Genomic DNA, 55,604 nt, shown 5'->3' on the forward strand with positions numbered 1-55,604 from the left:
TAAACATAGATTAAATAAAGTGAGAAAATAAAATACATATATTAATAAACTTGTAAAATAAGCTAAATAGCATATTAGTTTCTATAAAATCAAAAGAATAATAAATGACATCATAATCCTTAATAAAACGCTTAAAATAACTTAAAAATGTCTCTCTAGCTGGCTAGAATGTAGCCATCAACATTTATCATGATAAAACTAATCAATTACCAATTTGTGTCATGGATTAATTAAATGTCCAGAATTTCAAAATTCCCTTCTATATTTGCACACAAATCCTTTTTGAAAATGGCCTATCCTTTAAGTTTACCATTTCTCTAATCAAGCTCCTATAATAGGGCTTAATGTCAATTTTTCAATTTATTTGGTCATATTGTACAAGTTATGTACTCATTAGGCCAAGTTACTTTTTGGGTTGGCTGGACTTTGTTGACAAATCCATAAATATTAAGTTTTGAGATTTAAAAACTTTTTAATATGATGTCATTATATTTTAATTTATATAACTTTATTTTGACATACATATTTAAGTTTACATGTAATTTTATTTTTTTATTAATTTATTAATTAATAAATTAAGTAATCTTAGAAAATATCATTTAAATTATTTTTTAATATTATTTTAACTAACACAATTAGACAATAATTTTAATTTTAAAAATAATATTTTAAATAATTTAATTAACTTATAAATTAATTTTTAATTATATAATAATTTCTAATCCTAATAATTATAATAATAATAATAAATATATTTATAATATTAATTTACATAATAATAGAAATTAATTAATAAATATTTTATATTATTACACTAATAAAATTTATTTTGAAACTAATAAAATCTTGAAATACTAAAAATCTCAAAAAGCTATTTAAAAATATTTAATTTATTATTATTTTTAAATATTATAAATAATTATAAAATACTAAACATTTTATTAAAATTTATCTATAAATTTAATTAATATTATTATTTATAATTAAAATGGTATAACGCATAAATAATTAATTAATTTAAAAATAAATTTATAATTAAATCATTTTATAATTTATGAAATATGGTAAGAATCAATGAAACTCAATATTTTCATTATTCTCTTAAGGAAAAATCTATTATCCACATAAAAAAGAAGAACAATACAATGTCATCAAAGTATAAATAGCTATAAAAACCTTCAATGGCAACAATGGAAAGCAGCATTGGTGACCAGACATTTCATTATTTTTAAAATTTGGTTCAATTCGGTCTAAAACCAGCCAAACCGAATAATATCTTGGTTCAATTTAGCTTCTATTTAAAATATTTTCGCTATAACCGATATTTAATAATAGAGATTTGATTTTCTCTTTCAAATATAGAATATGAATATCATATTTATCATATATTATTACAGATAGCATTGAACATAAATCTACATTAACATGATACTATAATAAAAGCTGAAAATGTCTTTTTCCTTTTTTTTTTAAATGAGAAGTAAAAGTAATGTACCGCATATTACTCATGCATATATAACATAATAATATATCAACTATATTTATAGGATTAACTGCAACATTTTTATTTATATTTTTATTAGTTCTATTCATATATATTTAATTTGAAGAAATTCATATAAATTTATGTAAATAGTTAAATATAAATTTGAATCTCATATTATATTTATGAATAAATTCTTAGAGATTTTTTGTAATATATTGAATTGTTAACTAAATGAGTGTTCTTGAAAATGTAACATGGATTAAATGAAGTGATAGAATAGAATATATAGTTAAATTTAAATTTAAATTAAATATTTTAACCAAATATAATAGAAGGGTAATATTGTCTTTTTCTTTACTTAATCAAGTATTAAATGCATACTTTTATAATTCTAGATGGCTACGATCTAGCCATTTAGCATTGTCCGTTTGATTAATATCTATGTCAACATTTTATTTAATCTCTCAGACGTACAATTCTGACGATATGCCACATAACACTCAATAAGTTCTCTTTCATGGGTATTTATTGAATTATGAAATTCAATTTTATATGAATTAGTAAAAGAAATAGCCTTTTTCTTATTTCTTTTCTTTGTTTTTTGGGTTATATTATTGTATTCTATGGCTGGTTGATGAAATAGAATAACACTTCTTAAAGATTAAAATAAGTAAGAATAGAATAATAGTTTTTAATAATTTTTATTCTAATATTTGATTCATGAGCTTGGATTTACTATATATACATATGGTGGTGGTGATAGGTCTAAATTGTACATAGTAATTTAGAATATTTTTAAATTTTATTGATATTTTTTTTTTGTATAATTTGATAGAAATATATATTTATACCTTACTTAAAATTAACTATTTTATTTCAAATGATATTAGTTAAGATTAGAGTTTATAGACAAAATACATAGGAAAATGACTTAATTAGACATTTTGCAGTCAATACCTCTGATTTTGAGACACTTAGACTTACTATTGATTATGATTATGCTAGCCGAATTCTACTATTTATCTAGGGACATTTTAGTTATTAACATTATTATTAGAGTTTATATTAAAAGTTATAATAGAATAATATTTGGTGGAATTAAAAATATCTATAATCTTAGATATTTATTTTTAGGGGATACATTTTTGTGAAAAACTCTACAAAATAAATCTCTACAGATATGAACCTAAAGTCTTGAGTCTATTCTCTGTGAGATGAAAATCTGAGATCTCAAGTCTATTCACTATTACATCTTTCATCTGTATATATTTATCATTTTTTTCTTCATAATTCTCTACAGTTTTTTTATACACTTTAGTATATCTGCATATGTTCATTATTCTTCTCTGTCTACAATTTTTCATTCTTTTTTTTTTTTTTTACAATTCTTTACAGTTTTTCATAAACACTTTAGTACATGATCCTTGCTTGCAACTTTTCCACTACTCAAATCTTAATCCTGTAATAGATGTTTAATTCCTTTGTATCAATGGCTAAGTTGTAATCCAAGCTAGGGTTTTACTTTTTGAAGGATTGTTTTGAGTGACATAAATGAGACAGAGAATGATAAATTTTCTAACTATAAAACACAAAAAGATCCTTAGATAGTTGGTGGTAGAAGACCATAACAAAGCATTTAAAGAAAACCTAGGTAATTTGCGGTCCTTCCAACCCAACCCATGAAAAGAAAAGAATTTTACAGGGCTCAAGAAGAAATCAGTTATTATCATTATGGAAGAAGAAGATGATTGTAAAAGAGACTACTTGAAATTTAACTTTCTGAGGCAAATCATCTTTCTCCAATACATTCTCTAGCCTACCCAGAACATACTTGTCCAAGTTGAGTTGCCTAGCCATATGGCATTCACTTTCTGAAACAATTAAACACCCCTAATAGATTCAACATGACCAACTGTAAATTATAGTTGAAAAATAAATTCATTGATTTTGAGCACATACTATACATCACAACTAGTTGGTTAATGGCTTGGAGTGCAGGAGGCCAAGGTTGAAATCCACGTCCTTTTCCACCAACCACTTCTCATGCATCAAGCAACCAACCCCAAACTGTTGCCCTCTACTTCACAAACATAATATCTATACAAAATAAAGTTCACAATGAAAAACATTTACACTATTACATTACCTCATTCATTGTAAATTTCTGAGACACATGTCACATTTCAGCTATTGGTTGGGTCCCAAAAGGGAAAGTAGGAATGTCCGATAATGGCCTGATGTTTCCGAGTGAACAGCATCATTCAATGTCTTTTTGTATTTCTTCAGGTATTCAGCTTTTATATATTGCATATCAATCTCGGTCCTTGTAACAATTACCCTTATCAGTGTGGTATCATTAGTACCTAGGCCTTTCATTGCCTTGCGCAGCACCTGTGAAAGATAAATCTTGTAGATGACTAGAAGATAAGTACAAAATGAACAAAAAAAAAAAAAACAATGTTGCAAAAATGTTGCGAAGGACATAATTGCATGTTAAATGTATCAGAATGTATCTTGCAGGTGTCTAAAACTGAAAAGAAGAAAGGATCTCTCTCTTGCTCTGGCTCTGGCTCTCTGACTCAGATTCTGCATATGAAAATCCCATAATCTCAGAGAGTTTATTCTCTACTTTGTCATAGAAAATAAAGACAAGAAGCAGAACGCAGCACGCTTATCAAAAACTCACCACGAGAAGATATTGCTATTATTATCAAACTGCTTATGTAGCTGCTTTAATATAAGTTGCAGAGCTGTTAATATCTCAGTTCAACTTCAGATTTATCTTCTCCATGCAAAGATGAAGTTTTATTACAAACAAAAAAAAGATGAAGTATTCTCCATTACAGTTGCTCAAAGTGAAGGGCACATGTATCACATGAGTTGTCCATACATGGTTTGTTTTCCAAGTCAAACAAAGCCTTCAATAACCTAATTAAACATAATGTGCCTGCCAACCAAAAAGTTCTGATATCCAACACAATGAAATATGGATGTAGGATTTTCATTGCAACACATGCCAATGATAGAACTGAAAGACAAGGATAGAACGTGAAAAGGGACAGTACCTTTGCAAAGTACTTTGCAGGATTTTCTGAGCATTGCAAAATTGTCAATAGAGCATGCTTGAAATGTCCTGATGTTTCACCCTTTATAACCTGATATGTTATACATTCAAACTTTGCCCCACAGAAGAAAATCAAGACCAAGAAGAGATGAGATGAAATGAGAAAAGCATACCTTTTTCAGAGATTTCCCGTACATGTTATGATAAGCATAATCAACTGCAGCTAAATGTGCTCCACTTCGTTCGCTAAATACGCGGATGAAGGTCTTCTCATCAGTTCCCAATTTCTTCTCTCCAGCTTTATAAAGAGTCTTTGCGTCATCCTGAGCCATCACATTATCAACTTCCCGGCCTTCATAGCGAGGAGTGTTTGCATATGCAAGCAAGAGCTAAATCAAGTTTTAACAATTACGTATCAGCAAAAATTAATGTCCTTCACGAATATCAAGGGAAGAAGCAAGCAAGCAAACAAACATGCCAAACAATGCGAAGGGTGTTGAGAGAGTAAATTTAAAATACAAAAATTAATTTCATAAGAAAACATCAATAAAGAATGCAAAGAAAAGGGGTTAGCATTGAATGCAACCATTAGCCTCCGTTGATAAAAGAAGTAAAAATATTTAAAAATAGTAGAGTGTCAGTCAAATTAATCTTTCCATAAGGTAGCAAGAGCCATGTTAAATCTTTCTTACAGCTATATGCACTGTAATAACAGGTACTCTGGCTATGCATGACAGTTACTGAAACTCCCAATTGGTGACTTTGTCTTTGACAATCATAGCAACTATTCAATGTAAAGAACCAAACCTTCTATAGATGAGATAATAAACATTGCAATCAAAATAAAGCTAGTACCAGTTGGCAGCCTTATATCATGCAGTAATTGGAGTTACATAGATTTTCCAATGTTGCATAAAGAACCAGAAACCCATATCAGGACAATATTATACATTTGTACAAACACAAAACAAAGAAAAGAAAACCTGAAATGTATCATACACAATTCTGAACAGTGACAAAGAAATTAACGTGTGAAATAGGTGTACAGGCTAAATGAGAAAAACCATACAAGCTATATAAAAAGAAAAAATGAGAAGTATCCTTCAACCACAAGTTTCGGAAAGAAAATTGACTTGAAGAAAAAAGAGAAAAATAATATACCTTTTTATGGTCACCTGATGTGTACAAGTTGATATCATGTTCAAGGTGAACGCCAAATTTTGCATGGTAATGCTGCTTGAATACCTGAATCTGGGAAGGGGTTCGAGAACAGATTACTTCAGTTGCAGCTTCGATATTACTTATGTCTGGAAGCAAACCTTGCCTAACAATTATTGCATCACGTCCAGGTAGATCATGCATCCAGAGCAGAATTGCTATCTGAAATAAGTAGGAAACCAAAATAAGCAGAAACAATAAACCACTACTTTGAGAATTTCAAACTATAATTACATCTCCATTACAAGATATAGGATGTATTATGCTATGGTAACCAAAAATTATAAGAGGCCATGAAAATCATACTACCAAAATGATTGAAGAGAATTCCTGAGGTAAAATATCGGTACCTCCAATTTGCCACTGAGTTCTGAAGACAGGCGCTTAAGAAGGTCCTCAGAGTATATTGTTCTGTACTCCTGTTGTATGAGCATACGCTGTGTTGCATCTCGATGAGCCAGTATATTAATCACTACTGAGGTGTCGCATCCAAATCCTGGGAAAATTAAAGACTACAAAAATTCAAATGCAACACCACGTATTTGACAAAAACATTTCTAGTTACATAGTCAATCATTCTTCTAACACTTCAGATCTCTTCAAAGAAATTGTAATTTAATTGCTAACTTAAGTTCTGTGAGGGAAATAGACGATGAAATAATGCAACTAAGAAAAAGAATCTCAGAATTTGCAATCAGATAAATCTTAACTATGATAACTGAGGATCTTAACTATGATAACTGAGGATCTTAACTATGATAATTGAGGATTTACCGATCAAATTCTTTACTTGTGGATTCTACTTTGCTCATGTTCAAGAATAATATAATTTATTATAGAACATGCATCTTTAATGTCTAATAAATGGTGGTTTTCATATTTTGTGTTACCCATCCAAATTATTCTTGATCCCTTATTCTCTGTCTCTAACCATTAAAATTCTCACTGAACCAACTCCAAAGCACAACAATCGCCAATTCTGAATATAAATAAAATATGCATTTCCTTTATGCTGTCATATCTCATTAAAACACTCATGGTTATACGACAAGAAGTGCAGCATTCTGCCTACAATATATGTACTTTTAAGCATGGAACCTTGTGCTGTAATATATTCCCGGTATTCTTATTACCAACCAAATTTGAGAGGAGTGAAGTTACATTTCTTTTCAAAGAGCACTGAGCATGGAGATCGCATTAGCTACATATCACTTTCCTTTAAGGATTTAGAGCATATTACTAATTCTGTAATTTAGAATAATTAACCATTGTAGGAGAACAAAGAGTCCTTTAGTCCCTATATTTATATAACCTAATTATTTCTTAGGCTTTTATTATTTTTATCATCATCATTGTTAAATTATTTTATTGTCTTTTGGTTGATTAGGTTTGACTAGGTTTAAAGTCAAAACTTCATATCCTTGGGGAAGACTCCAATACCACTTGGCCAGAACTCATTGAATATTTCTTAGGCTTTTGAGTAACAAATTAACTGATTTGAGCTAACTATGGCAACAACATCGCTTAGGTATGTAGTTTTTAGCTTCTTCTATTTCTCCTTCTAATTCTGCAACTATAGTGCGTCACATTATGCTCACAGCAATGAATCACTCTTTTCTTAGTCCCATAAGTCCCTTATTCTGTAACTTATCTTCCAATAGACCAACATAACCCTGAATTTGTACAATTCTCCCTACTCTTTTTAATAACCCTCACTAAACCATCCTGTACTGGGCTTTTGAATTGGCACAAAAAACTTATGCAACCTACTGCCATTTTCCAGGTCATGTAGTTTTAGCTTCTTCTATTTCTCTTCTAATTCTACTACTATAGTGACTCATAGCAACAAATCTCTCTTTTCTTAGTCCAATAACTCCTCAATTCTTTAACCTTATCTTCCAATAGACCAACATAATACTGACGTGTACAATTTTCCCTACTCTTCCTAATAGCCTCACTATTACCTAGCTTTTGAGTTAGCATAAAAAACTTATGCAACCAGCTGCTATTTTCCAGGTCAAGGAATGGCCAACTTTTTCCCTTATACAGGCGAAAAGCAAATCTATACTATGACATGCACTCAAAAAACTGAAAAGTTGTCACCTATACATGATATCTAAGTTCCCTATACATACACATTAATGGATGCTACAAGTTTCATAGACCCCAGAAGTCCTTGCTAGTGAAAAGTAGGTTGCATCTAATGACGAGCCATTGCCTGCATACAGTTATTTGGTATGGCAAATGCAGCTCCAAGAAACAGGTAAAGTCAGGTAGTGGATATCAAACTCAATTGAATGAATAATGCCGGGCCTATCCTAAGACATCATATAGTTTCAACCATCTTCTAAAGAGATTGATGCAATCAATATAACAAAGTGCTGAACAGACACACTAAATTAACATTTTTTAGCAATAAAAAAGATAGAAGATCATTATTCTTTTTCCAAACAATGAACAACAGAAGAGAAATACACTAACAGCATAATGTATATAAAACAATTAAAATGTTTAAAATTCAAGAAAGGACATCACCCCGTATTTAAATGTCCAAGAACACATCAATTCCGATTGAAAATGTTAAATTACCCTTTCCTCTTTTCACTCTCTCTCTCTCTCTCTCTCTCTCTCTCAGGCACACACACTCGTATTGGCATATCAAACAAGTCGAAAAATGATGCTGAGGGCAGAGACTACCAAATTCATCAGTTTTACACACTATTTTTTCTTTATTTTCATTGGAGGTCCCATGAGCCCTGGGACACACAGCAACGCAGCCATACCCTTATATATCTCTCACCAGAAATATTATGATAAATTTCAAACAATTTTGGAACTAGATACCTCCCAATTCTCATAAGCAAGGATTGACAATACTAGCCAAGCCAATCGTTAATTCGCTCATTCTACACTGTTAAATAATCATGGCCCTGTAAATGTGTACAAAGGATTTCTACCTTGATGGGGACATACAACAAGAAACTAACATCACTACCCTAACCAGATCAATCATTACTTCAATAAAAAAGAAAAGAAAAGAAAAGAAAAGAAAAGAAAAGAAAGGGAAGAAAAAAAACCAAAGCATGTCAAATAACCCCATCCATTACATAATTTTCGGAAGAAAAAAAAAAAGCATGTCAGAATGACCGACCCAACCAATATGCAATAAGGAGAAAACAAACGAAGAAATAAATTGGAAAATTGGAATGGAATTCGATTACCCTTGAAAGCGCGGTGGAGTTGCATAGCATCATCTCTAGGGGAAGCAAGCGCCGGGGGGATGTTTAGAGTTGCCATCGTTTTCTTCTTCCTTTCAGCTTTTCGAAATTCCTACTTTTGAATTTTGATCTGAATTTGCTGGTTTTCGCTAAATTTGACCCAAGCCAATTTTAAAAAGGCAAAACCCGGTTAAGCACCTGAATTTTTCTGTTTTATTTAATTAAATCCTTAAATTTTAATTTATTTTATTAAATCCTTATATTTTCATTTTTAATTTTATTATACATGTTTCATAAAAATTCTTATTTATTATTATTCAGTCTTAATACTTTTGTTTTTAATTTAATTTAGAACTAATAAACACTCAATAAAAATATAAATATTTAATAAAATAAAATAAAAACTAAATAATTTTAATAAAATATATTTAAAAATATAAAAATTATATTTACCCATTAGAAAACTTCCTACTACAGTGTACTACTCGTGGCATAAGCAATGTCCTTATTTGTTTAAGTAGTCACGTGGTTTAAATTGTTTTAAAAACTGTTATACTTTTTTTGGGGACAGAGTGTTACTATTGGTCAGTGAGAATCGGTAAATCACCCCCAATATTGATAACTTTCTTTTAGGTGTTTTCGTGGTGATAGATACTTGCGTTCTGCGCGGTTATAGTTTATATTTTCATATTATTATTATTTTAGATTAATATTTAAATTTAAAAATTAAGTATTGATAAAGTGATATATGGCTAATATTATTAATAAAGTTATTTGCTAATTTCATATCACAAAAGAAGAACTTACAAATACTACTTTTTTAATTAATTAGGCTGCAATTTAAATTATATATACTGAAATTGAATAACGAATAAATGGGATATGTTTATCTAATCTTTTCTTATTTAATTTTTTATTTTACAAAATTCAATTACATAAACAAAAATTAAAAAATAAAATTTTATTGATTTAGAAAATAATAAGAACGAAGATGGAATATAAAAAATAAAAAGTATCTTTTCTTTATTATGAACTGAAACTATATAAAGGTAACTATACTTTTGTAATTTCTTTTATAATTGTTTTATTATTTATGAATATATTTTGGGTATTGTAAATTATATATGTTTTTTAATTACAAAGGAAAAAAGAAAGAGAAAAATATATTATAATTAAATTAGTTCATCAAATAATATATGAAAAGGGTTATGACTTTTAAGATAGAAGAAGGCATCCTAATAATTAAGAAAATAGCTATGAGAAAAGCATCAACCCATAATATAAGATCAAGGTTGGCATGATAAAGTAACGTAAAGCCCATTTCTACTATTAATGGTACTACTTCGTTTGGTTTGAGAGTTCTAGAACAAAGAAATGTGATGAAGGATTCCATAATTTTCTAAAAATGTTGTGTATGAATGTAATGGATTTGGGCTATGAATTTGGATTTGAATCAAATTCTTTGTTTGAAAGTAATATGAGCTAGGCTTCTATTCAAACATTTGGTCTTCAAAATGTAACCATTGACGATTTTCTAAACCGGTATGAATGTCTTTTAAACCGCTACGAATGTCGTGATCGTGAAATTTTTATTGCAATTGTGATTTCACCTAATCTATGAGAGCCTTCATCACATCTTGAATCACAGTCTGTGGAGCTGAATTTACCATTTTCTTGTGGTTACAAGTTAACAGGTACGGATGCAATTCTGGGCTATTTCAATAAATATTGAAAATCTTATTTTTGTAATCGTTATTAAAGAATTGTCTCGATTTAGGAGGTAGAAATGAAATTTAAGTATTTCAACTTTGAACTTCAAATGATAAATACTTGAAGTCCTATATGAAAATCTCTTAGAAATAATATTTAATACTATTCAATTTAATTGTAAAGATCAAAATTAAAAATTGCTAACTTAGGCTAACATAATATTATAAAATTGATTTTATACTTTCAATTTTAAAAATTTGAGTATTAATAATTTATGTGAATTCAATAGATATATATTTAATAAATTTATTATTATTATTATTATTATTATTATTATTATGTAATAAATATTTTTTTCTAATTATAATTAATTACATTAAATTGCTCCTTATTTTAAATAATAAATTTCAAATAAATTAAGTCTTAGTGAATTATTATGAATTTATTTTTAAAAAGTAAATGACTTATTCTTTAATTAAATAATAATCTTTTTATTCTAAAAAAAGCATATTAATTATATTGACATTTAATTATATGATTTCTAATTAAATTATAATGCATTATTCAAAAAATCGTGTATTTATTATGTTTTCAATATAATTAATGAATTACCAAAATAACTATATTTTATAAGGATATTTAGCATAATTTAATATGAGTTCTTTAATAAATTTGAGTTGCAAAAACTTATAGATATATGTATATTAGCATTTAAAACTGAATTCTTGCTAATAAAAGAAAGTAGTAAATTAAAAAAATTTCTTTCTAAAAAAGGTATAGAAATTTCTCCAATATTAGTCCTATTGTATGGAAGTAGTGATATAAGGTAAAATTAATGTAACGATTCGGAACCAGATCACATGAGATATTGTCTTCTTTGGCTCCTACCGGCCTCACAGTTTGTTCCCTTAGCAAATTCGAGAACTTCCCTGGAGATCATCCATCCTAAAAGATTTTTGTACCAAGCATGTTTAACTTTGGAGTTCCTACAACTCCACAACTGAAAAACATCTTATGTGATTAGTTTCAAAAGATGTATTATGTAATTAGTTTCAAAAGATGTCTTATGTGATTAGTTCCAACTCTTTATATATAATATATCAATTATTTCCTGGTCCATTTGGATGTGCAGTTCGATTCATTCATGTACTCTCGTATCTTAAAGTGCTGCCTTTCTAGAAGTCTGCTAGAAGTCGCTCTTTGTCCAGGCATCCTATCCTTGCCCCAACATCCACTTCCCACTTCTCTTAGCCAAGTTGTCATATGCCCACCAGCTTTCACCCGGTTTGTCCTCGAACCACACATCTATTAGAAGGATTCTACTTTGATACAATTTGTAATGATCCAGAACTAGATCATATGAGATATTATCTGCTTGGCTGCCACTAAACTCACATTTTTGTCCCTTTTGTGGATTTGAAAACTTCCTAGAAGGCTATCAAACCTGAAATTTTCCTGAACTAAGCACGTTTAACTTTAGAGTTCCTACAACTTCATAGCCAAACAACCAAAAGGCACCTCATGTGATTAGTTCAAACTTTATATATATATGCTATCAACCATTCTTGCCCCCTTTCAATGTGCAATTGGATTCATTCATGAACCCCCGTACTTTAAAGTGATGTCATCCTAGAAGCCTGTCAGAAGCCACTCCTTGTCTAGGCACCTTATTCTTGCCCCGACGTCTACTTCCCGCATTCACCAAACCACTTCTCTAGGCTAGACTGTCACAATTAATCAAGACAATTAAAAAATAATAATTTCTTCTAAAGATAAGCATAAAAAGATAATCTCTAATTCAAGTGTTTTTACACTTAAAGCTATCTTATAAATTAATATTTTTATAGTTTTTATAATTTAGTATTAATATAATATTTATTTACAATAAAAAATCTTGTATTAAGTGTTTTAGCATGAAATTAATTACATTTAATACATATTAAATAAAATTATATATATTTTAATTTTATTAAAAATAAAACAAAATAATTTATATAACAAAATTTATAATATTTTATAATTTTTTGATAATTGGTAATAAATTATTTATAATATAATTTTATTAAATAAAATAATATAACTAAATATTATATAATTAATTAATTGAATAATTAATTTAAAATAATATCAATCATAAATTTATAAAATATAATATACTTATAATATATTGGAATAATCTTTCTTTCTTTCTTTTTTCTTTTCTCTTTTGGCTACAATTATTTTTGTTTTTCTCGAGAAGGCTTATCGAATCCATTGAATAAATCGTAATTCAAACAAGACTCCTAGTTTTTGCCTACATTCATTCTTTGGAAGATTTGCTAACAACAAAGCCCTAAAATAATAATTAAAGAAAAAGTAAAGAAAAAAATAAAAAATTATTACGTGTCGAAACAAGAGTGCACGAGGGTGAACTCATCATTCAGAAAGCGATACTTGTAGATGTGAATATGAAAGAATTTATATTTTTAAATAAGGAATTAAATATTCTAAATATAACTCAAAATCAAATAAATCTAATTTCGACTATTTTAACAAAGGAATATATAAATTTTATTTAAGAATTAAATAAATTTTAATTTTAAAAATTTATAAACATATCTATTATATAATTACTTAAATTAGTTAAATAAAATAAAATCTAAAAATATTAAATTTTAATATTTAAGTTAAAGTCTAAATTTTGAATTATTAGATTTTTATATATTAAATATTTGTATTTTATAATATCAGAGTCTTGGTGACAGAGAAGAGAAACCTAGCTATCATGACTTCAGAAATCACTACTCACACCTCTACTTTACAACTCTTTCCTTCTTGCAGAAAAACTATATCCAATAAGATTGACCATCTTGTGAAAATTTCTCATATTCCTGAGAATGTCCAAATCAAAAACACTCTTGTACTATTTATAAGATCAAGGTTAAGAAAATAGCTATGAGAAAAGCATCAACCCATAATATAAGATCATGTAAAGCCCATTTCTACTATTAATGGTGCTACTTCGTTTGGTTTGAGAGTTCTAGAACAAAGAAATGTGATGAAGGATTCCATAATTTTCTAAAAATGTTGTGTATGAATGTAATGGATTTGGGCTATGAATTTGGATTTGAATCAAATTCTTTGTTTGAAAGTAATATGAGCTAGGCTTCTATTCATACATTTGGTCTTCAAAATGTAACCATTGACGATTTTCTAAACCGGTATGAATGTCTTTTAAACCGCTACGAATGTCGTGATCGTGAAATCTTTATTGCAATTGTGATTTCACCTAATCTATGAGAGCCTTCATCACATCTTGAATCACAGTCTGTGGAGCTGATTTTACCATTTTCTTGTGGTTACAAGTTAACGGGTACGGACGCAATTCTGGGGTTATTTCAATAAATATTGAAAATTTTATTTTTGTAATCGCTATTAAAGAATTGTCGTCTCGAGTTAGGAGGTAGAAATGAAATTTAAGTATTTCAACTTTGAACTTCAAATGATAAATACTTGAAGTCCTATATGAAAATCTCTTAGAAATAATATTAATACTATTCAATTTAATTGTGAAAATCAAAATTAAAAATTGCTAACTTAGGCTAACATAATATTATAAAATTGATTTTATATTTTCAATTTTAAAAATTTGAGTATTAATAATTTATGTGAATTCAATAGATATATATTTAATAAATTTATTATTATTATTATTATTATTATTATTATTATTATTATTATTATTATTATTATTATTATGATGTAATAAATATTTTTTCTAATTATAATTAATTACATTAAATTGCTCCTTATTTTGAATAATAAATTTCAAATAAATTAAGTCTTAGTGAATTATTATGAATTTATTTTTAAACAGTAAATGACTTATTCTTTAATTAAATAATAATCTTTTTATTCTAAAAAAAGCATATTAATTATATTGACATTTAATTATATGATTTCTAATTAAATTATAATGCATTATTCAAAAAATAGTGTATTTATTATGTTTTCAATATAATTAATGAATTACCAAAATAACTATATTTTATAAGGATATTTAGCATAATTTAATATGTGTTTTTTAATAAATTTGAGTTGCAAAAACTTATAGATATATGTATATTAGCATTTAAACTGAATTCTTGCTAATAAAAGAAAGTAGTAATTTGAAAAATTTTCTTTCGAAAAAAAAGTATAGAAATTTCTCCAATATTAGTCCTATTGTATGGAAGTAGCAATGTAAGGTAAAATTAATGTAACGATTCGGAATCAGATCACATGAGGTATTGTCTTCTTTGGCCCTTATCGGCCTAACAGTTTTGTTCCTTTAGCAAATTCGAGAATTTTCCTAGAGATCATCCATCCTAAAAGATTTTTGTACCAAACACGTTTAACTTTGGAGTTCCTACAACTCCACAACTAAAAAACATCTTATGTGATTAGTTCCAAAATATGTATTATGTGATTAATTCCAAAAGATGCCTTATGTAATTAGTTCCAAAAGATGTCTTATGTAATTAGTTCCAAAAGATGTCTTATGTGATTAGTTCCAACTCTTTACATATAATCTATCAATTATTTCCTGCTCCATTTGGATGTGCAGTTCGATTCATTCATGTACTCCCGTATCTTAAAGTGTTGCATTTCTAGAAGTCGCTCTTTGTCTAGACATCCTATTCTTACCCCAACATCCACTTCCCACTTCTCTAAGCCAAGTTGTCATATGCCCACCAGTTTTCGCCCGGTTTGTCCTCGAACCACACATCTATTAGAAAGATCCTACTTTGATACAATTTGTAATTACCCAGAACCATAACCATATCACATGAGATATTATCCACTTTGGCTCTCATTGAACTCATAGTTTTATCTCTTTTGTGGATTCAAAAACTTCCTAGAAGGCCATATAACCTGAAATAAAGTAATATAACTAAATATTATATAATAATTAATTTAAAATAATATCAATCATAAATTTATAAAATATAATACACTTATAATACATTGGAATAATCTTTCTTTCTTTCCTTTTCTTTTCTCTTTTGGTGACAATTATTTTTGTTTTTCTCGAGAAGGCTTATTGAATCCATTGAATAAATCGTAATGCAAACAAGACTCCTAGTTTTTGCCTACATTCATTCTTTGGAAGATTTGCTAACAACAAAGCCCTAAAATAATAATTAAAGAAAAAGTAAAGAAAAAATAAAAATAAAATTATTACGTGTCGATACAGGAGTGCACAAGGGTGAACCCATCATTTAGAAAGCCATACTTGTACTTGTGAAAATGAAAGATTTCATACTTCTAAATAAAGAATTAAATATTCTAAATATAACTCAGAATTAAATAAATCTAATTTCAATTATTATAACAAACGAATATATAATTTCAAATTTTAAAATAATTATGAACGTCTATTATATAATTATTTAAATTAGTTAAATAAAATAAAATTTAAAAAAATTAAATTTTAATATTTAAGTTAAAATTTAAATTTAAATTTTATATATTAAATGTTTTGTATTTTATAATAATTATTGTCCCAATTTACTATTATTATTAATATCATTTTTATTAATTTTTATTTATTTTAACTAAAATTTAAATCTATTTAATTTTATAAAAATTATAAATATATTTACTAAAATAAGTAAAATCAAATTTATTTATTCAGGAGTTTTGTCTCCGCATTTTTGCACCACAAATCTGCTTTTCCTCTTATTTAGTTTAAAATAATAACAAAAGTCATCTATCTACACGTGTCAGTTTCTCTACCGCACAAACTGAAAAAGAAAAGAGGTCCAGCATCAAAGTTAGACGGAACTGCCGCCGACTATACATAGAATAATTAGGAAAATTGACAAAAACGTTTCGTGAAGCTTTTTGAAATCAAAAGACAAACCAAACTAAGTCTCTTGGACATGTCGCCCATGCTTATCATTTGTTTGGAAAGAAAAGTGGGAAGGAAGAGAAAACTAATTTTTACTCTTTTTCATTTAAAAGCAAGTAAAAAGTAAAATAAAAAATTTAATATATCTTAAAAAAAATTAAATATTTATTATTATAAATGTTTTATAAAAATATATCTTATAGGGATAAATATATAAATTGTTTTAGAAGCTCAATAATTAAAGTAAAATTATTTTTGTACTCTTTAGATTCATATGATTAGAAATTGACAGTTTGAGATATATTTTTATAATATGGGATATTGTGCAAATATTTACAGGACTTAAATGATTAACAGTTCTCCGAGCACGTTAAAAATTCATCCTAGAGTCGCCCTGTCTTTTTATAATTCTTTAATCTTTTTAAATAGAAAAAATTACAACCATTTTCTCACTTTTTTTTTTATTTTTTTCTTTATTTTCACTTTCATCTTCTCTCAAATATAAAATTAGATTTTCTATATTTTAAGATAAATTTATTCTTACTAATTCAATGCGTTAAAATTTAAAAAAGAAAATTAATAGTGAAGGATATAATAATAATTTTATTTTTACTAACATCATAATTCTTAAAAAAAGGTTAATACTCATTGAAGTATTACCTATTTATATAATTATCTCATATATAATTATTAAGTTATGAGTCTTGTATGATGATTCCAAATGAAAAGAGAGAATGACTTGTGCATTAGTAGTTAAGTATAATTAATATAAATATTTTATTAGAGTTAAAGTAAAATTTTATTTATTGTTAAGATTTTCTCAACTATAAAATACAATTTTATTTCAATATATTAAATGAAAATATTAGTTTGTTTTAACCCATTTAACTTTTTTTTCAATAACAAAATAAAAATTTGGTTTCAATAATATAAAATAAGATTCTAATCCCTTTTAACTTATAGAGGAGGAATTAAAAAAAAAAATAATATAAGAAGTTAATTAGCAAGAGGTTAACACTTGATCTCCTCTGCCCTTTTTCTTTATGTACTTTTGGTAAGGGTTTACCTATTAAATAGGTTAGTAGTTAATCTCCTTGTAATATTTTTTTTGGTAGAGGATTAGAAGAAAATTAATACATATATTTCATTGTTTTTATTTTATTATTAGTTAATTTAGACAATATTGATTTATTAATTAATCATTTTTATTTAATTTTTTAAAATTATATCAATTATCACTAATACGTTAATCATTCCCTTTATTTTATTAATATTACTAGAGAAGATTAACAAGTTATATATAAAGTATTAATGTATTTAAAGCAAAAGTACATACTTAAACCTAAAATAATATAAAAGGATAATCATAAAATTGTAAGATAAATACTTAATTTTCAACTTAATAAGTGATTGCAATAAAGTTAGCCTTTGAAATCAATTCACAAGAACCTTAACTTTTTAATAAAAATAAAAAGTGTAATTTTCATCTCACTTTTTTTAGCATATATGTAAGAAAATAATTTAATTATTTTTAAGTAGCATATATACACAAAAAGAATTTAATTATTTTTAACGAATCTAAAGAATTCTTATATTCAGTAATTTTTAAAATTTTAAATTTACATATATATATATATATATAATAAAGGAGAAGAAAGTTAAATAGCTTATCATTTAAGAAAAATATTTTTCTAAAATTTAATTAAATAAATAATTATAAATTTCTATAATACTAAAACTGTTATTAAAATATAAATAATTATAATAAAATAAAATCAATAATATTATAATTTAATCTCAAACTCTATAAAATAGTAACGCTTATATAAAACTCTTATTAATTTAATTTACATACTTATAAATTTAATATTTAATTATAAAATATTATCGTACAAAGTAAGAGTATTATAACTATTTTACTACTGATGGTAAGTATTGAAATAATAAACACTAGTATTATTGGTTGAAATATATTAAAATTTTATTCTATTTATAAATAAATTTATATATTTTCAATATTAATTAATAACTACAAAATACATAAATATTTTTATTTCATGACTTTTATAATAATACTTTATGCACGTAATACACGTGATGAACAATATTAGTAATATGATATAGGTGTTTGGTTTAGAGATTTTATGTAGCCGGTAGTTGTTTCTCATTTATTAACTATATTAAATTGATTTAGTAAAACCTTAAAATCAACCGTTGATAGCTAACAACTCTATTTTAGAGTTTTGTTTTTTTACTATCAGCTAATGACTGATTTTTTTTATTTAAAAAATATTAATATTTATTAAAATTTTTGTTAATAACTTATTTTAAATTGATTTTATACATTTTTTATTAATTATTATTTTAAAATATACTTAGTAATTAAATAATTATGATATTTAAAATTAAAAATTTTACTAAAGAAGTTTAGATTTTAATCCATACTTTAAAATAATTGTTATAAAATATTATCAATAATAAATACAACTGAGTTAACTAGAATTATTTAATTAGTATTATAATTTATATGATTGAAAATAATATTATATAATAAAATATATTTATATATAAATTATTTTAAATAGTTATTTAATATATTATCAGTAACAATTAATAAAACTTTTTCAAACAAAGTTATAATATCTTAAAACTAATAGATATTATAACTTTATAATGGAAAAATTAGTAGTTTTACTCAATATATTGTTAATGTAGGAGAAAAAGCCTCTTTCTTGGGTTGCTTAAAATATTGTATAGTATTAATTTACATACTTATAAATTTAATATTTAATTATAAAATATTATCGTACAAAGTAAGAGTATTATAACTATTTTACTACTGATGGTAAGTATTGAAATAATAAACACTAGTATTATTGGTTGAAATATATTAAAATTTTATTCTATTTATAAATAAATTTATATATTTTCAATATTAATTAATAACTACAAAATATATAAATATTTTTATTTCATGACTTTTATAATAATACTTTATGCACGTAATACACGTGATGAACAATATTAGTAATATGATATAGGTGTTTGGTTTAGAGATTTTATGTAGCCGGTAGTTGTTTCTCATTTATTAACTATATTAAATTGATTTAGTAAAACCTTAAAATCAACCGTTGATAGCTAACAACTCTATTTTAGAGTTTTGTTTTTTTACTATCAGCTAATGACTGATTTTTTTTATTTAAAAAATATTACTATTTATTAAATTTTTTGTTAATAACTTATTTTAAATTGATTATATATATATTTTTTTATTAATTATTATTTTAAAATATATTTAAAATTAAAAATTTTACTAAAGAAGTTTAGATTTTAATCCATACTTTAAAATAATTGTTATAAAATATTCTCAATAATAAATACAACTGAGTTAACTAGAATTATTTAATTAGTATTATAATTTATATGATTGAAAATAATATTATATAATAAAATATATTTATATATAAATTATTTTAAATAGTTATTTAATATATTATCAGCAACAATTAATAAAACTTTTTCAAACAAAGTTATAATATCTTAAAACTAATAGATATTATAACTTTATAATGGGAAAATTAGTAGTTTTACTCAATATATTGTTAATGTAGGAGAAAAAGCCTCTTCTTGGGTTGCTTAAAATATTGTATAGTATTAATTTACATATTTATAAATTTAATATTTAATTATAAAATATTATCGTACAAAGTAAGAGTATTATAACTATTTTACTACTGATGGTAAGTATTGAAATAATAAACACTAGTATAATTGGTTGAAATATATTAAAATTTTATTATATTTATAAATAAATTTATATAATTTCAATATTAATTAATAACTACAAAATACATAAATATTTTTATTTCATGACTTTTATAATAATACTTTATGCACGTAATACACGTGATGAACAATATTAGTAATATGATATAGGTGTTTGGTTTAGAGATTTTATGCAAATGGGTAGTTGTTTCTCATTTATTAACTATATTAAATTGATTTAGTAAAACCTTAAAATCAACCGTTGATAGCTAACAACTCTATTTTAGAGTTTTGTTTTTTTACTATCAGCTAATGACTGATTTTTTTTATTTAAAAAATATTACTATTTATTAAATTTTTGTTAATAACTTATTTTAAATTGATTATATATATATTTTTTTATTAATTATTATTTTAAAATATATTTAAAATTAAAAATTTTACTAAAGAAGTTTAGATTTTAATCCATACTTTAAAATAATTGTTATAAAATATTCTCAATAATAAATACAACTGAGTTAACTAGAATTATTTAATTAGTATTATAATTTATATGATTGAAAATAATATTATATAATAAAATATATTTATATATAAATTATTTTAAATAGTTATTTAATATATTATCAGCAACAATTAATAAAAACTTTTCAAACAAAGTTATAATATCTTAAAACTAATAGATATTATAACTTTATAATGGGAAAATTAGTAGTTTTACTCAATATATTGTTAATGTAGGAGAAAAAGCCTCTTCTTGGGTTGCTTAAAATATTGTATAGTATTAATTTACATATTTATAAATTTAATATTTAATTATAAAATATTATCGTACAAAGTAAGAGTATTATAACTATTTTACTACTGATGGTAAGTATTGAAATAATAAACACTAGTATAATTGGTTGAAATATATTAAAATTTTATTATATTTATAAATAAATTTATATAATTTCAATATTAATTAATAACTACAAAATACATAAATATTTTTATTTCATGACTTTTATAATAATACTTTATGCACGTAATACACATGATGAACAATATTAGTAATATGATATAGGTGTTTGGTTTAGAGATTTTATGCAGCCGGTAGTTGTTTCTCATTTATTAACTATATTAAATTGATTTAGTAAAACCTTAAAATCAACCGTTGATAGCTAACAACTCTATTTTAGAGTTTTGTTTTTTTACTATCAGCTCAGCTAATGACTGATTTTTTTTTATTTAAAAAATATTACTATTTATTAAAATTTTTGTTAATAACTTATTTTAAATTGATTTTATATACTTTTTTTATTAATTATTATTTTAAAATATATTTAAAATTAAAAATTTTACTAAAGAAGTTTAGATTTTAATCCATACTTTAAAATAATTGTTATAAAATATTCTCAATAATAAATACAACTGAGTTAACTAGAATTATTTAATTAGTATTATAATTTATATGATTGAAAATAATATTATATAATAAAATATATTTATATATAAATTATTTTAAATAGTTATTTAATATATTATCAGCAACAATTAATAAAAACTTTTTCAAACAAAGTTATAATATCTTAAAACTAATAGATATTATAACTTTATAATGGGAAAATTAGTAGTTTTACTCAATATATTGTTAATGTAGGAGAAAAAGCCTCTTCTTGGGTTGCTTAAAATATTGTATAGTATTAATTTACATATTTATAAATTTAATATTTAATTATAAAATATTATCGTACAAAGTAAGAGTATTATAACTATTTTACTACTGATGGTAAGTATTGAAATAATAAACACTAGTATAATTGGTTGAAATATATTAAAATTTTATTATATTTATAAATAAATTTATATAATTTCAATATTAATTAATAACTACAAAATACATAAATATTTTTATTTCATGACTTTTATAATAATACTTTATGCACGTAATACACATGATGAACAATATTAGTAATATGATATAGGTGTTTGGTTTAGAGATTTTATGCAGCCGGTAGTTGTTTCTCATTTATTAACTATATTAAATTGATTTAGTAAAACCTTAAAATCAACCGTTGATAGCTAACAACTCTATTTTAGAGTTTTGTTTTTTACTATCAGCTCAGCTAATGACTGATTTTTTTTATTTAAAAAATATTACTATTTATTAAAATTTTTGTTAATAACTTATTTTAAATTGATTTTATATACTTTTTTATTAATTATTATTTTAAAATATACTTAATAATTAAATAATTATGATATTTAAAATTAAAAATTTTACTAAAAAGTTTAGATTTTAATCCATACTTTAAAATAATTGTTATAAAATATTCTCAATAATAAATACAACTGAGTTAACTAGAATTATTTAATTAGTATTATAATTTATATGATTGAAAATAATATTATATAATAAAATATATTTATATATAAATTATTTTAAATAATTATTTAATATATTATCAGCAACAATTAATAAAAACTTTTCAAACAAAGTTATAATATCTTAAAACTAATAGATATTATAACTTTATAATGGGAAAATTAGTAGTTTTACTCAATATATTGTTAATGTAGGAGAAAAAGCCTCTTCTTGGGTTGCTTAAAATATTGTATAGTATTAATTTACATATTTATAAATTTAATATTTAATTATAAAATATTATCGTACAAAGTAAGAGTATTATAACTATTTTACTACTGATGGTAAGTATTGGAAATAATAAACACTAGTATAATTGGTTGAAATATATTAAAATTTTATTATATTTATAAATAAATTTATATAATTTCAATATTAATTAATAACTACAAAATACATAAATATTTTTATTTCATGACTTTTATAATAATACTTTATGCACGTAATACACATGATGAACAATATTAGTAATATGATATAGGTGTTTGGTTTAGAGATTTTATGCGGTAGGTAGTTGTTTCTCATTTATTAACTATATTAAATTGATTTAGTAAAACCTTAAAATCAACCGTTGATAGCTAACAACTCTATTTTAGAGTTTTGTTTTTTTACTATCAGCTCAGCTAATGACTGATTTTTTTTTATTTAAAAAATATTACTATTTATTAAAATTTTTGTTAATAACTTATTTTAAATTGATTTTATATACTTTTTTTATTAATTATTATTTTAAAATATACTTAATAATTAAATAATTATGATATTTAAAATTAAAAATTTTACTAAAAAAGTTTAGATTTTAATCCATACTTTAAAATAATTGTTATAAAATATTCTCAATAATAAATACAACTGAGTTAACTAGAATTATTTAATTAGTATTATAATTTATATGATTGAAAATAATATTATATAATAAAATATATTTATATATAAATTATTTTAAATAATTATTTAATATATTATCAGCAACAATTAATAAAAACTTTTCAAACAAAGTTATAATATCTTAAAACTAATAGATATTATAACTTTATAATGGGAAAATTAGTAGTTTTACTCAATATATTGTTAATGTAGGAGAAAAAGCCTCTTCTTGGGTTGCTTAAAATATTGTATAGTATATGCATATAGTGTTGTCCAGTGATACATTATTTTAAATTCTAAAGTTTTTTATTATATCAAAGATTATAAACTTTGAATTTCTATAGTGATCAATCTAAATAAGGATCAGTTTTATATATAATATGGTACCCATAATAAAAAAACAAATAAAATTTTATTAAATTATAGTTTAATATATTTTTATTTTAAGACATGTAGTTTTTTTTATCACTTTAATATCCTAACAGTATGATCATTAACAAATAGTAATTAAATTGTACAATATTATTAAAAAAATTACTGGTATGGCAACTAAATGAATAGTAATTATTGCATGTCACGTTAGAATTTCTTAATAGTATTTTTTAATTTGACCGCTATTTACTATATATTTACAAAATATCAAAGTGACAAAAAAATTACATATCTTAAACTGAAAATACATTAAATTAAATGATAATTTAATAAAATAAAATAAAAATTTAATAAATTATCTCATAATTTAATGTATTTTTATTTTAACATATATGATTTGCTTTTTATAACTTTAGTACTCCGTGAATACCACCGTTAATAAATAAAATTATAATATATTATTAACAAATGCTGATATAGCAGTTGAAAAAATAATAGTTATTACGTGACACATCAAAATTTCTTAATACAATTTAATCAATTATTTATTAATGATTATATTCATATAATATAGAGAAATAAAAAGTAAATTATATATAATTTAACCAAGTTTTTTGAAAAAGATATTCAACTCCATAAAATATTCTAATATTATAATGTGACACTGTACTGATCTGCTGTGTCTATTATAAGATTTAAAAAATATGTTTATAAATGTATAATTTTTAATTTTAAATAATATATACAGCGTATATATTATTTTATGCCTAAAAAATTAATATATATAAATATATATATATATATATTATTTTTAAATAATTAATAAAAAATAGTATTTTACTATAATTGATTATTCTCATTATCCAAGACATGATTTTTAAATTTTAATGAGATACTCAGAATAATATATTTCACGTATTGGCGAGTTAAGCGAGGAAATGTTTCATTTTGTTATAAGCAAGCAAATAAAAATTAAAAAAAAAAAAAACAGACAAACAATAGGTGCAGTTAACAAATGTAGAGAGAATTCTGTAGAATGTTATAATAATAGCACATGATGCTCTCTTTCTTCTTCTTCTTCTTCTTCCTCTGTGTCAACTGCATATAACATATATAAAGACGTCCAACTAAATGTGGCCAATCCATACTTGGGCCAATTCTTTTTTTTCTTTCTTTTTTAATTCCTGAGAGAGAGAGAGAGAGAGAGAGATAGAAAGATCAATAAGAGCAAAGAAGCAATCAGCCAATTTGTGGTTCTTCATTTTGTGGATTCATTCATCATTTTTCGTTTGTGTTTATGATCTGTTCTGCAGCAAGAACGATTATTATTACACCAAGAAATCGACCCTTTTTTCCAGTCTCTGTATCCACCAAAATTCATGTAAAGCCGCCGTTAATCTTTAAAAGAAAATCATCGTCGTCGTTTTCAATGGCAATAGAACCGTCCTCGTCGTCTTCTTCTTCTTCTTCTTCAACGTCGTTAATTTTGACGTCAGGTGCGAGCGGACGGATAAATGCGTTGTTTTCGGTTAGAGCGTTGAAGAGTCTTTTAATGCTTATAAACGCTGTCGTTTTACTGCTTTTGCTTCCGTTTCGAGGTCGAAGAAGGACGGTACCGGCTGAGAAGGCTATTAATAATAATAGCAATAATAATAATAATAAAGATGTTGAGGATTGCGGTGGGGCCCTGAGGAAAGGGTCCACTAAGGTGCGGGTTCCAACGACAATTGTGCCTTGGAAGAGCAGTGCGTCATCGGTTGGTGGTGGTGGTGGTGGCAGTTCGGTGGTGGTGGTGGATCAAGAGGTGGCCGCGAGGAGGGCGTTGGCAATAAGAAGGGTGACGCAGGATGATGACCCGAATTGCGACAGGGACTTTTCTCTTTTTGTTACTGCCAGAGGTGATACCATTTTTACCCAGTTGTGGGCCCCAGTTTCTGTCAACATTAGGTAATCTCTTAATTATTTTTCTATCTTGTTAATGACAATTAATCAAAATATAATTTATTCTTCTTATTTTTCTTTTATTTTATGTTTTTACTGAACACTAATAATTCGAGAGCTCTCCATTCAAGTCACTATCTGATTCTTCAATTTTGTTAGTGTTATCATTTCTATTTTCTGTTAAAAACCACATGGTTTGAATCTTCTAGCTATTAGCAAATTGAGTTTTGTGTCTAATTCACTTCTGTTAATTGACATATTACCATTTTCTTAATGCATTTTATTCATTTATCTATGCTATGAATGTGACATGACATTTTGGTGTAAGGAATATATTGCCATTTAAATCTGAATATCAAAATTAGTCGAAGATCCAACTTTAAAAACTATAATAGTTTGTTTAAGCATGTATGTAGATATGCATGCATCTAGGAATGTATGCTGATGCTGCTACACGAATGGCTACGTTTCCAATGGTGTTGAATAATTAGGAGAGCATATTTCTTGCCCATCATTACTATAATTTATTGTTAGAAACTACGTCTGTGTGCTGCCATATTCCTAAGGAATGATCTGCTTTGTGCTAATGGCTGGATCGTATCCAGAAAATTGTCACATCCAAGTACGTCTGTCACTATCTAACCATGGTCCCCTCTTATTCACAGTGCAACGTGGTTTATGAAATGCTCTTAGAGACTATTTTGCCATATTCTGCTATAACTGTCTTGTATTATAGTCTGACATTGTTATCAGTTGGCACACAATTCTAAAATCTTAATTAATATCCTTGAGTAACATTCTATTGCAATGAATGTAATATTAGAAAATGAAAAAGAAATAGGTCTACTTTTATCAGTCTGGTGAGAATCACCTTGAACAAGGAACATGAACAAGGTTCACTGCTGCTGAATATAGGTCTACTTGCACTTGACTGGTTTTGTGAGGATAGTGATTCACCTCAGACTTGGTGTATATGGTATAGGGGATTTCATTTTTTGGAAATTATGACGTAGAAATGAAAAGGAAAAGCTGGTCCACTCTACAGAAATAACTGAAAAATCATGCTTAATCTCTTGCTCTCTGTTTTTCTCTTGGAGCCATGTTTGAATCTTCAAGGAAAATAGTCTTATCTTGTTGAAACAGAACAAATTTCATTGTACTGATTGTTGTTTCATCTTATGCAAAATGTGAAGGATCAAATTACACTAACTCTTGGATTTTAAATGGGATATGACCAGGTTTCTTGCACTTGGGTTTATATGCTGGGCTCTATCTTGTCCTATAGATGAATAATAAAATACGTTGTCTCACAGATGATAACATTGTTTTACCCATATTTTCAGGGGATTGGTTGTTCTTATGCATGGCCTGAATGAGCACAGGTTTGTTATTTGCTGCTAATGCTTGCTGAGTAGTCATTTCCAGTTGATCAATGGTTTGATTATTTGCTGACATTTAGTAATTTTTACAACAGTGGCAGATATAGTGATTTTGCCAAGCAGTTGAACTCTCATGGATTTAAGGTTTATGGAATGGATTGGATTGGTAAGAATGAAACTATTTTGTAAATGATTGTCATAAATTTCCTTTTCTTAACAAGCCATACAAATTTCTATGTGCCTCATTGGAAATGCTACCTTTTACTTTGACGTATATTTTGGCTTTCCATCACAATTTTATTAACTCCAAAACTGGGGCTAGTGTTGAAATCTAGATATTCTCTTCGTGTTTCCTTCTTGATAAACAGATAGGTTCTGGACCTGTTTGATTTATAAAAGTATGCTGTATGATCTTATGTCTTCGAACATATCGTACAGTCTGGCTTTGTCATGTTTGTCCTGAGGCAACTACCATAATCTCAACTACATGATGATTTTAGAGGCCAAGATTGGTGATTCTGCTTTCATTTGAATGTACAGAAGTCATAGGTCATAGGGGAAAAGGTACCAAAGACAAACAAATGAAGGATAGGGGGAGGTGGGAGAAATTTTATCTTATTTAATCCTCATATTCCTTCACATGGATTCAAAACACGACATTCTTCTCATACAATAAATGCAATTGTAAAACCCCTGATATTGTATCTTTTAAGCTTTCTTTTCTTGTGGATGATATTTGCCCAGCGTACCATATCCAAATTATTGAAGTTTAATTTTAGTTTGGTGAAATTTCAATTAATTTATTTTACAAACTTGAATGGTCCAGCAGCAGTAAAATTTATTGGAACTCTTTGAACTTCAGGAACATTTCGAATTTCAATTGTTTCTTGGTGGGCACCATAAATATGCCAGCATGAGCATCATACTATTTGTCAAATAAAATTGCAAATTTCTCATTAATCAATCCAGTTTTTTATTTTTTTATTTTTTTTTATCATTTTTTTATTCGGTTATAGATACAAAAAGATGATAGTGGCTACATGCTTTCTTTACTAGCATTATCGTTGTAGTTCCTTGAGGTTTATAGCTCTGAATATCATGCATGAAACATAGAACAAAGAACTGCACAACTTGAATGTTTCCTTGTTTCCTCTTACAAGAATAACTGTATAACTATTTCAGTGGCTACACTGGCTAGAGTAGAATCTAAGCTTTAAAAAGATAATATTTCATGCATCTGTATATTTTCTCTTAGCATTTTTTCTTTTGTTCTCTAAATATTCGTGATCTAGCGATCACTTTTCTTCAACACTGCATCTATATTTGAATGTTGCAGGGATTGGGATGTCAATTGGTGCCAAAAAGTAACTTGTGAAGCTTCTCTTAATAAGTAAGCATATTATTTGCATGTATTGTGTCTGACCTTCCTTATACGGAATTGCAAAGGGAGGATGCATGATCTGAATACAATTTAAGGCTACATCATATGTAATTTTTCTCATTTTATAAGCTGTAGAATACAACAAAAGGGTGTGATTTACTGCATAATATTACCTGAAATTGATGGACCTTCTATATATTGATTTTAGTTTCTCTTCCCACCTCCCCCTCGTTCTTTTTCTGGAGTCAAAACTCAAAGTTAATAGGCCTAAAACCAGAACCTTCTCCATCTGCATCCTGACATAAGACTGCAGTTTGGAGACACTTAGTCTATCTTACATTATTAAAACTCATGTTCTTACAGGTCAATAGCATCAGTTTCTGCTGAACTTGATATTTACTAGCGAAATATTCACATTTGTGTATTGCCATGGTTGAGTTTTTAACTTATTTATTTGGTGACTTTTTGTACTTTCCTGTGTCCCTCCCCATCCCTCAATGAATGAAAATCGCTATTTTTTGCCCTATTGAAGAACTCTTTTAGAGATCATTTTTTGACTATGTAATTGCTTAGCTACCCAGATAAGGTATATGCTTGAGCTACTTATTTGGTATATTCCTTACATTTATTTTAAGTCTATGGTTATCTTATATATGTGCCTCTCTGGTACTAGGACATGGCGGAAGTGATGGGCTTCACTCATATGTTCATGCTCTTGATTATGCTGTCAATGATTTGGTATGTTCTTGAGTTTCATTTGCCAGATGATGGTTTTCATTTTCGTTTGATTAAACCTCTAAATGCATTAATTTTTTGTTTTTTCTCTGCTCATCTATGGCTAGAAATCATTTCTTGATAAAGTTTTAGGAGAGAATCCTGGGCTTCCCTGTTTTTGCTTCGGACACTCAACAGGAGGTGCCATTGTCCTCAAGGTAAGGTTGGCTTAACTTCCGATTATTTGATTGAAGTATAAATGCTTGCATTTATCCTCACAGAATGCATAGAATCTAAATAGTTACTTTTTTACTTTGTATTCTATGGGCAATTGCAGGCGATGCTGGATCCAAAAGTTGAAGCCCGCGTAGCAGGAGTAGTACTGACTTCACCTGCAGTAGGAGTTCAGCCATCCCATCCTATTTTTGTAGTAAGAATGCTACTTCTACTTTCCTCACAAAATTTGTGTTGTATTGCTTTGATATACAAAGGCGTAATTGCAGAAAATTGTTGGATGATTACATTGTATTCCGTGTTTTTGCAGTGCTTGTCTAAGTTTCGGAATGTACATGGTGATTAAAATGCATTTCTAATTGGTGAGCAGGATCTTTTGTGAATTTATTGTTTCCTTGTTTATATTGTGACAGGTACTAGCCCCAATTTTCTCATTTTTGTTGCCAAGGTTCCAACTCAGTGCTGCAAATAAGAAGGGCTTGCCAGTTTCTCGGGACCCAGAGGCACTAGTGGCCAAATATTCGGACCCACTGGTGTACACTGGAGCAATCAGGATAAGAACTGGATATGAGATTCTCCGGATTACAACTTACTTGCAGCGGAATTTAAGCAGACTGAGAGTTCCCTTTCTTGTTCTCCATGGTACTGCTGACACTGTAACTGATCCGGAAGCTTCACAAAAACTGTATGACGAAGCCTCCTCCACTGACAAAACCATCAAATTACTGGAAGGATTTTTACATGATCTTCTGTTTGAGCTCGAGCGAGATGATATTGTGAATGAAATAATTGAGTGGTTGAGTCGTAGGGTATAGAGCGACAAAGCTAATTATTGGACATTTAGTCTACAGGATTAGAAGACTCCATAATCAGATCAGCATCTCTATGGGTTTGCAGCTTGAACTTTCCAATTAACTAGGCAAGCTACATTGTAATGCTGCTGAGTAAAATTCAGCACGTTCTTGTTGAAACCTGAACCATTTTGCTTTTTGGTTGGTTGTAATGTTATTTCTGCACTAAGCATTGCAGCAGGCATCCTTTGCTTTCTTTTATCAGGCATGGTGTTGATACCTGAGGACCTACCAGGTTGACTATCGAGTCCCCGAGTCTGCAGGTTGTAGTGGTTCGATCAATGGATGATACCGGGAGGAGATGAAGAAGATTGAAGGCCAAATGAAAGGTTGCAGCTGCAGCACCAAGAGTGGCTTCATTATCCCATGAGAGCCACTAAGTTTGAGGCAAAATCAATGTACTCGGCTCCCAGTGGATCTAGTAACAGCTTTTTGCTTCTCACTTTCCCAATATATTATTCAAAGAAATAAACAACAGCCATTTACAGAATCTGTTTTAATTATACTGATTAACATTTGGTTATGCATATTGTTGATTTGTCCCAAAATATGCTGGTCCCTAAATTTTGGAGTTCATTTCAAGTTGGATATATTTTAATTTTTTATTGGGTTATCAGATCTCTATTTCTCAAATAATGAGTATGGGCATTAGTAGGGGTGAGCAATCGGTTGGATTCAAAACCGAATCAAACCATTTTAAAGAATGAATCGATTTTAAAAATAAGTGAAATTAATTGATTTGTATGTGAATATGTACCAATGAATTAGACTGAATCAAACTTAGAATCATTTTAAAAATTAAATTTTATAATAAAAATAAAAAATAAATTCTAATAAATAATTAGAAGATCAGTTATATTGAGTTTTTTTATATAAAATTTAACGGAATCGATATAATTTTAAATTTTAAGTGATTTAAGCTAAATAAACAAAATCTATACTTAAAATTAATTGAATTAAACCGAATAAAGAAAAAAATACTTCTAGTGACTAGCTATCTGTGATTTTCTTGAGATGAACAAGAGATACCTAGTTATATTCTTCATAGCAAGTGCCACCTCAGCAGCCACATTTACCCAGATGTGATACCAAATCTTAATCTTGTTCTTTTTGATTAATGAAATATGATTGGAGATAATCAAAGAATTTATAGAATTAGTTAAATTTAAACTAAAAATTCTAATAAAAGAGGTAAATTTTTTATATAAATTTTATATTAATAAGTTAAAACTTGGTATAATATCAAAATATTCTTTTTAATTTTATGATCTTATTTTATATTTTAATTAATTTCTTTTTCTTTTATTATAATTCATTTCCATTATAATGTTATTTAACTTGAATGAATTCCATATTTATATTTTCTAACACATCAAATACATTAATCCAGTTAAGGATCATTTTAATGTACTATGAACATATGGTACCATATAAACTTATAAAATTGATATTATCTTAGTTTTAATGATTTTTTAACATAATAAAATAATAGATTAGTTAATTATATATAGCCCTTAATTATTGATAAGCTAAATACATTATTTTTACTTATTAAAGATTCTTTTATCTATTTTTGAGATTTAATAAATGGTCCTTGATAATTATAAAATCCACTTATATAAATTTAATTTGTATAGACAACTAAAATTTATATAAAATATCGACAATTGAATCGAGTGGATAAAATGGGTGAAGATAGCATCGAACAGTCAGTTGATCGGCTAGGCCTCGTAAAGGAAGGATCGCAAGAGAGGGATCAAATAGGCCTTGAAATTAATAGAATAATATATAAAATTAATAAATTATTTAAAATAATATTCGATTGATTATTTATAATTAAAAAATAAATTTATATATTACTCTAGCAAAACTCTTATTTAAGAATGTAGTGTTAGAAATAATTACTATTTTACTTAGTTTACTATGCAATCATTTGATTGAAGTTTATTTGGTCTTAAATTTGTCCTAGTCTTTAGATATTCACTAGCATTTCAGTTGTAGTGAATATCTATTCCTATTTTGTATTTGCCTTTAAAAATGGCTGCTTGATTATTCAATAAATGTATGATTTCAGCTTTCCATTTCTTTCTTATGTCTTAACAGTGGTATCAGAGACAAGTTGAGAATAAAAAAAAAAAAAGAATTTTGAAAATTTTGTGCAGCCAGCTATTCCATGTTCTGATGGTCACCATGATCATTGGAGCATGTTAATGGAGAACTTTCTGAGATCGAAAGAATGTTGGCAAGTTGTTTCAGATGGCATATCTCAAACAACACCTAGCTCAACAATCACAGATGCACAAAAGACAGAAATGGAAGCATTAAAGCTGAAATTGAAAGCAAAGAATTAGTTGTTTCAAGCTATTGAACGATCCATGTTGGAAACAATTCTTTATAAAGATACTTCCAAGGACATATGAGATTCAATGAAGAGAAAATATGAAAGGTCTTCTAGAGTGAAGCGTGCACAGCTTCAAGCCTTGAGAAATTTTTTTAAGTGTTTAGAAATGAAAGATGGCGAATCTGTTACAAGCTATTTTCTAGGACGATGGGGATTGCCACCAACATGCGGTTTCATGGTGAGAAAATGGAAGATGTTGTGATCGTTGAGAAGATATTGCGGTCTTTGACTGAAAAGTTCAACTTTGTTGTCTGCTCCATCAAAGAATCTAAAGATATAGATTCACTCTCGCTTGATGAACTTCATAATTCTTTATTGATCCATGAGCAGAAAATTAATCGAAATCGGAACACTACTATAGAGGAGCAAGCTTTGAAAGTAACATCTTCTACTAATTTCTCTAATGCAAGGGGAAGAGGAAGGGGCAGAGGCTATCGAGGGAATGGAGATGGTGGCAGACATAATCTATTTGTTCATGACTAATCGCTTGGCAGAGGCAAAGGATGAGATCAGTAGGACAAGTCTAAGGTAGAGTGTTACAAATGCCATAAATTTGGACATTAATGCTTTGAATGTTACACAAAGTTGCCGAATGACAAAGAAAGGGGAGAAATGTCAAATTTTGTTGAAACAAAGGAGGCATAAACATTATTAATGTCTGTACAAGATGAAAAAGAATCTCAATCGGATGTTTGGTACGTGTATACAAGCTGCAGCAACCATATGTGTGGAAGTTAGTCTTTTTTTTCATTCTTAGATGAAGGATTTCATTCTATAGTAAGTTTTGGTGATTATTCTACTGTTAGTGTGATGGGAAAGGGCAACATTAATATTAAAATCAAGAATGGGTTTGTAGAAACAATTTCAAATGTTCTTTATGTGCCAAATTTAAAATGTAATTTGCTTAGTGCTGGTCAGTTGTTAGAGAAGGGTTATGTGATAACGATTCAAAAAGAATGCTTGTGAAATATATGATCCGTCTAGATGTGCTATTGTTGTTGTTCAAATGAATTCAAACAGGTTGTTTCCCTTAAAGATAGAGAATGTTGAAACTTGTTTAATGGCTGCAACGAAAGATCCATCATGGCTTTGGCACTTTCGTTATAGTCATTTGAATTTTAACGAATTAAAAACGCTTCAACAAAGAAATATGGTGACGGGTCTTCCTCAGATTATTGTTCCTTCCTAAGTTTGTGAAGAATGTGTGGTTGGCAAACAACATCGTTCACAATTTCTTAAAGGAAAGTCATGGAGAGTAAAGCAAGTCCTGGAGCTGATTCATTCCGATATATGTGGACCCATAAATCCCAACTTCAAATGGAGGTAAAAGGTATCTAATTACCTTCATTGATGATTATACTCGAAAAACTTGGGTTTATTTTTTGAAGGCAAAGTCAGAAGCTTTTGGCATATTTAGAAGCTTTAAGGATTGTTGAAACTCAAACTGAGAGAAAAATTAAATGCCTTCATACCGATCGTGGTGGAGAATATTGTTTAAAGGAGTTCGAAGCTTTCTGTGACAGTCATGGCATTCGGAGAGAGCTGACAGCTTCATATACGCCACAACAAAATGGCATATCGGAGCAGAAAAACAGAACCATTCTTAATATGGTGAAAAGCTTGATGGCAAAAGGAAGAATTCCAAAGAAATTTTAGCCTGAAGCGGTGAATTGGAGCATTCATATTTTGAATAAATGTCCAATGTTTGCTGTTCAAAATATGACTCCAGAAGAAGCTTGGAATGGGAAGAAGCCAGCAGTAGGTCATTTTAAAATTTTCTATTGCATCGGCTACGCACATGTACTAGAAGAAAAGGGGAAGAAGCTTGATGATAAGGGTGAAAAATGTATTTTTCTCGGTGTAAGTGAAGTATCAAAAGCATACAAGTTGTTCAATCCATTGGAAGATAATAACCAGCAGAGATGTGATTTTTGACGAGGAAAGCATATGGAATTGGGATGAACAACAGTCCACGATAATTATTCTTGACAATGAATCCAATGAAGAACAAGAGCACATGGAGCAACCTCTACATCAGCAAATTTCAGAACTGCCTTCACTAAGAGCTCCACCAAATACAACACCATGTAGTCTTGACTCTTCACCAACAACAATAGAATGTGATTCCACTACTGAAGCTAAACATGTTCGAAAAGACCAGGGTGGATGGTGGACTTTGAAGTGCCAAGAAATTTTCAAGATGAAGATCCAATCACTCATTTTGCTTTGTTTGCTGATTGTGATCCTACAACATATGAAAGTGCTGTTAAAGATTCTAAATGGTGCAATGCAATGAATGATGAAATTGAAGCCATTGAAAGAAATGGAACATGGGAGCTAACTGATTTACTAGAAGGGCATGAAGTCATTAGCATAAAATGAGTGTTCAAAACAAAGTTGAAAGAGAATGGGGAAGTCGAAAAGTATAAGGCGCGTTTAGTAGCCAAAGGCTACAAGCAACAGTATGGTGTTGATTATAAAGAGGTTTTTGCTCCAGTTGGACGACATGATACCATCAGAATGGTAATTGCATTGGTTGCTCAGAGTTCATGGCCTATCTTCCAAATGGATGTTAAATCGGCATTCTTGCACGAAACTCTTGAAGAGCAGGTATATGTTACTCAACCTCCCGGCTATATTAAAATAGGAAATGAAAATCAGGTTTACAAATTAAAAAAGGCTCTTTACGGTTTAAAATAAGCCCCACAGGCATGGTACAACTGTATCGAGAATTATTTTTTACAAGAAGGTTTTCATAAATTCCCTTATGAGCATACACTTTTTGTTAAGATTTGAGATGAAGGAAGAATACTCATTGTATGTCTGTAAGTTGATGATCTTATATTTATTGGAAATGATCCTGCCATGTTTGAAAAATTTAAGAAGTTCATGATGACAGAGTTTGAAATGTCGGATCTTGGTCTAATGCACTACTTTCTGGGCATAGAAATAGTGCAATCAGCTGATGGAATTATTGTTTGCCAAAAGAAATATGTACGGGAAATTTTGGACAGGTTTCAAATGCAGGATTCCAATCCTATAAGCACTCCAGCTGAGTTTAACTTAAAGTTAAATAAAGATCATGAAGGTAAGAAGCTGGACAACACATTGTTCAAGCAAATCGTTGGGAGTTTGATATATTTGACTGCAACTAACCAGAAATAATGCATTCAGTGAGTCAAATCAGTAGATACATGGAATCTCCAACTGAAATGCATCTTGCTGTTGCAAAGAGAATCCTACGGTACTTGCAAGGTACTAGAGATTTTGGCTTATTCTTCAAAAAGGGAATAAAGTCAGATTTGGTTGGTTATACTGATAATGATTATGTTGGGGATGTTGACGATCGAAAAAGTACTTATGGATACATTTTTATGATGGGTTTAGCAGCTGTGTCTTGGTCTTCGAAGAAGCAACCCATTGTCACTTTATCCACGACCAAAGCTGAACTTATTGCTGCCACTTCTTGTGCATGTCAAGCTCTTTGGCTTATGAAAATACTTAAAGAATTGCGATTCAATCAAGAAGAAGCTGTTGTGATTTACTGTGATAACAGTTCTACAATCAAGCTTTCCAAGAATCCGGTGCTACATGGGAGAAGCAAGCACATTGATGTTAAATATCACTATATGAGGGACCTTGACAAGGATGGAAAAATTGATTTGAAGTATTCTAGAAGTGAAGAACAACTGGTTGATATATTTATTAAAGCTCTTAAGGTTTTTTCCTTTCAAAATTTGAGAAAAATGATTGGAGTTTGTACTTTGAAAAGTTCTGTAAATTGATGCAGCAAAAATCTCAGTTTAAGGGAGGAAATGTTAGAAATAATTACCGTTTTACTTAGTTTACTATGCAGTCATTTGATTGAAGTTTATTTGGTCTTAAATTTGTCCTAGTCTTTAGCTATTGAGTATCATTTCAGTTGTAGTGAATATCTATTCCTATTATATAGGAAGTCATTGCATTCTAGTTGGGAATTCTGTTTTGTATTTGCCTTTAAAAAGGGCCGCTTGATTATTCAATAAATGTATGATCTCAGCTTTTCATTTATTTCTTATGTCTTAAGAATGTAGTTAATTTTAAACTTTTTAATTGAAATATAATCATAAATGAAAGAATTTTTGGATTTATATAGAAATTTAAGGACTCTTGCAAAAATAAGCTCAAAAGGGTGAAAATTAGAGTTTATTTTTTGACTCTTATATATATTAACTTTGATAATTTACAAAATTTATTATATATACGAATCTGATAAAGTTAATTTATATTTATTAAAGAACCGAATATGCTGTCGAATCTCAGAGCTGCCCTCTGAATCTCTTGCATTTGATCCATTGGCATATTCGCATATATCCCATTAACCCTTTTGGCTGGCCACCGATTTGGTTCTGTTACAGCACTCATTGTCATGCAACTGAATAAAAAGCCAATTATTACAAACCAAAATTATCTCTTTTTTTTTTTGTTTTTTAAAGGCAAAATCAAAATAAATTTTAAAATTATTTTCATATAACTGTCTAGAAAAACGGTCACTATTAATTATTTTTTAATTAAATGAAGCATTTATAAATTTAATTGTGTGATAAATTAATATTTAAAATTTGAGCACAATTTTACGAAAGAAAAAATAAAAATAAAAAAGACATCTTGGACTGCTATATATTAAGGCGATCTGGTGGTAATAAGGTGTATCTATCAATCCTCCATCATGGCAATGGCAGGATTAAGGCTTGTTTTATTATGTTGTTTCGGGTTGCTTCTGGTGTCCACTCATGGAGATCTTCAACGATTTGACCACCCAGCAAAAAGTGATGGTTCTCTTAGTTTTCTGGTCGTCGGAGACTGGGGTAGAAGAGGTGCTTTTAACCAGTCTCGAGTGGCTCTTCAGGTTCTAATAATTTCCTTTTCTGCATTCTCTTTTGCTTCTCATTTTCTTCTGCACACATATGTCAACTTTCTTGAACTGCTTGCTCATAACTAAGAAATATATATGAAGTTCAGGACAGAAAAAGATGGTGTCGGGTCTTCATTCATACTTGCAACTTGTGTTCATTGTTCTTATTCTGAGAAGCAAACTCAGAATTGGGTTTTTTTAGGTAAAAATCGTTGACATGATTCTGTTTTGAATAGATGGGAAGGATTGGAGAGAAGCTGGAAATAGATTTTGTGGTATCAACAGGGGATAATTTCTATGATAATGGACTGACTGGTGAACATGACCAGGCATTTGAGGAATCCTTTAAGAAAATCTACACTGCAGACAGCTTGCAGAAGCAGTGGTACAGTGGTAAGTTCCAAAACTAGACTGCCTGCTTGTTAAATTTGTTTGATCTTTTCACTGTCTGTAATTTACAGTGATGATGTGAGTGTGATAATATTTTTCTTGATTACAGTTTTGGGCAACCATGACTACAGAGGCAATGCAGAAGCACAGTTGAGCCCTTATCTGAGGAAAATTGATACCAGATGGCTTTGTTTAAGGTCTTTTATAGTCAATGCTGGTTTGTAATTTCTTCTGCTACATCTCCAATTTTATCCAATTTAATTTCTCTTTTGTTTTTTTTGATATTTACTATTTCTAAAATATAATTTTCATTTCAACCTTTTCTTTATTAAATTTATTTAGTAAAACTTTTAAATAATAAATGGACAGCTATTGTTAAATTAGGATTTTGCTAGATAGCATGACAGATGTATCTTTTAATTATAAATAATTAATCAGATATTATTTTAAATAATTTATTAATTATATACTTTCTTCTATTAATGAATTTATATATAATTTTTAATTATTTACATAAATTTAAAATTTGTAAATGAATCTCATAATTGTAAAATACGAATGAATAAATTTTAAATAAAATAAAATATCTAGTTGATCAATAACCAAATGTAACCAACAAATCAGGCCAATCTAGTCTTTCACAGTCATATTACATTAAAATTAATTACATTAATAGATCATTAAAATTAAATAAAATTAATTTATATAGTATTTTATACTTATGGTAATAATTCGTTAAATTAATATTTATATTTTTTTAATTTTCAAATAAATAAAAAAACACTAAATCTTTATGCATATTTAACTAAATTTCAAGTTTTTTTAATTTTTTTTTTTATATTTGGTGTAACAGAATTGGCTGAAATGTTCTTTGTGGACACCAATCCATTTGTCGATGCCTACTTCAGTAATGCGGAGGGTCACACCTACGACTGGCGGGGCATCTCCTCTCGCCATTCTTACATTTCAAATCTTATGAAGGTTCTTTTTTCTTTTTCCTCTTTACATGGCAAAATTTACTATTAAGCCCTTATAATTTCTAATATTGTTTTATTAAATTCTTAATTTTCTTTTTTTTTTATTAACCCCTTATATTATGAGGGAAAAAAATTTGGATCTCATAGTACATGCTTAAAAAGTTGGAAAAATAATAAAAATACCCATGTTTTCTTATCTTTATTAAAATTATTGTGTAAATTTTTTTTTATTTTTACTGTATGAAAATATCAAAAATATATATTTTTAATTTTTTTTAAAAATACTATTTTTGGTAATACTATAAAAAAATTAAAAAAAATCACAAAACAACCGAAAAAAAATTATACCGTAGTTTTTAAAAAAACTAAAAAGGTAATTTTTTTAAAAAAAATTTACACGGTAAAACTGATATTATAATTTAATTTTTAAATATTATTCCATTTATTTTCAATAAAAATAAAAAATTATTTATTATGAATTTAATGTAATTACTCATATTTTTTATTCACTTAATAAATAATTTTATTTTCAGAAATAAGTATTATATTAATATTAAATTATAAAAATTTAAAGATATTAATTTATATAGTAAAATATGAGAATACTAAATTACGGATACTTACCTATGAAGAGAAAAAACTTGAAATTTTTTTAAATATAAAAGCGTCGAACTATTTGGTATCTTCGGTTGGCACCTTTTCCTTTTAATATGTATGACATAGACTCCAATTTCCTTCTATAACTCTAAAAAGCAGAACATAAGTTTTAATGACATTTACTGAACAGGATCTAGAATTGGCATTAAGCAAGTCAAATGCAAAATGGAAAATTGTTGTTGGTCATCATGCAATCAGAAGCATTGGGCACCATGGAGACACCCAAGAACTTGTAAATAAGCTTCTTCCAGTCCTCAAGGTACTCAAACACTCTCATCTCCTTCTTGTAACTCTGGACAAAGAAACATGACTGGAGTTAACAGCCTTCTGTTTGCAGGCCTATAATGTTGATTTTTACATGAATGGACATGACCATTGCCTAGAACATATCAGTGACACAGAGAGGTAAATTCCTTTTTGCTTTGCTTTAAATGTAAAAAAATCCTCAACCTCACCTGTTGTCCTAAAAGAGGAAGAAGAGCTTCTGTCAACATCACTGACCCAGAAACTTACTGCAGCCCAATACAATTTTTAACAAGTGGAGCAGGATCTAAAGCATGGAGAGGAGACCTTAAAGAAATGAAGAGAGGAGGTCTTAAATTTTTCTATGATGGCCAAGGTTTCATGTCAGTGCAATTGACTCAGTCTGAAGCAGAGGTTGCATTCTATGACATTTTTGGCAATGTGTTGCATAGATGGAGTACAACCAAGTTACTTTACCAATCAATATAATACCCAACTTGTATTAGCATGGGTTACAGAAAGATAAGATGGGAGAAATGTTTTTCCCAAATTTTAAAGCATGATTACCATTGGTTTCTGGATTTAGCCTAGGGAAGGTTGTACTTTTGTAAGATGTTCTTAATTCTTCTGTCATCCCAATTGAGAAATGAAAATGATATGGTTTATATACAGTTAGAGATAGTTATGTGTTTATACTGTTGTTCATTCTAACATCTATTTTATACCTACTAAATTAACCCATATAGTTCTTTACTGGTTTATATATATATATATATATATATATATATTGTTGGTCACGCATATCATATCTGTAAATTATTATTATAAAAAAAATATTTAATCAATTGATATATAATATAATATTTTCCAAATATTTAACTATATTACGAGTATATTTCTGTATTTTATGGAAAGAACTCTGTATTATTAATAAAATATAATTAAAATATTTTATAATTTAGATTCTCCATGGACAGGAGAATGTATTTTCTTAATTATTTTAGCACAAAAGAGTTCATATTCTATTTAAGCAGGTATTATTAATATTAAAAATCAAACCCATATATTGCATTTTACGAATATAACTAATATTAATATATCCTAATCTAGAATGTCATAAATCGATTGAATCAATTAAGGTAGCATGTGCAATAACATTGGAATTGTTAAGTATAAAAAGTTTATAGTAGTCTTTGTCCACAAACATATTATTTTTTATTAGATCAAACAATCTAAAAAAATTAAATATTTGCACCAATTTGCTACTTTGTCAAAATTAAGCAATGTAAATGGTAATATGGACGCAGTTTAAGAAATAAAAATTCAAAATTAAATAACGTTTATAAATAATGTGGCATTATAACCCATTAATTTGGATTTTTCGTTTTCTAATTTGAGTTCATGTCACTGTTCGTGGTGCTTAATTTTGATAAATAACTTAATTAAATAAAAATTGCACTTATTTTGCTAAATTATAGCTAAATTGATAATTTTTAAAAAATTAGTCAAAATAACAAAATTTCATAAAAATTTGAATTGTTTAGGATATTAAGCCTTTTTATTATTACTATCTTATCAAACTAATTGACACTTTAACTCCAACCTTTCCTAATAGAGCCATGTAAACTGAAATGGCTCTAATATTAGGTACCAAGAACATTTATAGTTCGAAAATCACCAACATACACGGATTCTACTTCATCCCCTATTGAATGGCATGAAGTAAAAGTGTCTATCATATATTCTTTCACATTGGCCCTAAGATTGGATTATGATATGACTTGTAGCCCTTCTATGAATTAGGCAACCCTATAAATTAAATTTCTTCTAATATTAGGTACTAAGATCATTTTCAATTCAAGAATTTCTAAGATAAAATATAACTTGTAATTCATCTAAGTTTCTCAATTAATACTAGTAATAACTCTTTTTGAAATATAATATGTTCAACTTTTTGATTTAATTATTATACGCGGTGAACTCAACAATCTATTAAACTATTTATAAATTTAGTAAAAAAAATTAATTATAAATTATAATAAATTCTTTCACTTTGGGAACACTAGAGAAAGTAACTTTTAAAATATTTGACAAATAATTTAACCATATTTAAAAATGTAGGTTTAAAACAATATGAAAAGAATTTGTTTACTTTTGGCCGTTTTAACTGAAATATGAAATGAACGAGTGGCACAAAAACAGGGAAGCAGCAGTATGCACAGTTGAGAAGTATTACTTTATGATTGCTAAATAAGCACGTGCTTTAATTATAACAAAAAATCGGCACGTTTTTCTCGTGCCAAATTGAGAAAGTATTAATGTATTGTAAAGTTTGCTCCTCAATAGTAAGTGGAGTGTGTCTCCCCCTTTCTGGACACACAAAAATATTTGTTAACTGTTCACATAAGAAAAAAATTTAGAATAAAATAATAATTTAATTAAAAACAATCATCATCTAAGTTTTTTTTTTCTTTTTGAGAAATAGAACCATTTAATTTGATTCATTATCAATAAAGGCAGCTGGTAACTGGTAGCTGATAGCTGATAACTGATGGCCAATAAATTAAACCGTTTGATATAATTTTATTAGCGGTTGCCGTTAGTATGTTAAATGACTATTGAATGTATAATTTATCGTTAAATATATTTTATCTTATAAATATTATATTTAATAACACAAATCAATAAAATAACTTATAATAATTAAAAAATTTGTAGTTGATTTTTTTAACTCAATTGTATTTATTATTAAAAATATTTATAAAAGTTATTTTAAAAATAAAAATAAAAATTTAAATCCTAATAATAAAAATTCTAATTTCAAATACCATAATTTTAAATATTATAATTATTTAGCTATTAAAAAATTTATTTTAAAATATAAAAATTTAATTATATGATATCAATTTAAAGTAAGTTATTGTTAATAAGTCTTAATAAGGATAATAATGCCCAAATAAATAAAAATCAAATCAACAGCTGATAAAAAAAAGTTCTAAATAGAGCTGGTACAATCAACAGCTGATTGAGACTAAATCAGCTATTAACTGCTGTTTCTTAAATCTTTACCAAACGTTTTAATATAGTTGTTCAGTAAGAAACAACTATTAGCTGCATCTAGACTTATTCATGGGTCGGGCCTGACTTGATTTTGGACAAGCCCGAGCCCGCCCAGGCCTGAAAATTTTTTAATATCTCTGAGCCCAAGCCCGAGTCCGAAATTTTTTGAAAAGCCCGGCCCGGCCAATTATTAAACCTGTCCCAAATTGCAGTTACATTTAGATTTAGGGTTTTGTTTTGTTTAATATATTATTAATAACAATAAAATTATAAATAGAAATAATAAGTAGCTAAGTGGTATATAACACTTAATTATAAGTTGAAGGTCATAGGTTTGAGTGCTAGGTATGATATTTCTTTTTTTTCCAACTAAACTAGACATCGGGCTGGGTCGGGCCGGGCCGGACTTGGATTTTTATATAAATCCCAAGCCCTGCCCGAGGAGTACGGGCTTTTTGTGGATTCGGGCCGGCCGGGCTTGTACACAAAAATTATTGTCCAAGCCCAGCCCGAAGAGTGCGAGCCTGGGCAGGCCGGGCGAGTACCCAGGCCCATGAACAGGTCTACCTGCATCAAACTTCTGAACTAAACACCATCTAAGTCATGTACTATTTAAAATATATTAAAGTAATAACTAAAAAAATTATATTTTCAAAAATATATCATTTTTAGAATAAGGAGTAATTTTATAAAATTAATTTTAATTATAATATAATTTTATTACAAAAAGAATTCAATAAATAATATTTGAAAGGTTTGAAACTAAAAATGGCAAAAGATTCATTGGATATACAACAATAATATATAAAATACATCTTCTTAATTACAAAGTATATTCATATAAAACCAGAGAGTGTAGGATTGAATTCTCTAATCTACTAATAAACAATATGGCTTTGATTTTGTCAAAATATTAAATTTAGTATGAGGCTCAAAAATTGACATATAAAAGGTAAAAATAGAAATTTTATTTACTTGTTTGGTGATCAAAGAGTTAAATTATCCTGATAATGATGTTTTTATATATTAATATATTTTAATTTAAACAAGAAGTGGGAATTGAAGAGAATTGAGCCATAAAAAAATAATACTATAAGAAAGAAAGAAGAAAAACAAAGTTAGTCAAATATATAAGACTTGTTTTTGGAATGAATTATTAACAAGGTGAAGCCTCCGTTATATATACATGAAGGAGCCTTGCATTCTACTACATTTCCAATGTAGTAAAAAAATAACAAAAAAATCTCAAATCTCCAATTTTCCATTGTGGGATTTGAGTAAAAAAACAACAACCTATTAATTAATAATGATTCTTAACACTCATTATTAATTTCCTCCTTGATATGCTTTCTTGAAATCATGCCAAGTAGTTTCTAAACTTTTCTAACTTTATATTATTGAGTCCTTTAGTGAAAATATCAGTCAATTGATCTTCTATCTTTACCTGTAACACTTTGATTTCTCCAAGCAATACTTTTTCTCTAATAAAATGATACTGCACCTCCACATGCTTTGTCCTTGCATGAAATACTAGATTTTCAACCAAACTGATAGCTGATTGATTATCGCAATATATTAGTACTGCATAATCTACTGGCTGAAGTAGATTCTCCATCAACAGCACTAACCAAGTACTTCCTTATGCTGCCATTGTCGCTGCACGATACTCAGCTTCTGTTGTTTACATGTCCCAGCCGTGCATGCCACAAATCAGTTGTTTCATTATTCCTTGTCTTTTCCACATATGCCTCCTTTGTCAGCATAACATACATGGAATCTATCTTTTGTCCCTTCATAATTGGTGTGTCAACTATTTTGACTTGTTGACAAACCTTGACATCTCTAGGGCCAAACACAACAAACTTCCCACTATCAGTTAATTGTGAGACTGATAAAAGATTCTTCTTCATCCCAGTAACTCGACAAACATCTTCCAGCTGCACTTGCTTCTGATTTAGACAGGAATCAATCATCGTATCACCAATATGAGTGATTGGTAGTCGCGAGTCATTTGCAGTCACCACAACTCGCCTGCCTTTGTTTTCTGAAATATTACAGGGTTTATCCATATCTCCTGTCATATGACCGGAACACCCAGAATCAAAGATCCAGTTTCTCTCATAATCAATTCTATGAGAACTCGAAGCACTAGAGGCTTGCTCCTCTTTTTCTTCTACTGTGGTAGCCATGAGGCTAAGCACAACCACAAATTCTGAACTGGAAGATTCCTCAAACTGCATTGTCTCAAAATTCACAAACAATGCCTCAGCATCCCATTCAGGTTCTGCCTGGTTATAGTTGCTCACTATTGCTGCATTACTTTCTACTGTCTTCTTCTTCGACCAGCAATCTCTTGCGTAATGTCCCTTTTTGCCACAATTGAAACATTCGTCATTCGGATGTCTGAAATTTCTAGACTGACTGTTATTTTGGTGCTGCTTATATTGACCTCCCCCATATTGGGTATTCCCTCGAGTCTTTCCTTTGTTCTGACCATGAAATTGATTTCTCCTTTTGTTGGTGTAGAGTGCCACCTCCTCAGAATTTAAGGATACTCCAGCCATTTATTTTGCTAGAGTTTCTTGTCTCCTCAATAGAAGGTTGTGTGGGCCAACCTTGAATTGCAGCCATAAATCCTCTGTACTCTGGTCGCAATCCGTGTGTGATAATCCGTCTCATCCTGTTATTGACAATTTTGGATGCCTCATCTAACTCAGCAATCTCTCTATAGATGGATTTCACCTTTGTAAAATACTGACTAATTGTCATATCTCGTTGTGAGACTGACATTAGTTCATTTTCTAACAACTGTAGCCTTACATCATTCTTCTTTGCAAATCGTGAAGCAAAACAATCCCAAACTTCCTTTGGTGTAGAAGCTTCTCTGATATGCTCCATCATCTCTTCTTCAATAGTGGTTTTAATGGCAAACATAGCTTTGCTAACTTTAATTTTCCACTTTCTGATATTACCAGCTTCATCTTCTGGTGGTGATGTAGTCTTGGTCCCGGTAACAACCTCCCAGAGGTCTTGACCTTGCAAGTATGACTCCATGCAGGTCTTCCACATGCTATAATTATAATTATTCAATTTTCTATAACACCAACATTACTTGAATCTGCTATCGTGATTTGGTTTCAGCAGCCCCGCATCTCACCAAATAATTCCGGTTCCAAACCGATGAACTCACAGTTCCAAACTGTGCACGAGCAGAATCTCCCCCGTACAACTGCTTTGTACGTTAATAAACAGGACCCTTGATAGACTAGTTGTAGTACCAAAATTCTTTTATGATGTGGAAGTTCAGATAGAGCTGCAACTTGCTCTAATACCAATTGAAGAGAATTGAGCCCATAAAAAATAATACTATAAGAAAGAAAGAAAAAAAACAAATTAGTCAAATACATAAGACTTATTTTTGGAATGAATTATTAACAAGATGAGGCCTCCATTATACATACATGGAGGAGCCTTGCATTCTACTACATTTCCAATGTGGTAAAAAAATAATAAAAAAAATCTAAAATCTCCAATTTTTCAATCTGAGATTTGAGTAAAAGAAAAAAACAACAATACATTAAATCCTATTAATTAATAATGATTCTTAACAGGAATTCCATTTGGGGCTTCTTTAACTCCTAAATTACATTTTAATGTCTTCGAAATTTTTTTGTTAACTTTGCTTCCTTTTTGGTTTGTTAGTCTATTGATTTTTAAAACATTCTTTGAAGTCCTCAAAGTGTTAATTTTATTTTTTATTTGTATCCTTCATTTTTATTAGTTTTTCTTATTAATTCTTACTATTTTTTTATTTTCATTCTTAGTTTCTATTAAAATCTTGTTTGCTCTGACTGATAAAATTATTTAGAGTTAGCCGTGATAAAATATAGTTATATAATGTCTAATGACCAAATCCAAACGAGACTTGTTTAGTTAATTGTTTAAAAATTTCTAATTTGAGTTCCAATATATTTATTAAATAGATTTTCTGATCCAACCCATTTAATATATTAACTTTTAAAAGTATATTTTTTATTATAATATATATTTTTTAATTTAATGTATGTTTTTTGTGTTTATTCTTATCATATATGCATGTCAATATATTAACATGAATAATTATATATATCATTTCGAGTTTAAACGACCTGAATAGGTCAATCTATTCAGACCTAATTTTCTAATGTGTCATAAATAAAATTTGTTCAATGACCCAAACATATTTATTTAAATCCAAACCGATTTTTAAACTTCATAACGTATTATATTTCAGTCGTATCAAAACCGTATTAATAAATAATAAAATTTCTAAACCTAGCCGAGAGACCATTCTTGCAGTTGACGCCTTTATGAATATTAAACATTTAAGTAGATGGACTTGAAACAAACAATAAAAACTTGACCCTTTTTATACAATTTTGAAGTGATCAAAAGGCAAATCCATTATTCTCTGCCTTGAATCAATGGATAGGTTTGAATTGGTAAAACTAATCAAGAATATTTCTATATTTTCCTCTTCCTTTTCTTTTGTTTCTTTCTTGAGAATATATTATTCATCAAAATAATATTAAGAAACGGACTAAATTTTAAACTACCATAATTACAATAATATTTTAATAAATTTTATATAATAGATCAAATTTATATAAAATATTTTAATATATATTATATAATATAAATTAATATAAAAATTTATAATTTTTATTTAATAAATAAATATATAAAAATATTAAAAAAAATCACCGTAGAACGAACATGTGAAGGCATGAAAATCATCGGCTTTTTTTCTTGAAAACTTTGGTGGCTTTTCGCATCCGCGGCTTGGCGGAAAATTTCCATCCCGTCTTTGTCAATAGAGTCGCCCACTTCACTTTTTGTAAAATCTAACATATATATGTAATTTTTATTATATATACTTCATTTCAGAAACTTTCAAACCGTACGAAAATTTTATAATATTTTTTATATCTAAATAAATAAATAAGTATTATAAGTATTTTATATTTAAATATTAAATAATTGACATATAATTAATTATTTATCTACTATTCAATGCATGGGTAAAAATATATTTAAAGTAATTACTATTTATCTCCTGTATTTTTTCATATTATGCTAGTTAGTGTTTAAAAAATATATTTTTTCATTCTTTTATTTTGTAATTTTAAACTAAAAATCATTTCCATTAAAACTTACGTTAGAAAATCGTTAATTAGGTTTTATTTTATACTATTTGCCTCTTGATTTTTTATGTAATATATAAATTGCTTTCTATATTTTATTTATTGCATTAATTTTTTTTTTGTATTTTGAAAGTCAATGTAAATAAGGATCTAAATTGATACAAGAAATATAATTTGATTTTCAAACTTCTAATCAAAATTACAGTTCTACTATAATAAAATTATTAATAATAATATTATCTATTTTATTTTAACAAAAATAAAGTTAAATTATATGAACTTTTAATATTTTGATCAATATAAATATTTTTAGATATTTAAATTTTATTAGAATTTGATTATGCTAAAGATTAGAGTAATTAAAGAATATTAATTAATTATTTTTATACAAACACTAAAATTAATTTTTGTATAAAAATTAGACAATGTAGTTTTAGTATAATAGATAAACTATAAGGGACAATTTGTATATTACATCAAAGATCAAGATGCAAATAGTATAAAAATAAACCTAGTTAACGGTTGTTTAACAGAAATTCTGACAAAATGAGTTTTTAGTATAAAAAGATAAAATAAAAGGATGAAAAAATATATTTTTTAAATGTCATGAAGTAACTAGTATAATACGGACAAATATATGTAGTAAATTATAATTACCTCAATATATTTTTACTATTGACGTCAAAATAAAATTTTAGTGTTTTTAGAGAAAGTTTTAGAGGTAATTACAATACATATTTATATTATATTGTTTATTCATTAATATTTAAAAATATATTATATTATTTTTATTCTATAATTTTATATTAAAAATCTATTGTTAGAATTTTTATTATTAATTATTAACTATATTTAGTTTTATACTATTTGCCTTTTGATTTTTATGTAACATATAAGTTATTCTTTATGTTTTATTTATTATATTAAAATTCTCTTGTATTTTGAAAGTCAATCCAATTAAATGACTAAATTATAAAAATATATAATTTAATTCTCAAACTTTTTATTAAAGTTACAATTATAGTGTAATAAAATTAATAAGAAGAATAGTATCTAATTTACTTTGATATTTAAAATTAAATTATACAAATTTTTAACATTTTGATAAACATAAATACTTTTAAAATGTTTAAATTTTATTAACATTTAATTGTGGCAGAAATTAGAGCAAGTAGAAGAATACTAGTTAATCATTTTTGAAAAAACACTAAGATTTTAATTTTTGTTAAAAATAAAATTTTACCTTAATTTGATTTAAAAATAAATCTAGATGAATTTGATACTTAATAATAAGCTTAATGATTAGTTAATTTTTTTTATCAATTTAGTCTTTTATCTATCTTAATTTTGAATGAAAGAAATAATAGTTAGATATATTAAAAGATAATGGAGTTTTAGTGTAATAAAAAATGCTATAAAAGAAAACTCTTTTATTATACCAAAATTTAGGTCAAATTTAGTTAACAATTGTTTAATAAAAATTTTGATAAAAAAATAAAAATAAAAAATAAAAAATATAAATTCTTAAATATTAAAAAATAATTAATATAATATAAAAAAATATAGAAAGTAGAGCGAATAGTAATTACCTAAGTTTTAATCGCACACTAGGAGTACACTTCGGGGTTGTATTCAGTAACAATATATAAAATTATAAAAGTACACAAAAATTCACCATCTCAGTCAGCAAAATCTATTTATATTGTTCAAAAACTTCTTTTTTACTTGGATTAAATATTATCTATTTCATAGAATAGATTGTTTTGTCGGAGTCTCGGGTGTTGTTTCGGAGAATAGGGTGAAAACGGGCTAGCCCAACTGAACCGGATCTGTCCTGTGATTTTGAGATTCATCTAATATATAAGTTAATATTTGTACCTCTTTATTCTATTAAATTAATATATCTAACTATTATTCCTATGTATTTAAGTGTTAGTTTAAGAATTAAATTAATAATTTAAAATTATAATTTAATTTTTAAATTTATTATGAAATATTAAATTTGTTCAAGATTAATTTTATTAATTTGACTAAAAAAATTAATTTTAGATAAATTTAATACTTTATAATAAATTTAAGATAAAATAATAATTTTAAATACTAATTTAATCTTTTAACTAACACAGAAAAAAATAATTTTTTTTTTATTAAAACTCAAATGAATACAAATGTAATAACAAAAATATATAAATTAACTTACATATTAGATCAAATTTCAAGAGGTAAATAGTATTTTAATCTTTTTTATAGTTTTGGAGTAAGGGTGTAGTTCATACTTTTTACTAGGAATAAGGTCTGACTATTGATTTTATTGTTTGGATTTAATTTAGTTCTTTTTTAAATTTATGGATATTTTAGCTTAAATCTTTACATATTTAATTTAAATTAGCTATATTTTTATTTATAAAAATGAGAGAGTGAGTTACACACTCTCTAGAAAGACAGTGGATACAATAAAATAAAAAATATTAATCTTTTATATGAAATTAAATTATTTTAATTAAAATATATATATTAATATTTAAATAAAATACAATAAAAAATAAATATTTAAATAAAACACAATAGAAAATAAATCTTACTACTTCTTAATATTTTTACTGTTTATTTCTTATTAATAACAGTGAAAGAGATAGTTACGGTGGTGATAGTGCTGAAGACATATGAAGTAAGAGTGGTTTGAGCTAGATTAACGCTGGTAATAACTATTTATTGCTTAATTATATTAATTGTACTAAAGTTATAAAATAATTTTATTATTATAAATTTTTTTTTATTTTTTTATTTTTAAGAGATCGTTAGTCATTTTCTTTTTTTTTGTAAGATGGAATTAATTTGAGTCGACTATATAAAAATTTCAATTAAAAAATTATAAATTTAAAAAATAACTAAATTAAACCCGAAAAAGTTAGTAGAAAAACTAACTTTTATTCCATCTTACTATTCTCAGGCTCTATGTGTAGGTAGTATCTTTCGTTTTCAAATTTATTTAAAAAGATATTATAATTTATGAAAGAAAAAGGTCAATAACTTTATGTCTTACAAGTTAATTGATTAATATAATATATTATTGACAGATTAATTACTATATATCTTTACATAGAAAAAGGTTAGTCCTTTTGAGTTTCTGGAGCTTATAGCTATTTTTATTGTCACACATTAAGTTTCTAATAATAAAAACATGTATTGAAATATGAACTTAAATTGAAGCCTTACTTCCCCTCCTCTTGCTGAGCAGGAAATATTAATAGGTTGCACTCATGAATATTTCCAAGTTTTAGAAGCCATTTGACACAAATGGGATTACCCACAAAAGGTAAGAGAGTGGGTAAAAAGGATTCCTATTTAAAATTTCAATCTTAGTCACATTTATCAAACACAATGAGAATAATTTTCTCTGAGACTCTGAAGTTAGTTAGGAATTAAAATATCATTTAGATGAGACTGTAAGGATTTTTTTTTAATTTAATTGAAATCTCAAACTCAAATATTAAATATGTAATTATATTAGAATTCCTGAAATAGTATTCTTCCATTTAAAATGGTAATTGCCCGATACAATTTATATTAACTTTAGATACATGTACATTAAAAATATATTATTTAAAATTCAAGTAATAACAAAAATAGAAAAAATAAAAGTAATTTAATAGTTTATGAAATTTAAATACGCAATTGATTATGAATATTTTATATTTTTATAATGAGATATGAGTGATATAAATTTAATAATTTTAAATTATTAAATATGCGTTAATTATTCAAAATACTCTTATATATTCATTTTATTAATTACATTATCTAAAATTAAATGTCAATGGCACATTTCATATCCATAAATTATAAAAGAGTTAGTTTAATAATTCATCATATGATATGAAGCTTCATTTAAAAAAAATTATAAGCAAAAATTTCTGGAATATTAAAATAAATTCTTATAAAATCATAATTTCTTTTATTTTACTAAAAACCAAACATCTTCTAACATGTCTAATTTTTCTAAAACGCAAGCTTTAAAAATATAAAAATTGACTAAATTAAATTCTTCTTACATTATAAACTTTTTAAACACTAATACATTAGGCTATATTTGACATGATATAATGAAGCATGTAATGGAATCAGTATTAAATATTGTATTTTATTATTTTATTTGATTATTAATTTTTTTTTGATGTAATGTAATAATAAATATTAATATAATCTATTATCCTTAATTTGATGTTATGCTCAATATACATAAAATTTATGTAATCATGATTAATTATAATATATATATTTTACCAATATAATTTTAATACCTCCAATCACTACTCACCATCATCATTTGGCGAACGGTGACTGAATTCTAGCAATCAACAATCGAATTCCGATAATTGACGATCAAATTCCGGTGATCGGTGACTGGATTCTGAAAACTAGTAATACTTTTAGAAAATAATAATTTTAATATTATTTTTAAATAATTTATTTTAATATCTTATATATATACTAATTATTTTAAATAAATTAAATATTAAAATTATAATTATAATTACTTCACATTACATATATTAATAACATTATATTCCATTACTTTCTATTACACATTATGATAAACTTAGTATTATCACTTACAAAAATTACAAATAAAAGAATAATAAAAACAATAGTCCAAAATCAGTCTGAGGGTATGTATATGTATCTTAGATTGAGCAATTAAGAGCAAATAAGAAGAAGAAGAAGAAGAAGAAGAAGAAGTATTAAACCTTTCCTAAGCTATCTCTCTTCAAAATGAACGCTTGAGATTCTTGAAATCAACAGACTCAATGCACTCCAATTCACTTCTGTAAGGATTCATTAGCTTCAAAAGCTCAGTTGCTTTCTCTTTTGTCTCATTACCACAGCCAACTTGTAACAGTAATACCAGCTTTTGGAAAGCACCAACCTGAAGTGCTTCGACCAAAACTTTCTCTTTCCTTCCATATTTATTAAGCTTCCAAATGGCTGAAACTGAATACTGCGTTGCCAGTTCTGAAACTCGCAAGATTTTCTTCACCAAGACTGGCCATGTTAGGGCATTGCTATAAGCCTCTTCTCTCCCTTCTTCACAGTCGCAAAGTTTATCAAGAACACCTAAAGCTCCCTCGCATATGCTCCTCTCTGAGCCGATGATGATTCCTATGATTAAAGGAACCAAACCCATTTTCGCAAATGTGGATTTGATGTTTCCACCAGAAGAATGGGAAGAAAGAAGATGGAAAATTACTACAAGGGAAGCTTTGGTTATCTTAGGACATACCGGGTCTTTTATGAACTTAAATAGCAGTTCATGCACTTCTTCAAATGATGCTAGTGCTTCTGCATGCTGTTCATCAGAAGAAAGAAGCTCTTTCAGTGCGATGATTGAATTCTGTTTGGATGACAGATCTCCATGTTCCAAGAACCGTACCATGGTACATAATGAATCTGGTGAGCTCAGATATATTTGGGATTCTGAATCTGACATAGGAAGCATCATCGGAGCAATTGCTGATAATATTTCCTCAAGAACACTATCATTTCTTCTGGAAGAATCCCTGGAGAAGGCACTAAATGCTGCAGCCAACACTCCACTTGCTCCATTTGCTACAATGCAACGTCTATTACGCTCACTTTCACTGCTCCATCTCTTAATTTTCTGCACCAATTCTACGCATCCGTACTGATCCAAACGCTTAGTTGAAGCATCCAGACAGGAAAGAGTCTCAGACACCTGAATTGGGGAGACAGGAACTCTTGGTGTTGGAATACGTTCGACGCCATATCTCCTGTGCTCCACACACCACTCTTGGATCATTGCCCTGAGAGTATGATTGGGTATCTGATCAAAACTCCTGAGCACTAGACCTGTAACAGGACATGTGAAATTTCCAGCTTCAAGCCATGCCTCTATGCTTTCTCGATCATAAGTTATCCCAGATGACAAAGTGACTGGATCTTTCATAAGATCTAGAGATATTGGGCAAAGATAATGATTGGGAATTACAAGCTCCATATTCGAGCTGGCTTGCGGCTTCTTGCCAGCAGCACTTCTGTTCCTCCGCCAACCAAAAACCATTTCAGCAACGAACTCAGGAAGAATTTATGAGTCTGTATCGATCAACTGTAATATGTATGTGTTTGTTGGTATCTACCAATATATTTTATATATATATATATATATATATAGAGAGAGAGAGAGAGAGAGAGAGAGAGAGAAGGGGGGTGCTCAATAGTTCTCACACGGCATTCAACGTTAAAGACCAATTAAGTTGAGTACAGAATGTCGCAGAAAGAATTCAAGAGAAACGTTCAAATTGAATAGTGAAGAAGAGAATGTGTTGAGTGGGTTTTTTGAATATTGAACGTTGAATCTTTGAAGAGGTTTAATGTTTACTTTTTGACATGATTTTGTTGGGTTTTCATTTAATTTTCTTCTTTTGGCGCGTTGACTCCCATTTCTCCTGCTATGCTCCGTCCCTCCCTTCAATATTAAAATATTATTGTGACATGTGAATTCTAAGAAAATTTCTTACCATATGGCTTTTAGAAACGCCGGATCAACGGCTTTCTAATACACCTCCTTCCATTCCACACTAATCCTCACCTTCTAGTATTTTATTTAAATTAAACAATATTTACTACAATTAATTATAAAAAAATTAGTTAAAATAAAACTAAATTACTATTCTATATGTATATAATATTAAAATATATTATATTTATTCCAATAAAAAGAAGAAATAAAAAAATTAATATTATAATAAATATATCAAAACGACGAATAATTAAAATTTATTTAATTTAAAAATAAGATCAATTAATATGAAATGGAGGAACTGCTATATTTTCATTAGTGTTCAATGTTTTTGAAATTAGACTATTATTATTGTGAAGGGAGACTATAATTTAATAGAAGTATTGACTTAAATTATTATTTTCTGCAATTGATATAATATTTTTTAATATAACTAATTAATATTAAAATTGAATATAAACTTTCAGAAAAGAGATGGTATAAATTTGAAAGAAGAATATTTCCTTGATAAAAGAGACATAATTTCAAATTAATTTAACAAATATTTTATTTTTAAGAAATCAATACTCATGCTAGAAAGTTATTTGGTACCGATAAATCCAAAGATATGGTAATAACATTAAAATTAAATTATTATAATAAATTACTTTGTATAAATATTTTTTTTTTATTTTAAGTCTTTGATATATATATATATATATTTTGACAAAAGATGGAATCCTTCATTGATAGGAAAAGGTTACAACTTGAACAAACTTCTGAGGTATTCACGTTGGCTAACA

At 27.2% G+C, this 55,604-nt stretch overlaps 5 protein-coding genes across 7 annotated transcripts; 3 read left to right on the forward strand and 2 right to left on the reverse strand.

Annotated features, from left to right (window-relative positions):
• Positions 1 to 3,231: 3,231 nt before the first annotated feature.
• LOC8280786 (annexin D5) lies at positions 3,232 to 9,146 on the reverse strand. 3 transcript variants are annotated; one of them, XM_015728538.3, is made up of 6 exons: positions 8,990 to 9,146; positions 6,119 to 6,264; positions 5,712 to 5,930; positions 4,724 to 4,939; positions 4,552 to 4,641; positions 3,232 to 3,877 (listed from the first exon to the last, which is right to left on the reverse strand). In XM_015728538.3, exons 1-6 carry the CDS (start codon positions 9,063 to 9,065, stop codon positions 3,674 to 3,676), a joined length of 951 nt encoding a protein of 316 aa, XP_015584024.1. In that variant the 5' UTR covers positions 9,066 to 9,146; the 3' UTR covers positions 3,232 to 3,673. The 3 variants fall into 3 exon arrangements, with proteins under 3 accessions (XP_015584024.1, XP_015584023.1, XP_048228072.1); XM_015728537.3 differs by having other exon boundaries at positions 3,232 to 3,892; XM_048372115.1 differs by lacking the exon at positions 3,232 to 3,877 and adding an exon at positions 3,928 to 4,072.
• A 15,756-nt stretch (positions 9,147 to 24,902) lies between these two features.
• LOC8287908 (monoglyceride lipase) lies at positions 24,903 to 30,969 on the forward strand. Its single transcript, XM_048372026.1, has 7 exons — positions 24,903 to 25,926; positions 27,264 to 27,302; positions 27,395 to 27,465; positions 29,354 to 29,418; positions 29,523 to 29,612; positions 29,732 to 29,824; positions 30,042 to 30,969. Exons 1-7 carry the CDS (start codon positions 25,277 to 25,279, stop codon positions 30,441 to 30,443), a joined length of 1,410 nt encoding a protein of 469 aa, XP_048227983.1. The 5' UTR covers positions 24,903 to 25,276; the 3' UTR covers positions 30,444 to 30,969.
• A 2,058-nt stretch (positions 30,970 to 33,027) lies between these two features.
• LOC107262421 lies at positions 33,028 to 33,363 on the forward strand. The gene has a single exon (XM_015728114.2). It carries the CDS (start codon positions 33,028 to 33,030, stop codon positions 33,361 to 33,363), a length of 336 nt encoding a protein of 111 aa, XP_015583600.2.
• Positions 33,364 to 37,500: 4,137 nt separating this feature from the next.
• Positions 37,501 to 40,712, forward strand: LOC8287907 (purple acid phosphatase 17). Its single transcript, XM_002533731.4, has 7 exons — positions 37,501 to 37,768; positions 38,011 to 38,167; positions 38,274 to 38,381; positions 39,018 to 39,145; positions 39,929 to 40,057; positions 40,136 to 40,203; positions 40,317 to 40,712. Exons 1-7 carry the CDS (start codon positions 37,589 to 37,591, stop codon positions 40,528 to 40,530), a joined length of 984 nt encoding a protein of 327 aa, XP_002533777.1. The 5' UTR covers positions 37,501 to 37,588; the 3' UTR covers positions 40,531 to 40,712.
• A 12,121-nt stretch (positions 40,713 to 52,833) lies between these two features.
• On the reverse strand, positions 52,834 to 54,438 carry LOC8287906 (U-box domain-containing protein 21). Its single transcript, XM_002533730.3, has one exon. It carries the CDS (start codon positions 54,361 to 54,363, stop codon positions 53,053 to 53,055), a length of 1,311 nt encoding a protein of 436 aa, XP_002533776.1. The 5' UTR covers positions 54,364 to 54,438; the 3' UTR covers positions 52,834 to 53,052.
• Positions 54,439 to 55,604: the final 1,166 nt, after the last annotated feature.

This window comes from Ricinus communis, chromosome 3 (genome assembly GCF_019578655.1).
Source record: "Ricinus communis isolate WT05 ecotype wild-type chromosome 3, ASM1957865v1, whole genome shotgun sequence".
In the NCBI taxonomy this organism is placed as follows: domain Eukaryota; kingdom Viridiplantae; phylum Streptophyta; class Magnoliopsida; order Malpighiales; family Euphorbiaceae; genus Ricinus; species Ricinus communis.

What these genes read in the sequence shown, in the direction of transcription:
- LOC8280786 (XM_015728537.3), bottom strand. Translation starts at nt 9,065, where the DNA reads ATGGCAACTCTAAACATCCCCCCGGCGCTTGCTTCCCCTAGAGATGAT. An exon ending in CATCAGGTGACCATAAAAAG is followed by an intron (nt 4,940 to 5,711) that starts GTATATTATTTT and finishes AACTTGATTTAG; the next exon opens with CTCTTGCTTGCATATGCAAA. An exon ending in CTGCAAAGTACTTTGCAAAG is followed by an intron (nt 3,893 to 4,551) that starts GTACTGTCCCTT and finishes GTCATCTACAAG; the next exon opens with ATTTATCTTTCACAGGTGCT.
- LOC8287906 (XM_002533730.3), bottom strand. Translation starts at nt 54,363, where the DNA reads ATGGTTTTTGGTTGGCGGAGGAACAGAAGTGCTGCTGGCAAGAAGCCG.
- LOC8287908 (XM_048372026.1), top strand. Translation starts at nt 25,277, where the DNA reads ATGATCTGTTCTGCAGCAAGAACGATTATTATTACACCAAGAAATCGA. An exon ending in CCAGTTTCTGTCAACATTAG is followed by an intron (nt 25,927 to 27,263) that starts GTAATCTCTTAA and finishes CCATATTTTCAG; the next exon opens with GGGATTGGTTGTTCTTATGC. An exon ending in GAGGTGCCATTGTCCTCAAG is followed by an intron (nt 29,613 to 29,731) that starts GTAAGGTTGGCT and finishes GGGCAATTGCAG; the next exon opens with GCGATGCTGGATCCAAAAGT.
- LOC107262421 (XM_015728114.2), top strand. Translation starts at nt 33,028, where the DNA reads ATGGGGATTGCCACCAACATGCGGTTTCATGGTGAGAAAATGGAAGAT.
- LOC8287907 (XM_002533731.4), top strand. Translation starts at nt 37,589, where the DNA reads ATGGCAATGGCAGGATTAAGGCTTGTTTTATTATGTTGTTTCGGGTTG. An exon ending in AGTCTCGAGTGGCTCTTCAG is followed by an intron (nt 37,769 to 38,010) that starts GTTCTAATAATT and finishes TGTTTTGAATAG; the next exon opens with ATGGGAAGGATTGGAGAGAA. An exon ending in ACATTTCAAATCTTATGAAG is followed by an intron (nt 39,146 to 39,928) that starts GTTCTTTTTTCT and finishes TTTACTGAACAG; the next exon opens with GATCTAGAATTGGCATTAAG.